At 38.7% G+C, this 72,089-nt stretch overlaps 2 protein-coding genes across 8 annotated transcripts; both read right to left on the minus strand.

Annotated features, from left to right (window-relative positions):
• Positions 1-4,254: 4,254 nt before the first annotated feature.
• Positions 4,255-18,708, minus strand: LOC118808392 (solute carrier family 41 member 1-like). 2 transcript variants are annotated; one of them, XM_036571026.1, is made up of 10 exons: positions 18,658-18,708; positions 13,465-13,572; positions 12,869-12,940; positions 12,351-12,495; positions 11,021-11,167; positions 9,546-9,690; positions 9,090-9,169; positions 6,956-7,090; positions 6,698-6,846; positions 4,255-5,367 (listed from the first exon to the last, which is right to left on the minus strand). In XM_036571026.1, the coding sequence occupies exons 1-10, from the start codon at positions 18,691-18,693 to the stop codon at positions 5,218-5,220; spliced, it is 1,167 nt and encodes a 388-aa protein (XP_036426919.1). In that variant the 5' UTR covers positions 18,694-18,708; the 3' UTR covers positions 4,255-5,217. The 2 variants fall into 2 exon arrangements, with proteins under 2 accessions (XP_036426919.1, XP_036426918.1); XM_036571025.1 differs by lacking the exon at positions 18,658-18,708 and adding an exon at positions 13,731-13,931.
• A 589-nt stretch (positions 18,709-19,297) lies between these two features.
• aldh1l1 (aldehyde dehydrogenase 1 family, member L1) lies at positions 19,298-40,951 on the minus strand. Of its 6 annotated transcripts, none has more exons than XM_036571027.1 (23): positions 36,092-36,199; positions 35,047-35,192; positions 32,906-33,140; positions 32,617-32,782; positions 32,361-32,462; positions 31,580-31,669; positions 31,003-31,137; positions 29,241-29,366; positions 28,049-28,140; positions 26,897-27,044; positions 26,652-26,771; positions 26,099-26,226; positions 25,817-25,967; positions 25,519-25,589; positions 24,650-24,755; positions 24,392-24,479; positions 22,939-23,032; positions 22,737-22,836; positions 22,402-22,500; positions 21,710-21,875; positions 20,789-20,894; positions 20,432-20,631; positions 19,298-19,800 (listed from the first exon to the last, which is right to left on the minus strand). In XM_036571027.1, exons 2-23 carry the CDS (start codon positions 35,171-35,173, stop codon positions 19,745-19,747), a joined length of 2,706 nt encoding a protein of 901 aa, XP_036426920.1. In that variant the 5' UTR covers positions 35,174-35,192; positions 36,092-36,199; the 3' UTR covers positions 19,298-19,744. The 6 variants fall into 6 exon arrangements, with proteins under 6 accessions (XP_036426920.1, XP_036426925.1, XP_036426924.1 ...); XM_036571032.1 differs by lacking the exon at positions 36,092-36,199 and adding an exon at positions 40,931-40,951 and having other exon boundaries at positions 19,745-19,800; XM_036571031.1 differs by lacking the exon at positions 36,092-36,199 and adding an exon at positions 38,326-38,346 and having other exon boundaries at positions 19,745-19,800.
• Between the last annotated feature and the right edge of the window lie 31,138 nt (positions 40,952-72,089).

Consider the following 72,089-nt stretch of genomic DNA (forward strand, 5'->3'; position numbering starts at 1 on the left):
CTAAAAGCTAAAGTTAGCATGGTAGCTGCCTCAGCTCAGTTTGACTCCTTTTCTGGCTAAATGGGTAAAACACTTGTCTCTGGCATCCATTTTGTGCTGATAAAGAGAAACACTGTCTTCTTCATGATCTGCTTTGTAGCGTATGCCATTTGGAGAGCCCTTTGGTTTGCAGTGCTGTGCGGTATACATAATTTTTTTGGCAGCATATTAATGTCCTTTCTAATAGCCACTAAACTTTAGGCAAAGTTCAACATGTTTCTGGGGAAATGATGAAAAACAATACCGTTGCGTATTGTGCTCTTTTTCAGAGAGATGAAAATGGTAATCATCTTGCTTATAAATGGGGCATTAACGTGTTATCCAGTACGCTTGCTAATAGTTCTGGCTTTAATGTTCACCTCTTCATAGTTTCCACATCCATGTATACTGCGCTTGAAATGAAAACCTAAATAGTGTTCCAAATGTTAGATAGAGAGTAGCACAGCTAATGGCTTTCTATTCAACACATGAAGCACTATTTATGTATAGAAGCCATTATTTCATAATCTGCATAGTGCACTACATAGGGAGTAGGGAGCCTTTAATGAATGGGTATCCAGTTAACTTCATTGAGAAAGAAACAATGCCAAAAAACGATGAAAATAATGTAGGGCTGTAGGCTTACCTTTTTTAGGTGACGGCACTTATGTTGCACAAAACTATAGCAGCACACAGAGGAACATGTTTTATTATTCAAAAACAGCAGAGGAACACTATGTTGGATCAGTAACTGTTGGTGCCCTTTCAAATTAGCTAATGAGCTAACAGAACTAACAAGTGTCACGTTGGATGATGATGAGGACTCATTGTCTTCTACACAAGATATTTTCTCCTCAGTGGGTGATGTGCCAACATTTTATTTGAGAAAAAAATATTTTCATTGTTTTGGAGCTAGCCAACATCAGCTTAGGTAGCTAACCATGTTAGCAATACAGCCATGCTATGTCTGCCTTCTCAGTCACGTCCTTAATAACACACTCATCTTCGGGCACTCGTGTTTCAGAGTAGCAAAGTGTAGCATAACAAATTAACTCAGAAATATGAGCAAAACTGTTGTGTTTCACTGAATTGTTAGCCTGCATATTTTCTCCCTTTCCGCAATGAATGTAACAAATACCTGAATGTTAATTTTAGTATTCTATTACCCTGATAGCAAGAGGACAGTGGTCCACTGTCGGTCCGCTAATGGCAAAGCTGGCGGTCCGCTGGCGTTGTGCTCAGCGTTTTCTGGGCGGTCCACTGGCGGTTAAGCAGAGTATTAGACAAAAGTCCACTTATCATCACTCATTTTCCACTCACAGTCCAATTCTTTAGTTACACTTTGATTAGTAAATAACTTTAATCTAACAGAGCTTTAGCAACAACACTTTCTATAGAACCATTTTATATTAGACCTAGTCATTTTTTTTTCTCTTGGTTGTTTGTAAAATTTGTGTAAGTTTCTTTTCTAAAATAAAAGTCACTGTGAATTTAAAATCTCTTTGAGGAGATTAAAAACTAGGTAGAGCTTGTATACAGGACAATAATCTGGGCGGTCCAAGGGTGGACCAGCAGTGGCAAACAGTCAGTGGGGTGCCAAGCTTTTCAAACCAGCGGACTGATATATGCTTGCTGTCTGGGTTCTAGCACCTCGAATAACTGAATACTCGTGCACAGCATAGCTCCAATCACTCATTACATTTTGTGAATGTTCATGATAAAAGGACAACAAAAAATAGTCTAAGATTACTTGGAATAAAATCTTGTTATATTAACTTACATTAAAGTTATGTCATGCCACAACAACATTAATCCAATGACTAACATTTCAATGCCTCTTGAAGGTACAGTGTGTAAGATTTAGGGGGATCAATTGGCAGAAATGGAATATAGTAGACAAATGTTTACCATAGTGTACCATGTTTTCATTAGTGTATAATCACCTAAAACTCCAAATCGTTGTGTTTTCGTTAGCTTAGAATGAGCCCTTCATATCTACACAGACAGTGGGGACCTCTTCAAACATTGCGCTGCCATGTTTCTACAGCAGCCCAGAATGGACAAACCAAACACTGGCTTTAGAGAGTGCCTTTCATGTTTTTACATCAAAGCAGCAGCTTGATGCAGAAGATGAAGAATCAGTTGCTGCCACTGCTGGCTAACCATTTTGTATTGTTAGAAGTTTGAGAACCCAAATTTTTGACAAGTGGAAGATCATATTTGTTATTTAGCACAAGAAAAAGTACGGGAGGGTGAATCCACGCCGTCAAAGAAGTGAAAACATGAAGAAGCAAAATGAAATCAGGACAGGTGACAGCAAAAAATCTGATGGCCACCGTAGGTCCTACATTACGCTTGAATTGGGAGGGGTGAGGGAAGAGTATTGAGTTGGTTGTAATCTGCAAACTCACCACTATACCACTAAATCTTGTGCACCTTTGATAGACACTGATATCAGTAAAACTGAATTGTCAAAATTATGTTCAAGCATAAAACTTGATTTATAAAACCGGTAGTTCTAGTCCTAAAATCAATGAGCCGCATTCGAAGCCATTGTAAACATTGTAAAAAACTGAATTCTGCATTACTATGGCATGGCACGAAAAAACCCTTCTGCTGTTAATGGAATAATCTCTGACTCTAATGCTGCTCACATGGAATGCCAAGTATATTGATGAGGTAAGAATCAGTTTTTTGTTTAAACTGAGGGGCTTACGACTTATGTTCTTAACTAGAACTAGGCTGGTCAACTAGCTAGCTAACAGGCTAATGATAGCTTACAGCCTGAAAAACTCCATCATTAACATCACAAGCTTGGATTAAAGCACTGGCAACGGCAGTACAGAAATCTAAAAAATGTCACTTGAATGGATTACATGCTTCAAATGTCTGTGTTTCAGTCGGAAGTCGCGTCAAACCCAGGCTGAATCCCAAACGACTCTGTATTGCTTTTATAGTGTGCTAGCTACGAAAGTTTAGAAATTCAAGCTGCTACAGCCAAAAAGTGCATCAAATAGTGCATTTATCGAGTATGGATGTGGCTGAGTCCCAAATGACTATGTCTTAGCTTTATTTTGCACTGTTGGTGTGCAGGATCCAGTATTTAAATTCCTACATAGTGCACTATGTAGGGAGCAGGGAGCCATTTGGGATTCAGCCTCAGCACTAGAAGAGGGGTGCCGCTGGGTTGGTGCTAAATAAGACTCGCGGTGGTAATTTGGTGACCAAGAAGTACTTATAAAGCGAAAGATTTTTCATTAAACAGTGCTATGTTATCATATTTTCATTGTTATACGACAAAAAATTTAAACATTCTCCTCATTCAGTGGTCCATGGTTGCTTGGCAACACTACCGTAAAGGAACTACATTTTTGGCTGAATTTTTGTTTATGTTGATTATTAATAATAATATTAATAATTTTCTGAAACAAATGTAGATTTTCTCATATTTTATGTGCTGCCGTTTTATAAAAGCAATAAGCCACAAGAGGCCCATGTGTTACTGCTATTTTATCACAGGGAAGGGAGTTTTAAGAACACCCTTCCCCATGATAACATCGCAGTAATGCATGGCCTCTTGTGGCTTATAGCTTTAATAGACTTTAGGTATGATGGGAAAAATATTGCAACAGTGCAAAACATACCAATGCATTTTACAAAGGCTTATAGCTTACAAATATTGGAAAACCATTTCAGTGAGCTTTAGACATTGTTTTATTGAATGGGTTGACCATGAAAAACTACATCTTCTGAGATGGTGTAAGACTTTGCAGCATATAGAACAAATATATTAATGTATAAAATATAGAGTAACTCAGTCATCTCCTTTGCATAGACTATGACAGCAAGTGCAGGCAACTTAATTTGTACAGTTAATACATCACAGTGCACTGTAGTGAGTAGCTTGTCTGACATCACTTATACAAATCAGCAAAAAGGCACACCATTAAGAACAATTTTTCCCTATCAGTATAAAGTAAAACATTACACGTGTTATTAACAGGCTACATGCTAGTAAGAACAGTGCTGTCTTATGACTGTTACAACTAGTAGTTACATTGCCTTAGTGATAAAAGCATTTGTTTTGCTTACAGTGTAGCCAGGTTATTGCCTAACCTAGTTTAATCCAAACATTTAGAGTGGAGCTAATGTAAAGACTATGTTGCTAACCTTGTGTGATTCATTTTTCATTCTTGATTGCCTTGGTGAGAGGCCTTATCAGTCACTTTTTGAATTCATTTCCAGTAAATAGCTTCTGCTGAACACTGTAATGATGGCATCGATACAGTGCAGACTGTAAGAAATCAGCCATCTTTGTGTGCTTTGGCTCTGTAACCCTGTGGAATGGATTTAAAAGGAGGAGACCAAAGGAATTAGACATTTAGCCAAAAAACCCAAACTCAGTCAGAGATGAAGTTATGTTAAAATCAACAGCTTGGTAAATGTGTTTGGCTGGGAATGAGCTGCTTGGTTTCAAAAGAGCAAACGACTTACAAATGATATACCAAAATTTTGGATGGCCAAATAATGATTTCAATCACAAAGAGAAACCCATTTTTAACTGTGGGACAGTCCACGCGTGTCTAGTTGTTACTTACAGAGTATGATGAACTCTCTTCAGCTTGTAGATAAAGAGGTTCAAGGACTACTGAAGAAAAATGAACGGAATGACATTCATTCTATTCATTCCATTTCAAATCCAATGTACAAAGTAGAGAGCCAAAACAAAATGATGTCACTTCATAATTATTTCAGATGCGCTTTATATGACTCAAAACTGGCTGTTTCACAACTGTATGTTCTTCCTCATACTGTGCAGTAGTGCACTATCAACATACTCTGTAGTAATAGAAAACAGTAGCAACAAGAACTAGAATTTTCCACTAAAGTATTAATAAGTAGAAGTAATAATATTAATAATTGAACCAATAATAATTGAACTAATAATAACTGAACTCTAGTTGATACTGAATTAGACGTGGAAGTGAAGATTCATGGAGGTCTATGAGATGGAAGAATGATTCTTATTGCATTCCTGTTTTTCAGATTTTTCAATCAAATACAGCATTTCTTATTTCTTATTTATGTCTCTGTCTCTCTTTCACTCACATATGCACTATACATTAGAATCAGACCACAACTGGAGTTGATGGATTTGCATTTAGTAAAAAAAATCTCCCTCTCTTGCTCTTTCTGGAGTCAGGTTACTCTGAAAGTCAGGGCGAGGAGGCTGGTACCTAGCAGGTCTCCCAGCGCAGTCAGGTACGGGATGGAGAAATTATCAGGGTCCAGACCACGGCGCCATATCAGCCGCACCAACACGTCTGCAACGTAGAGCAGTAATAGCACCTGCAGCATGTGGGAAGGGACAGAGAGGGAATGAGAGAGAGAAGGAAAGCTGTGTGCTGTGAAGAAGCGCTACAAGGCTCTAGTTTCGCTCGCATATGGCTCTTATTTGGAGCTGGGTGTAAGCCAGGTTTTAGTAACAGTAACAGCTTTATTACTGCTGCACACCTCACAGCATGCCAAGCTTACCTTGTTTCTCCATTTCAGAAATCACTCATTTTACTTAGTCTTGAGTGAGTGTCTGTATATATATATATAGTATAAGCCATTTCAGAGTTCTTTAAAGGGCCCATATCTTGCATTTTTCTTGTGTTGAATTTCTTTTCCCTGAGCTCCACTTATGACATTTGTGTTTGTTAATGAACATAATTCATTTCTACATGACTACTTTTACAACCTATCTATATCCCTTAGAATAAAACAGACTGTTTTTCTTATTGTGCAATTATTCTGTGTTCTATTGTGCTCTGTTCTGATTGGCTATTCTGTATTGTGCCTCATTCAAAAAAGAAGTCTGGGCTGAAACCCTCCTTATAACTTCAGCATAAGTGGGTGGGGCCAAACTGCTGTGGTCTTGATAGAAGGATATATGTAAATGCATTGGTTTTCATGAAACATGAAAAACAATGTTTTTGCAGCTGGATTGCATGGCGAATGGTATATTTTGAAATGTTTACAAACCACATCAAATGCCTGCCAAAAGAGCAAGGAAAATTGAATTGATATTAAAGGTCATAGGCAGAACTTTTAAACAAATAAATAAATGTGTATCTTGTATTTTTTATATAAACCTTAAACCACTTGTGATTGTATAGGAGAAGGAGAAAACGTTCTCAACTTTAAATGGAAGTTAATGGAATAAGATGGAACAAGAAGTGATTTTAAACCATTTCTGTTGGTCTGTCTAAATTTTAATGCATTGTAAAAGACAGCTGGCAGTTTCTTACACCAAAATAGTAGTGTTTAATGAGCTTACAGAAAAATAACCATTGTTGTTACTTAGTAACTGGTGTTCAGGAGAATGATACAAGTATGGAGATAAAAATAAAATGCTGTCATCAGACATAACAGGGCCATGCAAAAACTTTCTGGGTGGGCAGGGCCTGACTGTGATACCTGAATGTGAATTAAATTTAAGTATAATTATATGTAATTTAAGTAGTGGTAGGAGCAATGGACTCTTATGGGCAGCCTAAAATATAAAATTTCTTGCCCGAGCAAGAAATAACAACACGAGTGGTCCCTTGTATCATTCAGCAGGCCTCTCACACACCTTAGTGTGCCCCTGTATGTGCGTGTGTGTGTGTGTGTGTTTGCTTCTTTGACCCCTGACCTGCAGCAGTGCAGCAAACAGGTAGCAGCAGATGAAAGCAGGGGTCATGGTGGAGTGGCCCCCCTGCAGCCAGTAGACTGTATGGAGGAACAAGAGGTGGCCTGGAATCACCAGCAGCAGCAGAACTCTAGCAGATGTGGAGTTCACTCCTAAACACAAATATAAAGAGATATGATAACAGACATTAGCTACGTTTAAAAAGAAGTCTACAGGGCTCCAAAAGTTGGCTCCATTAACCTTGGCCCTTTGTGATCTGACCTGAGGAGCAGAAGGTCCTGCCGGGGTGAGGACAGTGCTCTTTCATGCTGTGGGGTAAGATTCCAGGCAGGCTAACACAGTGCAGATAGGTAGAGATGCGACTAGCTTGAATCCCAACTAGATTCCCGCCTACACCTGAGACAGAGAGAAATAATGATGTAGCGCCATTTGAAGAAAGTACAGGATATACGAATGATGTATTGTTAGTAATATATAATCACGAGTAATGCTGTAGTCTCTTCTCTGAAAAACACTAATCATATTGCTAATACTGAATGTGTAATATGACATCTCAAGCCGATTAGCATCATTTACTGTATGCTTTAGCCATGTGACGGTGTGTTTTTGTGCAGAGTGAAATCTATGCTAATCTCTGCAGTTCATTTCCCTCTAAAGAAGACTCTGGCTGTAAACACTTTTGACTGTAAGTTATTTAGCAAATGTTGAGATGATGTTCTGGAAGCTTTTGCGAAATGCTGCTACATCTGCAGGGTGGTATTTCTGAAGACATGCTAGAAAACTTCAGGCCAGTGGGAAATGATGATGACCTGAGCTGAGCAGGTGAAGTGTAACGTGAAGTCACTAGAGCGCAAGCGGCCTAATGAGGACATGTCTGAACAGCCTGTTCACATGACCGTATAGATCTACATGCCAAGTCGTTCTTTATCCCTCAGACTCAGCCTATAGCGGATCTGAGGCAAGTGGCAACAAGATTAGCACTGTTTAAGAATGACCTCACTGAACTTAAGGTGTGATGAAGGACAGAAGAGAGGAAGCGAAGGGGAGAGTGTGAAAGAGAAAGAGAGAGAGAGTGTGTGTCAGAGAGGGTAAGCCACAAAAAGTAAAGAAGTAAGCAACTGAGAGATTGAGAGAGTGAGTATGACAGTGAGAGAAAGAGGAAATAATAGTGAACTAAATTGAGAGAGAGAGTCAAAGGCAGAGATTGAAGGAGAGAGTAAGCTAGAAAGAGAGGTAGAATGAGAGAAAGAGAGGTTCAGAGAGTAATCCAGTGGGAGAGTGTCAAAGGTAGAGAATGAGAGGGTCAAAGATATAATAAAAGAGAGAAGAGAGAGAGAGAGAAAATGAAATAGAGTAAGTCAGTGTGAGAGAGAGAGTCAAAAGAAGAGAATTAGAAAGGGAGAAAGAGAGAGAAAAAATGGAAAGAGAGGGTCAAAGACAGAATGAAAGAGAGAGTATACCACAGAGAGAGAGAGAGAGAGAGAGAGAGAGAGAGAGAGCTAAAGACATAAGAGGAGGGTCAAAGAGAGAGAGAGAAAGAAACAGAGAGACAAAGACAGAATAAAAGCGAGTAAGTCAGAGCAAGTGTGTGACAGAAATTGCAAGAGAGAGAAAAAGGGAGGAAGACAGAGAAAGCAGGAGTGACTGAAAGAAAGAAGTCAAAGAGAGCCTGAGCTGCATGAGAAAACTGAGCAAACTGAATAAGAGGAAGGGGAGTGCAGGGAGATTGCATGATGAAAGAAAGAGAAGTGGGCATAGTGGAGAGAAGGAAAGGAGGATTAACAGTGTGCTAATTAGTTACTGAAACACTGGCAGAAATAGAGGCAACAAGTAAACAAAGAACAGCAGACATAGTCATAAACAGAAAAATACTTCAGTTAAAACTCATTTACATTCTCAAAGTCGTACAAAAGCGAAGACGAGGAAGGCAGAATCCAGGAACATTAGGAGAAAAACTTACGCAGAATCTATCTGTGGGTCTTTGTGTCTCTGTTTCCCCCTAAATTTAATACATTCTAAACTGCACTGAGATGTGATCTATGTAGGAGCTCCTTCTAATCTCTTGCTCAGTATTTAAAACTACATCTCTTTAAATCGCTGTTTTAGCTTTGTGACCTGAAATACTAGCTTACTGAAACAAATATAATAAGACGTGCCATTCATTCTGCTCAGCCATGTTTATAAAAATGCAAACAAACTCTATGTGGCAGCACACTGTATTAAATAGAGAAAGAGATTTATGTTAATAATCTCCTAGACTCTCTTGGCTCAGTGCTATTAATCATTGTATATTATCTAATAATTACGCTTTTACTTTTGTGTTTTTCCTATTGAGCAGATTTGGGGAGTGAAACGATTGGGAAATACTTCTGTGGCCCAAGGCTGGTGCACTTACCGTTAATAATGGGTGTGAACACAGTCATGCCTTCAAACTGAGGGTCACTTACAGTCTTATCCAGAATCAGACCTCCGGCACTGTGGACAGACCAGATAACACCTTCCTTACAGTTTTGTGATGGTTGCTAAAAAATAGGTGTCATTTTGGAGATGTAGGAAACAAATTACACTCAAATCTTTATTTAAACTCTGAATGCATTGAAGGAGCAGCTTAATTCATAATGAAACCACATAAAACTGAATTAAATTCCCTTGTTTCATGAATTCCTGTGTACTTGGATGCATTGTAAATGAGGGTTCTCAGGGTATTCCAAATTTCAATAAAAGTTAGTCTGATTTGAACTGTACTTCTTCTTATCTTTCTCTCATCTCTAAAATGACATGATGGTGGTCTATGGACAAACTGCAGTGTTATTGTAACTGGACAGACCAAGCATCGTTCACGAGTCATTACCTGCTGATTAGCATGGCAGCGATCACAGGGTGCCAGCCTGACCTCAGCACCTCTCTGATTGCTGGATTGCGGCGAGTGATGACCAACCAGAGAGGGATAAGCAAGAGGAATGTGGCACATGTCACTGTAGACACATACCACAACTCTATAACAGAACAGGAAACTGACAGTTAAAGACGGTTAAAGAACAGCTCTCCAGTGTACAGACTGTAGGGTTCTGTTATTGGTGGGGAGCTGTGTACAAGCAATTGTGAAAGTTTCTGAAGACCACAGTATGTTGTAATAGAAATGTGGCCTGCAACATATTACTTTCATCCTCTGCTGCCTTCTAGTGGTTAGAGGGCAGAAACACTTCTTTAAGGCTGTTAAAACAATCTAAGAACTGTCATTATAAATCATGTCAGGAAACCTCAGTCTCAGCTGATAACAGTGACCTCAAACTAAAAGTCAAATTGATCCTGAATCAGCACTCCTACTCTGAGATGCAGTGCAAATACAGGCCTGCACTAAATGTCATCTAAATTTCTTAGGAGAGATACACCGATCAGGCATAACATTATGACCACCTCCTTGTTTCTACGCTCATTGTCCATTTTATCAGCTCCACTTACTATATAGGTGCACTTTGTAGTTCTACAATAACAAACTGTTGTCCATCTGTTTCTCTGCATACTTTATTATGTGTTGTGCTGGTACGAGTGGATCAGACACAGCAGTGCTGCTAGAGTTTTTAAACACTGTGTCCACGCACTGTCCACTCTATTAGACACTCCTACTTTGTCAGTCCACCTTGTAGATGTAAAGTCAGAGACGATAGCTCATCTGCTGCTGCACAGTTTGTGTTGGTCATCCTCTAGTCCTTCATCAGTGGTCACAGGACGCTGTTGGCTGGATATGTTTGGTTGGTGGACTATTCTCAGTCCAGCAGTGACACTGAGGTGTTTAAAAACTCCAGCAGCACTGTTGTATCTAATCCACTCAGATCAGCGCAACACACACTAACACACCACCACCACATCAGTGTTACTGCAGGGCTGAGAATGATCCACCACCCAAACAGTACCTGCTCTGTGAAGACCCATGGGGGGTCCTGACCACTGAAGAACAGGGTAAAAGAGGGCTAACAAAGTATGCAGAGAAACAGATGGACTACAGTCTGTAATTGTAGATCTACAAAGTGTTTATTTAGTGTCTATTTAAATTCACACTTTTCCTGTTTACTTTCTATTTAATGTTATTGCTACACCATGGGGTCTGAGAGTAACGCAATTTCAATACTCTGTATGTCCTGTACATATTGTAGTATTGACAATAAAGCTGACTTGACTTGACTTGACTTGACTTGACTATATAGTAAGTGGAGCTGATAAAATGGACAATGAGCGTAGAAACAAGGAGGTGGTCATAATGTTATGCCTGATCAGTGTAGATGTTAAAAGCTGAAATGTTCTAACAGGAGCTTAGTGAGAGCTGACCTTTGAACTGAAAGAAGAAGCGGCCGATCCCTGCCAGCAGTGAGAGGGTGATGAGGTCACCGAGGCTGGCGGCAATTGGTGTGGCCACATTATCAGGGTTGATGCCCACCTTTCGAGATCCAATGATCACTCCCACCACGACCAGCCCTACAAACACAGTGAAGACAAACAGAATCACAATTTAGCTGTTTTTGCTGTTGAGCAGGATACAGGGCTATGTTTCCGGACTTGATGTATTATGCTTGACCAGTTATTGTTAGGTAACGTTGATTTCTGTAATTTTAAAACTGGGAAACGACTGATGAACAAAGAAATTTGCACAATTTTCTCTTTATCCCAACTGTAGCCGGTTAGCCAAAACATGTTTGATGCGTTTGTGTCTATCACTGTAAGAGAATCCATTTTCTATAAAATTAACAACATTCAGACATTTTAATATGACTTCTACTGTGTTGGTTTTGGCCTTGCAATGTATTTGTGCTCATTTTAATAGATAACAGTACAAATGTAGGACAAAACGGTCCATGCCTTTGATCTTTGGTGTTTGTGAACACTTTTAAGAGCACCTTGGAGGGCAAACAAATGCATTCATGACCAAATCAAGCTTTATCTCTCACTTGAAGTCCAGGACATATTATGAATCAACAATACACTGGAAAAGACACTACTGGCAGCAACAAGAAGGATGAGAGACAGCATGAACAACCCATTTAGAAGACTAAAGACCCAAACAGAGGACATTCTGGAGAAACACCATCTATATCAGGGGTCTCCTGGTCCTGGAGAGCTACCTACTGCAAAGCCTAGTTCCAGCCACAATTTGCCCCACCTGCTCCAGCTAGTTAACCTCTTCCCAAGTCTCTGATTGGCTGGATCAGATGTATTGGCGTTAAGTAAGGGGTGGGGCAGTTTATTGGATACAGGTTGGAGCTAAACCCTGCAGGAAGGTAGCTCCCCAGGACCAGGGCTGAAGACCACTCATCTGTATGTTGACCTGGCAGAGAGATACAGTGTCAGAAATCACATAAGCAAGTCTACTTGAGATTAATTGACCACTAGATGCTGTGTGTGATGATACAGTCATGCAGCTGATTGAGAGAATATAAGTTTCCATTACTTGTTAGCTACATTAGCAGTGTAGCTCCAGTGCAAAACTAATGAAACAAACTTCAGAAACTAAGCGTCTTTGCTGATTTATTACATTTGGGGTAGGGAGAAAATGCGTAAATTCAATTTTGTGAAATTTGATTCCCTAAATCTTTGTTCCACAAAGGAAAAAGCTTGCACTAAGGTCTTACAAAAGAAAATATAAAGCATGCTATAAACTGACCCAAAGTAAGAGCAGCGGTAAAGGCTGTGGTCACTCCACTGGCCAACAGTACAGCAGATTGCTGAAGGTCCACTCTGTTCTTACTGATTGCACCCAACACTCCTGCAGCCAGTGTGGCTAGAAAGCCCACCACCATGGCCTGCACCTGCCACAGAGCGACATAGAGAATGGTTGTCACAGAGTTGGTGTCAGAAGTTGGAATTTCTGGGACTGACCTTGGATCTTTGCATATTGTCACTGTCCAAAAAAAAAACAAACAAAAAAAAACACAAGTGTCTCCAAAATGGCAACTTTACAGAAGAAGGCAAAAATGTTCTTTACTTTTAATTTAAGTTAATGTAAAGAGATTTTATTTCAGTCATTTTTGGAGCATTTCTATTGGTCCATTAATCATGAAACACAATGTAAAGAACAGCTGCTGTGTTCAAATGATACAGACAGTTAAAATTGGACAAAAAAAGAGATGCTTGTTTTTCTACACAGTGATGATTTGTGAGTGCGCAGAAAGAGAGAATGACCTGGATTAGGGCCAAATTGCTGGACACAATTAGTATCCGCTTCTTGGGGTTGTCTAACTGGCCTGTGTTGGCCTGGAAGAAGAGACAAAAGTGAAACAAGGAGGACTTAATTCTTGTCTAAATTGAACACTGAATATTGTCGCTGTTGTCACGAAACGTTGCATCTCAGAAATGGTAACTTTATAGGAGAAAAAAACATCCTTAGGTTTTAATGTATGTTAATGTAACAACAACATTCCAGTTTCGGACCATTCCTATTGGTCCATTCATCACAAAATGTTCAGATAATGTAAAGAGTAGCATTTTCAAATGACGTACAATTTTTAAATGTTGCAAAGAGTTACAGGGTTTTGATACATCACTGACAATTATTAAAGATTTTTATTTTGTTGGGATTCAATCAAGAGGTACAATGACAGCATTAGTTATTGCAACATTCTGCTTGACTTCCAACTCTGGTAGTAACAGTACTTTTATCTACTAGTTTTTAGTAGATAAAACTAATTTTTCAGATTATGCAAAATAATGTTCTTCTCGCAACAACAGTGATAATTTCCTGATGTACTTTGTGTGTGTGTGTGTGTATGTGTGCTCACTGCTGTGGAGAGTCTGGACGCAAGAGTCATCTCCAGATTTCCCTTCAAGCCCACTAGAGCAGGAACCAAGATAAACACTTCAGAGATTTCCTTAAACATTTCCCAGTGCTGAAACACATGCAATATGGACACCAAATGACTGAATACAGGCGTGATACGCAGCACTGTTCAGTGAACAATCACTACATATAGTAATATATGAAAATATAGCTATAAATAGCAATATTGAGATGCAGGTCTCACTTCCTCACACACACGATGCGTACTTGCACTGTTTCCATGATCATTCCTGTAGCCACCATACTGAGTCCTGCCAAAACGTGCGGCAGCAGCACCTGAACAGTGATTTGCACAGAAGACTCTGGAAGGTAGCCATCGGTCGAGCGCGTCAGCTTGCAGGTGAAGCCTCTCAGTTTCTGTCCGACATATCTAAACTCCAGCTCAAGGTGTGTAAAAACCATCGTCCATTCCTAGGGTCAGTTTTGTGGGCATCCTCCTGAGACTGACCTAGAGTCGGTTCTTGAAGCCAAGCAATACATTGATCACAGCAACTTTTGTCCCTCATTTCAGTCCCTGCATTATGCGGTAACATTCTAGAAGAGTAAACGATAGAAGACTATGATGTCATGATGGGAATAAAACCCCACAAAGGACTGTGATGTCACACTGGGAGAGTGGAGAACTGTGCTTCTATGGGAAGCAATGTTTGATTGATATTCAGAGCAGCTTCTGGAAATGTAGCAGTCATTCTGCTGACAATCTTTCAAATGTCCTTGCTTCAGACAGATGAAAGCAGTTAAACAAGGTCTTAAAGGAGAACGACTCTGCTGAAGATAATGTAGAGGATTCAGAAGGTGCTGCACCTGTTGATTCCTTGCTTTTCTCTTTTTTCTGCTCCTGCTCTGCCAGTTTCTTTTGTCGGTGTCATTTTGTTTTGAGAACAGATTTGGTCTTGATCTGTAGAGGTCACTCTTTTATCTGGTCATACATGCTCACACACGTCCACACATACTCTCACACAAATATAGGGGGTTATTCCTTCGAAAATGATGCCCTCGCCCCTAACAAAAACTGGAAAAAAAAGATGCACTGAATCATTCCCAAATCAACCTAACAACACTTATCACCCCCCTCCCACCCATCTCACACACATGCACACACTCTCTTACACTTCACTCTTTAGCAGCCCTGCTACAGATGGACTCCTGTGGAAGCCACAGCGTTGTCTGGGTCTGAAAAAGGTTCTGGTGCGCTGCGAGAGGGACACCCAGAAGGCGGCCAGCTTCTTCTCTGTCGAGTGTGTCCTCCGCTGATCTGCGGTCACACTCTGCAGCAGGTCCCCCCTCATCATCTCGCAGCACGCACTCAGACTCAGATCAGTGAAGCAGGTGCAGGCAGCTGGCAATCCAGCAGAGTTTAAAGCGTCTGAAATCAGGTTTCCCCTCAAGCAAATTGTGCATCCAGTTGATCTCTCGTGTGTTGTTCCCGACTGAGAACCTTCAGACCGTTGCTGTTTTATCTCAGAGATTTTAAGAGTGTCCTGAAGTGACGCAGGTAGGAGAGAGCCGGGTGGTCCTTTAGATGTCTGCTCTCTCTCTCTCTCTCTCTCTCTCTCTCTCTCTCTCTTTGTCTCTCTGTCTCTCTCTCTCTCTCGGTGACTCACTGTGTGGGAGGGATGAGCTGACTACCTCTTTTCTGTTCTCTCTTACAGCACCTCCTTTTTTAATCAGCATGACGTCCTTCACTGTTTTTTCCCTGAAGACAGGTGTCCAGTGACATGCGCACACACACGTGGGCATCCTCCCAAAGTGATAGAATCATCTTTATCCTTTTCTGCCCTTCAATCAGTAGTGCTTTCTCAACATTTCATAGACATTCCTTTGTTACAGAGGGGGCTGTAATCATTCTCTCTTAACTCCAGAGGACAGCTGTAGGGCAGTGGAGACAGTGGACAGTGACTCAGCAAAAATATGACCCTGAATAATGACGTAGGACTTATCATGTCTTCTCCTCCTCTGCAGGTATGATAATTGTGTGAGTGTCAGGACGCACTGCTTGTTCTGAACACACTGATTCTGATCAGTTCATTTGTACATCAAGCCTGTATCTTAACTCTTTAAACTCTAGGCCTTTAATTCAGTTATATTGCTATATAAACTGCTATACGCTATTCTGAAACTACTATGAAACTAATATATCAACTCTGTAATTATGGGAGTGAAGATCTGGACCTGGATCCTTGGAGTTTAATGGGTTAAAACATAAACCCAGGGCGGTATGAGTTGATGTAACATGCAGTGTGTCCGAATGCTCTCTCTGTCATTGTGAGGACCTTCTTACGCAATAAGACCACTGCACCAAAACCATCTGTTACGACCTGGATGCTGACGTGAGTCACAGACACCACGTACCCAGACTAGATAAAGCTTCCTGTCATTTGGATTTGTTACCATTCAACTCTCAGCTTTGCATAATGCTACCTGGGTTTGGAATTACATATTAATAATTTTAATGTTATTTACAGTCATAACTAATATATATTTAAACATTTGAAAATGTTTTCATATTTTAATATGTTGAATATCTATTTACTATGATTTTTTGTTGTTATAAATGCTGAAATTGATCAGCACATATAAAATATGGGGCAATCTGAATATTTATTTTATTAAAACTTAAATTGTCAATGCTATAGTCCTCTGCCTGTTTTCTCAGTCATCTTAGAATCATCTGCAGCTCTGTTCATCACTCTGAGACACAAAATTCCTTGCTTATAGTTGACACCTGCTTTCAAAACACTCATTACCTCCTACAAACACTATTCGTTGCCTTATGGCAACACTGTAGTACTGGGTGAATACAAGTGACGGTAAACTGTAACACTACAACATATAGCCCAATATGGAAATGGCTGATCAGTGTTTAACAGTACAATCAATTCAGTAAAGTCTTAATCAGTCCTTGCTATCTTTAAAGATACCCTCATACCTGGATTACAACTCAGAAGGATCACAATTTCTCATCTGGATAGATGTCAGTTTTCATTAATCAGATTAATCCATAAGTGGATTATCTGAAAAATTTAACTTTCTCCACCCAAATCCGCAAATCACTTGCAAGTCAACTGGTCTTGTCTTTTACACAAAGACGCAGCCATTCTCACTGAACTTTTGATTTGTGTCTCAGATTTTGTGTGGTCTCAGCACCTCAGACATATTGAGTTTGCAAAAATATAATGGTGTATTAGTGGTTGCCAATTTTTACTACATCAATTCACTTCAGAAATCTTCAGATCTTTCACATGGCAACTGATGTTAAAGGGGAATTCTACCAATTATTCAAAATTTTCTGGATAATTCATTGGTTGATATATGAAGTCATTCAGAGGGGTTTGATGTGAAATTGTTCATTTGAAGAGAAACTTGCCGACTCATATTTCTGTACAGTGGTGGTGATAGGAACCAGGAGTCCTGATGTCCACAATGCAAATATAGCCAATTTACTAACCAAAAACCCCAGTGAATGTACGCTTTTCTGAGGGGTTTAAGCAGTTTTGTAACGTTTAACGATTTTGTAATGTTGATGGTAAAATAACGGTCAATCTGAAAAGAAAAAATGTTTTATTTGGGGACTATTTTGTCTTAGAACACCCCTCATGTATCCCTCCACCATGAATGGATCAAACTAAATGTATTAAAAGACCTTTTAGATCCGAACCCGAAAACTAATTTAAAACAATGTTTCGGATACCAGACAGTGCATTCATAACCACTGAATGTAATATCTTTCTTTCTGTGATGTTTTTAGAGGCGCTAAACTCCTCAGACGTCTGGTTCCTATCACCACCACTGTGAACAGTTCTGACTCTGCAAGTTTCTCCGAAAGAAAGCATTTCACACCAAACTGCTCTGAGTGACTTTATTGACATGTTAATCATTTAATAATTTAATTAACAGAAGTGTTGAAAAATCAGTGGAGTTCCTCTTCAATTTCTTTAGTTAGAAATGAGAGCTATGTCTTCCATCTGATTGAACAACCTTACAAGTGATATTTATTATTTTTATTAGAAAAAATTTAGCTTATTACTTTAGATCTGTTTTACCTACAGATATGGATACTAACGAGTTCCATTTACTCAGTTACATTCAACTACATTTGATGAATTTATATTTTCAAGTACTTTCAAATTACATCTTTGACTTAATTTCATTTTGTTATGTTGGTTCAGCTTGTGTGCTGCTTTGTGACTGGTCACATTTCTTACTTTGGAGGTTTATCATTCTACTGTAGAGAAAAAGATAACAATACTTTTACTTGAGCACAGGTTTAGGCTACTCTTCCCTGCTCTGTTTATTTATTATTGAGCTAGAATGTCTGAGGCCTAGGGCTTTTGATAGCAGCTGAAGCTAAACAATAAAAGCAGAACTGTCTCTTTATAGGTTCTTAAGTGACAGAGTCACAGATGCTCAGCTGCACATACATGCTGGTCTGCATTATCCACACATAATATAAAATTGTATCTTGTGGAATCCATTGTTTTTTATAGCTTCAAGCACCATAAACCTTATAAGCACTTTCACATGTTTCATAAGTAAGATCTAGGATGACAATTTTGAAAGCACAGCTAAATGGATCCTATTCATCAAAAGATTATCCAAGCGTTGTAACAAATTATGCAGATCTGACTTATTATGACGCCTTGAGGTTGGCGCGTTAGTATTCAGAGAGCCGCTCTGCTGCCTTACTGAGTTTAAATTGGGGGATTAATAAAAAGGTCGAGATAAGAATGCAGTGCACGTCATGTGGCGTCACAGAACAGCTCTCATTTTATATTCTTTTACAAAGTGATTTCATCAGTACAGCACTGACTGTCAAAGGATGGATGTCAGATCATTTTATGATCTCCCCTTATCAGTAGTATAACTTTTTAAATATAAGCAATTTGCCAAGTATTAACTGTCTATTAGATGCATACAATTATCGGGGAAAGTCAGTGGGCCTAAATTTAACAGCAGTTTGACAGAATGAGTCACATGGTTACATTGCATGTCAGGGTGACCATGACACCTACTGAGCAGTCCCTAAAAAACATCAGCATACTTCCTTACACGTGTCCATTTGGCCTGTACACAAGGAAAGAAAAATCAAGCACTCAAACAAATTAACGAAAACAAATGAACGCTCAGAACTAACCTGCACTTCATCTAACACCATTCCAGCGATGACCATTCCCAGTCCAGCGAGCAGAAAAGGAATGACCACCTGCTGAAGAATGACTGAGGAAGACTCTGCAGTTAACACAGCCATCTTCAGACACAAGTATCTGATTCCATCTCAAGCATTTCACGAAGCCTCAATGCATTCAAACTTCCCTTGTCCTGAGGTCAGTGGGATACTGCTCTTGCAGGAATGCAGGAATCGAATAGTATAGAATCCTATGCAGAGCTTTATTATAGTCTATTTAGATATTCTATGAAGAAAAGTGATCTTCCAGGGTTCAGTAATCCATTAACAGTTACCTACGACTCCAGAACACAATGCCTATCTGCAGTCTAAGAGAAACCTGAATGCTATGTCCTTCATCCACTGGACAGCACCTCCTGGGAGGGCTTAGCTGGACCCTGAACTTTGCCATACTCATTTGCCATTTATTTGATGTCCAAATAGAGTAGTAGTATAAGAAACCACAGTCCTCAGGACAAAACAAATGACTACAGAATAGTTAATGACCATGATGTTAGTAGTTAGTAGTTTTTAAAATTTTAATTTTATTTTCTGTTGTGGTAAAAGGAATGGACAATCAAAAACCACACTAATAATAACCCAACAAGAATATAGTAGACTGAATTTATTCTCTTTTTTGTGGCACATGACTGAAATACATTACTGCACTAAAAATGACAGTGGTCATACGATCTATTGAACATTGATTTCAATGTATGCAATATACCTTTTTTTATACCTCTGCTTTCTTCAGTCTTTGGTATAGAATACTAAATTACAAAATGAAACCATGGCTAAAAGCATTAAAATGTGTCAAAAATACAAATACTAGAAGGGTAATAAAAGGCTCCATTAAAATTGAGGTGCAGTGAAATACATGCTACAGTGTGATTCACCTGAAGATTGTGCTACAGCATTTGAGCAGGTAAGTAGTCACATTTCATCATTAGGTCTCTGTGTCAGTAGTGTTCAGACAGATTAGAACAGTGAAATTCCCTTCATCCTCTAAGATATTTATGTTCACTGTCACAGTTTACTGAAGCTTCATCTAGGAAGTTTAGTACTCGATTGTCACAGCTTTAGTCTTCAGATACTCATTGAGAGCCTCTTGACCTGTTGGAGAGAAATACGTTTACAAGGTGTTAGGATGATATGTACATCCACATCAACAGGATCTCAGTATGCACATGTATTTCTAGTTACATTTCCATGTGTATTAAGTAAAATTAATTTTTTGCTGTTATAAATTGTGTGTGTAGGATGTAAATGTTTTATTTAATTAACTCAGGTTAAACAGCTTCCTTTAGGCCCTAAAGCCCTAAAGGCTTCCTTTTTTGTCTTTCTCAGGAAAGTATTTGGAATCTTTGAAAGGCTCTGTTTATATAGTATGTTATTGTTCAGTTTAGGTCTTTTTTGTTGTTTGGTCTTTAATAAAAACAGATTACTACATTGATTCATTATCAAAATAATCACTAGATTACTTGACTACTCATTTAACCAATAGTTAGGCATAAAATCAGCTGCTTATGTTCCCACATTCTCTGCAGTTCTACATTGCACATTCAGGCAAAATGTAAGATAATAAGTCATTTTTTAAATTTCCAAACTACATATCTTACCTGAATACATGATTAGGTAAACGAATAACAAGAAAAGTTTGGATATTCATATATTCAAATAATCAAACCGTCCCTCACATATTATCAGTCATAACACGTGAATATTCATTTAGGTCCAGTCTTACCCAGATCTTTGCCGAAGCCGGACTGCTTGAAGCCGCCAAAGGGTGCAGCGACGTCAGTTTTGTTGTAAGTGTTGACAAACACTGTTCCAGCCTGAAGTCTCTCACTAACGTACAGAGCCTTACTGATGTCCCGCGTGAAAACTCCTGAGGCCAGACCATACTCTGTAGCATTAGCCCTCCGCAGCACTCCATCTACATCACTGAGAGAGAGGGAGACAAAGAGTGAGAGAGAGAGAGAGAGAGAGAGAGAGAGAAAGGGAGAGAGAGGGGTGAGTTTTGGCAGCTGAGAGAGAATGGAGGATAACGGTGGAGCTGTAGTCAGCAGAGTACAGGTGGCAGCAGATGACCCGTACTCACCCATCCTTAAATTTGGAGATGATCATGACAGGACCAAATGACTCCTCAATAGCGATGAACATGTGGTCCTGCACATTGGTGAACACAGTGGGCTCAAAGAAAAAACCTAAGGGGAGGAAAAAAATAAAATACTTCCTTATTTTTCTTTAGCAAAACATAATTTTTCTATATTTTATTTGATTCCAGATAAAAGAATAAAGTAATGAAAAGGGATCTAAATACATAAAAGAGTCCAACACAACAATACAGTTCATTAGCCCATAACTGCCATTCCATCTCATGAGTCTCTTCTCTAAACTGTATAAATTCACTGATGCCATCATAAAATATTTCTACCATTAAAATCATTATAAACAACAGCAATTAATGCCATACTTTTCTTTGCAGTGATGTATTCCTCTGACAATCACACTAATTACTTCACACTATCAGATTTGAAAGTTAAACAACTGAACACTTTCTGTTACCCACAGTTCAATACACATAACAACACAATCAGCTGCAGTCAGAGAGAGGCTGAGAGAGAGTCAGGTTGTGTTCTGTGATGAGCTAATAATTTGCAATGTGAGCCTGAGGAGCAAATGTGTGAATGCATTTTCATGTCTCGATTGTTGTGCTGTGTGCTCGAGTACATTTAACTGACCCAGATACAACACTTTCATCCCTCTAATGATCTGATTATTATTGCATTTCTTCAGTTCTGGTAAGTGATGCTTTGATGGCTTGACTTGTTTGTCATGTGTGGTGATACCTATCTTGGTTTGTCTGTGTACACATAAAATCAGTACAGCACCACAGAAATCAGCACAGTGCCACCCACAATCTGAGCACATGAGGCTAGTAAGTCTGTAGGTGAGCTCTGTTTTTTCTCTCATATTGTTGTCTTGACACACATACACACACACACACCAATATTCTCACCTGGGCGGCTGACTCGTTTCCCTCCACACACAAGCTTGGCACCCTCTTTGACCCCTTTTTCACAGTACTCCACCAGTTTGTCCATGTGGGCTTTGTGGTTCTGGGGTCCATGGTCTGTGGAGCGGTCCAGTGGGTCACCTATCTTCATCTTCTTCACCTCTTCAACCTACATAGATACAGCATTCTGCTGCAGTCCAATCTCTAACGTGCTTCCAGTTATTAAAATCACACAACAGTGACTCCTAGTGGTCACTGAGGAGATTGAGTTATACCAACTCTGTGTTGTTTTAGACAGTTCCCAATCCTGGTTCTGTAAATCCCCTGCCCAGCCCATTTTAATGTTTCCCCTCCCCTATCACACCAACTACAACTCCCAAAGAGCCCATTCATTAGGTGATTAATTGGATCAGGGATGTTTCTGGTGGTTCAGAAAAAACATCAAAATATTTAGGTCAGTGGCATTCCAGGACAAGGGCTGGGAACCATTGGTTTTAATTGAAAGCAAAGCCCCAAGAGGGTCATTTGGTTGGGTTAAATGATACTATGAAACTATGATACTGTTGTACATTTTAAGCATCACAACACTACAAATGTGAATTATTTTGAATTTTCTGACTAATCTGAATAATTGTGAATAACTATTAAAGGAAATCTTGCTTTAACATTTATATTTTTATTCTGATGTATCTTACCACTCTGTGGACAAAAGTGTCATGCAGGGATTCTTCTACGAACAGTCTGCCTGCAGCGATGCAGTTCTCGCCTTTGTTGAAGAACACTGAACTCATCCCCTGCACGCAGAGAGACACAGTAACTGTGAAGAATCTTGCTTAGATGTTCCATGACATTCTCACCACAAACATCATCAGTCTTATCAGAGCATATGATGCACGAGAATCACATTCATACATCCATACATCTCCATATTGTCGCTGTGGTAAGAACATTGGTGTAAACATGTAAAAAAAAAAAAGAATAACAAAGTTTTCTCATGGCAGTGTGTAAGTGGACTGAAAGGCATTCTGACCATTCTGACTGCTTTGTCCAAGTCACAGTCACTGAAGATGATGAGGGGGGATTTACCACCCAGCTCCAGAGAGACCTTCTTCACATTACTGACTGCGCAGCTGCAGGACACAAACACACACAGCAGTAAAAAAAGGTCAATAAGTCTTAAGTTCAGCACTGTCACGCACACTGTTTCTATGAATGGGTCAGAGTTCCCTCACCTTTTCATAATCTGTTTGCCAATCTCAGTGGAGCCAGTGAAGCCCAGTTTACGCACGTCAGGGTGGTCCGACAGCCGCTGGCCAACCAGAGAGCCTTAAATATGTACACACATCACCATTCAAAATCATTCGGAATCACTGTCATATTCATAATTTTGATGTTTTATGCTATACTTCATGTAACAAAAATGTATTAAACAATAAGCTTCAAAATTATTTGCCTTGAAATTTGATCACTAATTTTTAAATTTTATTATAATTTAATCCTTAATGCTAAACAGAATAATCCACATCTAAATGTCAATTCATCATTCTGGATATGTCTAAAACGTTAATTATCTGAAGCCCATTGCACAGGACTAGCATATTAGAATCATTTTACACATTTATCTGCAACAAAACAGGTTTCATGTTATTGAAAACACTTTTTTTGAATGGCTGTATTTTAAAGCACACAGTCCCTTATTTAATGACATTAATTAAATTCCAACATTTTAGAAAGATATTAAAACTGACCATTCACAAATCCCCTAGTGGTGCCAAACCCTGATTCTGAAGAGCTACTGACCTGCAGAGTACAGTTTCAGCCTTAATCTCACATAGTTCTGATAACATGGCTCTAATAATGTTTCTAAAACTCTTGATTAGCTCAATCAGGCATGCTTGATTAGGGCTGCAATTAAACTCTAGAGGGCAGCAGATCTCAACTTTTTAAAACAACAAAACAAAACAAAACAAAAAAACCATTAAGCTTTTTTTGTAAAGCCAATAAAGCAATTATACGTAAAGGTCAGGACAGGGCCAAAATATTTTGATCTTTTTTCAGTTGTTTTCCGAGGGAAACTGAATGTATAGTGAAAATATGTTAATGTGGCATTAAACCTGACTGACTGTACATGTTTAAAAGGCCCATATCCTCCACTTGTCTTGTACTTTATTTTTTCCCTGATGTCCATTTGTGACATTTCTGATGTCTTATCATACAAAAATGGTTGGAAAGACATTTTTACATGACCACTTTCCAAACTGTCTTTATTCCTTAGAATTAAACAGGGTTAAATAAACAGGGTTTTTGCAGCATAGTTTCTTTATACACTGTAAAAGTGTTTTAACTTGAACAACTTTTTAAGTTAAACCCAAAAAATGTTAACAGCATATGGATGGCATGTTTTGAAACTTTATCAGTGTTTACGTACTACTTCAAACTCTAATTAAAAAAAATAATAATGTAATAAATTGTATTATTTAAGTTTAATTAAAAATACAACCGATAAAACAATAAAAGTTTATGTTTCAGGGCCAAATTATTTCAATTTTTGTTTTCAAAGCATATAGTACAAATTGTTATAGTGCCAATAAATTTGCCTGACTGTTAAAAATGACAAGTTAAAAATGTCCTTAAATGCTAAACACCATGAAAGAAAGCACTGGCAAAGAAAACCCTAAAGCACACCTGATCCAGGCAGAATATTGATCACTCCTTTAGGGAACCCTGCCCTCGCAGTCAACTCAGCAAACTTCAGTGCAGTCAAAGGGGTCACCTGGAGTTCAACATTTAACACACACATACACATGCACACACCCACACACACCCCAAACTCAGCTTTATCCAGATTTATCAGTGTGTCGGTATGTGTGTGGGAGTGTGCAAGCACTGCTGTTATAAGCACTTCAGCAAACTGGCATTAGGTTAGATTAATTCACTCCTGACCTGTGCAGGTTTCAGCACCACAGTGTTGCCAGCTGCCAGGCAGGCCGCAGTTTTCCATGCCAACATCATCAGAGGATAATTCCAGGGAATCACAATGGCACACACACTTCACATAGACAAAGACAATATAATATTTAAACAAACACAAATAAAAACATTAAATGCTAAAGCATGAACGCTAAAGCACTTGATTCAGAGATGCCCCAATTAAATGTCTTAATACTATGTTGTTTGGTTGGATATATGTGCCAAGAATAGTTCATTTTGAAAAATGTAATAATTTTTTTTTTAACTGAAATTATTTCACATCATCATTTCCAAACATCTCTTTACCCCTTAATTACAGACTGTTTTTGTTACTGTGCCTTTAAGACTGACATATATAAATGATGTCTGCTGTACTGTGTTTCATTCAGAAGCACTCTGCGCTGAAGCGTTCCTCAGAACTTAAGAATGAATGTGTGCAGCTAAGATACTGTAAGCTAGGTTGAATAGGTGGACATATATGTTGATTTTCATGACTTCACAAAAACAATGAATTCTAAACAGACTGCTTTTATAGCTTAGTTTCCACATATGGATTGTATGGACTGAGGACTGAATGGTATGTTTTGAGGCTTTAACAATGTTTACATGTTACATCAAACTCTTTTTTAAAAAAAAACAAGGAACATTGTTTTTTCCATAATATGGGCCCTTTAAATTACAAAGATCTGTTGGCAGGTCCAGTCCAGTCTTCAATTCCTGACTCTCATAACTACAAAACTTACATATTAGTTTCATAAAGATTAATGCTAAGCCTTTTAAGCACATGACCTTTATATAGGCGATGTTGGAGTGTCTGTGGTCTGAAATAGTGGAAGTTTTACCCGATTGGCTCCTTCTTAGTAAAGGTGAGGTTATGATTGGGGCGAGCTTGATTGATTGGGATGGTACAACCCTGCGGAAGAAGAAACAAAGCAATTTAGACACATCATGGTAATGCGTCATTTCCAGCCATTCAAACAGCCATAAAATAAATACAATCTTCAGACAGTTACATTTACAGCATCTGGCAGACACTCTTTTAAAAAGCAACTTACAATTTAATCATGTGACAGAGGTAGGAGAATCTTGCCCAAGGACTTTTATTCTAGTGTGGGACCCTGATCTAGAGAAGACACACACCTGTATCTTGTCACACCAGCCAGCAAAGTATCTGAATGTCTGAATGGACATGCCAACGTGGGTTTTGAGGGCCAGCGTGTAGACGGCTCCTGAGTCTATGGCCTCAATAGTGGCCAGTTCTTCCTGGTGCTGCTCCATTAGATCTGCCAGCCTGGAGTTGCATAACATAGAAACTATTGATATCCTTTATTGGAACACTTATACATATCAAAGTCCATAATGATAGTCATAAGTAATTCATATTAAAAGTGGAGTCTTTATATTAAGGGAGCATTCTCTCACTTGTAGATAAGTCTGCCTTTATCTCTCGGGTTCATCTTGCCCCACTCGCCTTCCTCAAAAGCCTCTTTAGCTGCTGCCACAGCCTTCTCCACATCTGAGATCTGAGCTAGAGATACATCACAAATCGACTACAAAAGAGAGAGAGAGAGAGAGAGAGAGAGAGAGAGAGAGAGAGAGATGAGATTTGAAATATGTACTGTGACAATAATTGGGAAGTGGCACAGTTAAAATTTTAATATGAATCATAAGAAAGAAAAATAATGTGCAAATAGAGAAAAGAAGCGTGATAATTTTAATTTCCTCCCGAACGCTATCAATCCAAGCTCCCTGAACTTTGGCTTGAAAGCCAAACTCAGCAGACAAAGACCATTTTAATGAACGACTATAACACTAAACTTTATCTACAGTGAAACTGGAGCTTTTATGAACTTGGAGCTCTTCTATTCAAAGACATTAAGACTGCAGCCTCATTGCTCAGGCTATACAGCAGCTCCTTCAGCTCATCTGTAATGGGCGTTTAATGCCAGGCAGTCAATGTACTCTCTCTGTGTACCTCTCCATTGGTGGGGTTAATGGTCTTGTAGGTCTTTCCTCCCTCAGCATCCACAAACTCTCCATTTATAAAGAGCTGGTGGGGCATTCGGATGGTCATATTGTTCACATTCATCTCCACCTGGAACACAGAGGTTTAAAGGGCAACTGTATTTACTGTATGTGGAGCAGCAGCCACCAAAACTCAAAACATGAAACACACATGACTCAAAAACTCCATAGTCCGGCTGAATGTTAAACACTCACATAGTCGACGATGAGCTCTTCCTCAGCGTCCTCCCCTCTCAGCTTTCTCACGCACATCTGGATGAACCCCTGAAACGTTGTCGCCATGTACACATCCTCATTCTGCAGCTGCAGCTGACTGGCCCTCAACTTCACCTCCTCCACCAGCCTGAAGAGAAAGAGAAAGCAGGAAGGGGAGAAAGAACAGCAGAGAAAAATGGAGAAAGAGAAGTTACATGGAATTACATACTGTTTTCTAGAAAAATGGAAACAAGTATAGACAAAATTCTGGAGCTGACATGCCTGCTACTGCACCAGGCTTTGTATAACATACTGTTTTGCATAAAAATGGACAAAGTTGTGTCCATTTGCTAGGAAACAGCAGTATCAGTCATCTTGAAACCTACATTTTGTCCATACTTTTGTACATTTTCATGGATATGTTACACAGTATGTTAAACCTGAGTCTGGTCTCTGTGACCAAAATGGATCTCTATTTGCATTTTAGGGCATTATTACGGATGTTGGCCATATAGTAAAATGGAATTCCAGTGTAATTCTGAAGGCATTAGAATCTCCCACAATGTAGTCTCAGTTTTGAGTGAACATTATAGATCAGGACATTGGCTAAAAATATATTGAAGTTCACTGCAAGCCTCTTATTGAGCTACAGATAGAGTAACGTTAGCGAACATTCACGGTGAACACTGAGCCACTTAAAAAGAAGCTAAGAAGCAGACTCTCTCGACTCTTTGGAGAACCAATGTAAAAAACAGCAGCTCTGTACAGTTAAAAACAAAGACCCTAATGCATTTACTGCCTCATTATACACAAAAAACACTAATTGGTATTTATAGGTTACTACAATTGTGAGCCAAGAATTAAATTAACCGAGCCAAATTTTGTACTTGTGCCGACTTAAGCCTCACCGCAGCAACTGGTGAATACTGACACAAGTTTAAGATGCGAAAACTGTTGAAATGCATTTAGTGATTAACCCTTTTTTTATTACTATAATTTAGTAAAAAAAAAATTTTACTTAGGCACTAGACACTATCTTAATTTATATCATGGCTGATTAAGTACACTGGGGATAAGCATAAAACTGTGTAAACTTCTTTTATTTTGAAAAGATCCTCTGTTAAATCTACATGTGCTTGTGTGTATGTTTACCTGACAACATCCATCGAGGCAGCTCCAGACTTAAAGAAGTCAGTAGAGTCATCAACTTTCTCTACATTAGTCAAAATACTCTTCCACACCACCTGGATAGCACATAAATACACAGAGTTATCTTTTAGAAGACGAAGACCTGCATTAAACCACCCTGGAGGCATCGACAGACATGTTGCTCCCCTCATCACTTCTGATCGAAAATGTGGACATCTGGCATCAGGAGTGTCAATGAATGCCAAGAGTTAAACAATGTATGTGCCAAGCAAATCTAGGTCAATGACGTTGCATCTTCCCTTAGTCTGACAGTACAAAGAGGAAGGGGAAAGATAACACAGATTACTGATTTGTCTAAAATTGATAGTAGTGGTTCTAAAGTCTGATTGGCTGAGCTACTTTTGAAGCTGTAGTAATCAATATATACACGTGACTGTATACATAAGTTGATCTCTGTAATAATGTGCAAGAAAACATTGTTTTATTTGTAGAATAATCTCTGCCTGTTACGTTGCTTGGTAACCAAGTGCTTCTTAAAACAAACTACCATGCTTGGAGGAAAAATTGTTTATTGAGATTATTATAAATAATAAATTAACTCTGGTGTACTTTATCCTATTGTACTTTGTTGCCATTTTATATAAGCAAGAGGGGATTTATTATAGTTCATACATTTTAGCAGCTCTTTGGTAGGCGTGTTACGATCATGACATTTTAAAGTACAAGCCAAAAGTTGCTAGCTGTCAGTAATTAGTAGCTCACAACTGAAAAAAGACACAACTTGAGCTCAAATAAACAAATATTACTCACCTCCGCCCTCTAAACATGTTATAGCACAGAGTTAGAAAGTTTGTTGGCTTTTGTAAAACCCATGACGCGTTCCAATACAGGCATTTTCTGCTTTATTTTATTAACATGTATTTGCCTCAATCCAACAGTAGAAAATGAACCCAATTTAAAGTCTGTTGTGAAAAACTTTGTGAAAGCTAACAATCATGGAAAAGAACTGCAATCAGCTCAAATAGCTGCCATTAGGTGATGTGTAATAACTGTGAAAAGCCTACTCTTCAGAACGAAATGAAACTTTTATTTTTGCACTGAATAGGTGAAATATTATGCGACCACTACAGCACACAGAGTAAAGAATAATGAGTGTATTTTATATGGTTAGGTGAAGGTTAAAGTAGTGTCTGACCCTCATCTGCTCAGAAAAGCTCTTCTCCTCCTCCGTCAGCTCCACTGCAGTGCTGGAGCCGGCCTTAAAATACTGAGCAGCTGCAATCATCTTCCCATCCTCGAACTGCAGGTTCTTCACCAACAACTACACACACAAACAAACAAACACATACATTCAACACTGAGAATACAATCTCTGATATATTTTAAGTGATCACCTAAATCGATTAGTATAAATGGCTTTTATGCATCAATGTTGCGTATAGTCAAATCTGATTGTACAATTAAACGTAAATGTAAATTTCTCCATTTTCTCCATTTATCCCGTTTATTCATTAATTTCATATTTGGTGAATCTGTGTGATCAAACTCACATCTGGTAGAGGCGTGTATTAATTTGAGCGTAATCATTTAACAACCTAAAAAAAATGCTAACTAACAAAACTATTATCAATGTTATCTATAATACTCATTAGAATAAAAATAGAAAATAACAACAATACTAATAATTTGTGAGCATCCCGTAATTATTTTACATCCACACTGGTATAAACAACTGGTGCAACTATTCCATGTTCCATTTTAATATCCTTATATTTACAAATTGGGCTTTTTGTTTTATACTACTGACAGCGGCCAAAAATATACAATACGAAACACAGCCAGTGGAGAAGCATCTCATACACTGCAATAACAGTTTCTAAATGTTATTTAGGAAAATAATCACTCCACACAATCACATCATTGTATCTTATCAAAAAAACTAAGATGTTTTGTTTATTTGACATTTTATTCTGCCCATTAGTTGTAACTGTAACACTATGAAGTTTGGTCAATAGGGGGAGCAGTGCAGCTCACAGCTCAAACTCCACCTACGAGCACAGCCATTGGCCCACAAGCCGCTGAATGCTGCCATTTTATAGGCTCCTTACCAAAACTTCTGCATAAATTAGGGTGTGTTTCAGGTATGTGAGATGTAAACACCATGCACTGAAGCCAATTCATTATTGGTGCTAAAATCTCCACTTGTTTTCTATGTCACATTAAGTTTCATGAACCAGATGCAGAGTAGTTTGTACGTCATTAAATGCAGACAAAACTGCGCTCCTTTTTTATGCAACTTAAAACTCTGTCCAAAGTGAATAAGGGACAAAATACTCTGCATTCTGAATGCATACTTTTACTCTTACTAGCTGCATCTCCTGTATGACCTCCGTCTCTCCGTTTGTCTATGAGAGGGTGATTATGTAATCTAAAAACAAAAGATCTTTTGAGCAAGAAGGCAAGAACAGCCAATTCATGTACTGACTCACTCCACTCAGCCAAGCTGGTCAGAAGGACCTGAATGGGGTTTTACTATGGCCTGATGAGCTGGGACAATACAGTGATCTCTACTTCAGGAGAAATGAGAACACAACACTTTCCTCATCTGAGTGAAACAGCATTTACAAAGTTGCAATGTCTAAATTTGCAGAAATGCATCTGAGATGAACTCGTTCGTCTGTCTAAACCTTTCATCATTCTCATGGCATTTTTGTACTTTTAGGTCTTGTCAGAAATGTGTACATAATGCGCAATGCTCTTATGACAAAGCAACATTCTTCCTGAATGAATGGATTACCTGAGCCTTAATGCGTATTCTCTTTTGACCCCTTAAATGCTAAAGACTCACACCCACTTTATTTCACCACTCTTTCGTAGTTACATAGTAACTAATTAATTTCTAGCAATTACTGAATTATATGTCTAGAGTTTGAGGTTAATTCCTCTAGAATCCTCACCGTCTTGCCATCGTTGCCGAACAGAATCAGGCCATTCCTGGTGACCAGGCCTGGCCGACTTGCCCCGGGGATCTCCAGAGGCTGACCAGTGGTGGAACCATTATCCACCAACGTAGAACCATAGAATGTCACATTCTATCAGGGAGAAAAGAGTGGAGACGACTTAGTTACTATCACTGTTACTAAGGCATACTGTCGCCATTAAAACAAAAACATGGTATCTCTTTTTTTTTTTTTAAATAGAATTTGAAAATGCCAGCTGCCTGTTACATGTTAAACCGCAAATGGACCAAGAAGAGGTTTTGCCGCAACACTGACTATATATATTTTACTTCAGTCAAATATTTCAGTCTATATGTGGGTGAGCTTGCTGGAGTAGGCATGTGACTGGGTATGTGTGCGAGCCCTTATGTGTGACGAAAGGATGGAAGTGTGAATAATAAGATTTATCATGCTGTATGTTTTGCAAGACACATGATGAGCAAGATCATATTTGAGAAATGTCTGGCCTGTTACACCATACTACTAAATTGTAGTCACAGTAAAAAGCATACAATGTGTGCATGACATGACAAACCTTTCCATCAACCTCTGCCCAGGCTCCAGGAACTTTATCGTTTCCTCTGATCCAGTTATGGATGGCCTCAGCAGGCTGATTCCAGTCAATCTACACAAACACAAACACAGAGTACATTCTTGTTTAGAAACACATTGTTGGAGGCTATAGACCGAGGGTGCTAAAGATTACACATGGGGCCCTATCTTAATAGGTGCACAAAGACCCATAAAGTGAGATACAGCACTACAACATATTGGGATTGGATTGCCCTGTATGATCTATATTGTGCAATGAGGATAGTCTTCTTGCAACCAAACAGGACTCAAATGAGAGAACACATGGTGAGGTAGAGGGATTTTTGTGAAAACGTACTTGCAATAAGAGCCTCCCCCCCTGAAGAACAGCTAAAGATCACCATAATGTTGAAATAAACTATGATACTTTCAATTTGTTTTCTTTGGCAAGCCATCAACCAGTGCATTCGTGGTATTTGGGTCACATCAAGGTCAGTTTTGGGTATTTAACCAATTCCCGGTACTTGTGTTCCTCGGTACTGGAAATGAACTTGGATGGTAGAGGATGTCATAAAGTCCACAAGAACTCGAAACAATATGTAATGATGATCACCTTAAGTATGCCATTTCTTTGATGTACACTGCTAAGATAAGTAATCTGATTGGCCAAGAACATCTTCATGTCCTTGGCATGGCAATGTGGCAGATCATTGCCACTGCTTGAAAACAGGGCCCACAATGTCACAAAAACAAAAACGACAATCAGTGTAATGCACCACACCCACCTTTGCATTGTCCTTTTTCTGAATGCCCTCATATGTGGCTCCCTCCTCTGGCTGCTTGATTTTGGGAGCTTTACCTGCTTCAATCAACCTGACTGCCTCAACCTTGAATACAGAAAGACACATAAGAATCTAACAGTACCATGACATTTTCATGCTACTATGACATACGCTGTCATTGGCCACTGTAGAAGTACATTTGCTGAATGAGTGTATAGCTGCTGTTATGAACGTATTAGCTTCCTTCACTGATACTCACCATGCCTTTGACTCCTTCTGGAAACAAGAAGCGCTTATAGATGGTGTTCACTGTGTCATCAGGTTCCACATCACACTCTTTCTGCAACAGGATGGGTCCAGTGTCAAGTCCATCATCTGCCCAAAACACAGTGAATCCACCCTTTTTGTCACCATGCATGAGAGTCCTATAAACAATACAACAATCAGTCTTTTTACCATTTTGCCATATTAGCAGTCAAAAACATTCACAGCATTGGTTTCCAGTGAACATATTAAATAAGCACATAAACACACATGCACACACTGACCAGTTGATGGCAGAGGCCCCTCTGTGGCGAGGCAGCAGTGAGGGGTGGTAGATGATGGACCCATGACGTGGGTGGTCTATCACCTCCATAGGGATGAACTGAGAGCAGAAGGGCAGAACGTTGAGCTCAGCACCCACTGCCTTATACTGCTCCACCACCTCATCAATGGCCTTTCCCTTCAGCCGCCAGCGCGGAAACTTAAACACCGGCACACCGTCCTTCTCTGCTTCAGTACCTGGTGAATCCACATTTGCTCAAATTGGCATCAGGTGTGTACTAACAGATTTCATCGAAGGGCTTTTTTTTAACCCCTTAAACCCTAAGGGCCATAGTAGTTTCCAAAATAAAATTAAGTGGTTAAAGAATAACAACATTACATTTCATGGCATTAAGCAGACGCTCTTATCCAGAGTGACTTACAACTTTAACCTTGTTACAGAGGAAGGGTAGCATTGGGAGTCTCATTCAACAACCCTTATTGTTATACAGTGGTGTTCTGGCCTAGGTGGGGAATTGAAACCCAGTCTGTCACATGGAGGGTAGCAGTGTTATCCACTATACCAAACAGTTTCATATTATTCAGTTATTAAACATGATTACTCAGTTATTCACATTATATAACACTTTTCAGTTCTTACAGAAGATTTATAACTAAAAAATACATCTACAGTTAAAAGTGTTGACCTAATGTCTGACAGACTTTGGCTTTGTTCTCTTTCACTCATTAAATGGCTGGAACTCTGGTCTCCAAACACCTATTACACATTCTTTAACCTAAGAAGACCTCAGCCACGTTTGCACTGTAGTGCATTTTGTTACTGAATAAGAATGGGATTGTAAGGGGTTCCCTCTGTAAAAATCTGGCAAGGTAAAGTGGATCAGCATGTGGAAATGCTGCTTTCTATTTCTATCACTATATAAAAGGAGCTCCATGCTGTCTTTATTATTGGAGGCAGTGCAGTTGTTTCTGAGTGAGCGTGCATGCACATTCAGAACACTAAGGGTGCATTAATATTGATTTGTTTTATCAGAGTAACAACACAACTTAAGTGTGAAGTATAGTCCTATTCATGTGTTTGGCAGGTTTGAGACAAAATTAAAACAAAAAAAAAGCAGATTGTCAGCTTTGTTAGAAGCAGTTAATAAACCAATGCAAAAGGCATCTATTTTTGACATTTGTCTATTTAATCTTCTCTTCCACTTTATCAACTTATAGTTTTACATTTATTTTGATATGTACAGACCAAAATAAATGTGACAAGAGCACTCAGAAATGATGCTGTTAAAGTAAAGGGGCAGGCATAGCTGCTTTTGGTATAGACAATAAAGGATTGATTGCTTTGTGCAGTCCATAAATAACAGAGTGAGGCAAAAAGTCCTCAGCAACTATGAAAGAGTACTACAAATAACATAACTAAATTCAACTGTTAACACAGCATGTGGAATCTGAGTGGAAACAGAGTGCTTCACATATGCTTCCTTTGACCCAGTAAACAGTGTGTGCTTTTCATCTAACTGAGACTACATGGTCAATAACAGGATCAAGACTCTTTCACCTTCCGCTGATCTTTCAGTTGTCAATAGCTCAATATCAAAGCTCTGCAAACACCACACAGTACAGATCTTGCCTCCACCTGCTACCGTCAAGCACCAGATCCAAGTCCAAGTCTTAAGTCAAAACCCTTGCACAAGACAAGATAAAAGGCTCAGTGCATTCCTAAAAAGCTGGTTCTCTATAGGCTCTTTAGTAAAGGGAATGGTTCTATTTAAAACCATGAGATCGATATAGAACTATTTCATGCTTCAATGGTTCTTTGCATGGTGCAATGGTTCTTCAGACTGACAGAGAATGTGTTATATGGTTCTATATAGAACCTTTTTGAAAATGGTTGCATATAGCACCAAAAAGCATTTTGCTATTTTACAATGTCAAGCTTGTAACAGTAAAAGAACCTTTTTGCCGCAACAGAACCATCAATCTGAAGAACAATTTTACTTTGCAAGTAACCATTTAAGCTTAAAATTGGTTCTGTACTGAACTCATGGTTCTAAACAGAACCATTCACTTTGCTTAAGAACCCTAGGAGAACCAGCTTTTTAAGAGTGTATGAGGAGGAATATGAGAGGAACCAAAAAATCACCTAGTGGGTCGGCTTTGCCATCTTTGTCAGGTATGGTGAACACGCCAACGATAACGTGACCATCTTTCTTCAGCTCTTTGTACACCTCTTGTCCAAAAAGGCTCTGGCCAATTACAGCAATCTTCATCCTGGACAGTCAGTGAATCCTGAGGACAGACAAACAGACTCACACTGAAGAGGAGAGCTCTAAAATACACTCTACACACTAACTCTGTTAGAGTGGATTCAGGTTTGCAGACCATCAGGTTATACGGGTTAGTGTGTTAGTTTATTATAAGATGCTGTATGTCTTCTTTTATTCAGTTTCCCACTACAAATGGCTTTTTAACTACCTACTTACAAGACTTCCTTTAGAACATGTAGCTGGAATGCTAACTGGAATGAAAAGGAGTTTTTAAGGTGTCCTCATGGACCAGAATTCCTATATCCACTCTATAGGTACGTTTCCATTTACATTTATGATCTAAATAGCACTATTAGTAAGATTATTAGATTATTTTGCTATTTACAAAAGTAATGCAACTCCAGAAAACCCACAATGACACGATTCAAGCAAGTGAACTTCAAGAGTTCATCCGCAGGATACACAAGTAGACCGTGGGGTGGTCTTTAAATAACTCCCGCCCAATCAGAGAGGGGGGTCTGCTCAGGCGCACTGGAGTGGCTGTAGAAATATTTGCACTCATATGAACTACAGTGACACTTCCAAGTTGCAATATGAGAGCAAACGAAACTAAAAGATGGATTTTAACCGTCTTCAAGAGCCTCTCCTCTGCATTCAAATCTGCTGCTCAGTCACGCTGACTGCAGCTACTCATTCATTCTCATAACTAGCATTTCTTGCCGGTTAGATTCCGTCTTTGTTTAACTCGGCGAGCTGTCAGCCCGCAGACCCAACGCGACGTCCTTCCGTTTTCTGCACATAAAGTGCAGCACATAAGCACAAAGCCGCTAAATTTACAGTCCAAACTGCAAAAAAGTGACAGGTGAGATTTCCATACGAGTGCACCAGCTCGGCTGTGTGCAGAAGCAGAGCTCCACGTACCCTCGCACGTCCCCTAGACCCTCCTGGTGTGTGAAAGAGTGAGAGGGCTCCAGTTGCAGCGGGGCGCGATTTATTCAGGCTGCGGCTGAAACCCGCCGCTCCGCCAATGGCCTTCACCGGAATTACACAACTGAAAACGAGCTGGAGGGGGCGGGGTCACTTCCGCACGTCTCCTAACAACATACGAGTTCAAAACACGGTTCAGACCGAGTATCGATTCAGCTCAGCCTGCTCTGCGTTCACATGCATAACACAAAGCAGCCTGTGGTCTAAGTATCGGTACAGTTCACACAAGGGTGTAGCTAGAACTTCAGAATGAGGTGGTCAGGTAAGACCCAGAGATTTTATTGGGGTGGCGTACCGCTAATAAATAAATACTTATATACATAAATAAAATAGCATTACTGTATTGAAATGAAAATTAAATGCTTGTTTTTTTGCTGTACATAACTAAATCTGTCCATCATTTCCACATATATATGTGGAATATGTAATAAAATATTACATCAATACAGCTGAGTATACTGACCCAGATAGCAAGAAGAGAGCGGGCCACGGTTGGTCCAGTGACGGCCAAGCTGGCGACCCAGCCGTTTTGGAAAACAGGCCGCTCTTGTGCCTTTCATTTTCCAAACATGATTGAATTAATTCGTTTTCACTCTATTTTATTTTATTTATGTTAATAGTGATTTCGCAGCAACCATTCAAATACTTAGCAACACCCTAGCAACCACTAAAGATACCATAGGAACACCCCCGCAACCACCTGGAATACCACAGCAACTGCCTAGAAACACCCTAGCAACCACCAGAGATACCATAGCAACACCCTAACAACCAGCTGGGTTACCACAGAAACCACTTTGCAACACCACCAGGGATACCATAGCAACTGCCTAGAAACACTGTAGCAACCACCAAAGATCATAGCAACTGCATAGCAACCAGCTAGGTTACCATAGTAACCACTTAACAACACCCTAGCAACCACCAAAAGATACCACAGTAACCCCTTAGCAGTACTCTAGCAACCAGCAAGGATACCATAGCAGCTGCATAGCAATCAACTGGGTTACCATAGTAACAACTTAGCAACACCCTAGCAATTAAGACAAAACTGTTGATGTAGCGTGTTTTAGTCATTCATGAAGAAATGATTAAATGTGGCACTTTTTTCAGCGCACACCTTTAACATTAAATAAGCAAATTGTAATTTATTTTCCAAAATTAACTAAAATTATCAACAGAATATGAAGAAATACCAGTTTTGACGTAATGTAAAAGACACCTATGTATTGTGTTGCAGAGATATCTACTGAAGTTAGCATGCTAACAAGCTAGCCCCAGCACGTTGTGTCTTGTTATATCGCTTTGTACTTCAAGAGATGATAGTGAGTCACTGTAGCATTGAGTCTGCCATCTGTCCAACGTAAGAGGATGAAGAAGCTGCTCCCGGCAAGAAATCACAAAGAAAAGAAGGTACATAAACAGAAGCAAAACAAGAGTTAGCATTGGTATTGCTTCCTCCGCTGGACACAGCTCTTGGTGAGTAAAGAGATGAAGTTTGATGCTGAACTCGCAATGTTTCTTCTAGATTGGCAAGTAAACAGGGAGGAGTGAATAGGGAGAATTTGACAGGTTCCCTGATAGCAAGAAGACCACTGCTGGCCCGCTGATGGCAAAGCTGGTGGTCCACTGGTGGAGTATTAGACAAAATTCCACTTATCATCATTTTCCACTCACAGTCCTATTTACTTATTTTTCCTTCCTTCCTTTCTTTAGTTATACTTTGTAAATTAATTTAGTAAATAATTTGAATCTAGCACAGTGTCAGCAACAACATGTTCTATAAAATCATTTTACAATAGACCTAGTCATTATTTTTTGTCTCTCCGTTGTTTGTAATATCTGTCTGTCCGAGGGCGGATCAGCAGTGGCAAACAGTCAGTGGGTCTTATCAAGCCAGCAGAGCAACATATGCTTGCTATCTGGGTTGCATCATCTTACATATTGCTCCTTTAAGAAAAAACATTTTGTATAGACAGGCCATAGTAGGTACTCATTCAAGTTGCATTCGCTACAGGTTATATATATGTGAGTGTGATTAGAAAGCCGACCAGACAGCACTGTAAAAGGTAACCTACAACACAAGCATTTATTCAACTGTAGAAAGTAATTAGTTATCATGATACATGATTATAGCTGACTAATATTTGATAGTTATCTCATCTTACCACCACATATCCTACTTCATCATGTAGCACACAGAGCAGCACTGCTGAAGGGACCCAGTGGTTTCCTGAGTACATTAGCCATTCACAGCATGATACGCTAATTATTAAACAAAACGTCATCATAAGTAATAGTTAACCACCCTGATGGCAGATTTTCACCATAAAGTGTACTTGATGCTTTATTAATGATAACTGACTGAAGATGGCTGACTCTCTCACTTTCCATCTCTGGGTGGCCAGAAGGGTGACAATGCTTCATTCCAGGGTGACACTGGCCACGCCGACCACCCCTTGGCTACGCCTCTGAATTCACACTGCATGTCTGTGCTGCTTTCAGATGCTAAGTAACGTAGACCAGTTTTTCGTGTTTTATTTCATTATTGTTCTGTGTGGGGTGAATTCACACTTTAACCAAACCCACTCAAATCAAGAATGAAGTACATTTAAAATTGGTATAACTACTTATCTAAGTTTCTATGGCTCAAGTTAAACTGCACACCAAGGTTTTTTCAGGACACTCCCAAAACGAACCAGATTTTAATGCTGTGTTTTAGTGCAGTCATTTATATTTAGAATATTGTTTCTTGTTTGGTTTTACACAAGGAGAGTTTTACTGAATGACAGCAGTTTAGAACATAGATAAAACGTGTCTGTGTTAGTAGAAGGGGAGATGTGTAAAAGGGATGGTTGATGTAGAGAGAGAGAAAAGGTGCAGAGGACTTTAATAACAACATTATTGGGGAAACACCTCTGTTTTAATTTTCATGCTACAAACAATGTTTTCACTCTTCTTTTCTCTTGTTTATTCATATTTTTATTTATAAGACATGCCAATCAACATTGCTGCATTGCAGCACATTTTGCTGATGTGCACATCCTTAGATTAAATGAAAATGTAGCAACTGCACATTTTGCAGCTTAATAAAAAAAGTATTTTTATTATTTTAATTTTTTAATATTAATATAAAAACTATTCATAACAACAACAACAACAACAACAATAATAATAATAATAATAATAATAATAATAATTGCCATTCTTCTTCCTCCTCTTCTTCTTATTGTTGTTGTTGTTGTTGTTGTTGTGTGTGTTTCTCTAGAATATCCTGTCTTCTGTAGGCTTCTTGTTGATTTGCCTGATTCTTCTGATTGTCTCCATCCAGTGTCTTCATGCAAACGCATAACAAAACTATATGCTTAGCGTTTTAAAATAGCATTTCTTATGCTATAATACTCCAGTACTGTTTATTCTTGATGTATTTGATTTTAAGCACACATGCAGCAACATCATTCATTCATATTTGGCGCACACAGACCTACAGCAACATCTTAGTGACATTAATTTACATTTGTTTCACACACAGCAGGTCATCTGCACTGTAAAAAACAATTCAGTGTTTTAGCTTAAAAAAATGAGTAACCTGGTTGCCTTTAATGAGTTCACTGAACTTCAAATAATACATTAACACAATGTAAAACACACTGTTCTGTTAACTTACTATTAGAAGTTAACAGAAGAATAAAATGTTAAGACAACCAGGCCACTTACCTGTTTAAGTTAAAACATTGAATCATTACAGTGTGTAGTTAGCCAGTTATCTAACATCTAACATCTAGCAAGTTGCCCTGCAAACTAAACAGGATTCTTGAAATGCTGAGTCATTCAGTTCAGTTCACCTTCAGTTACCTTAACAGCAGTGATGCAATGCCAAGTCAAATGAATGAAGATATGGTGGGCTTTGCTGTGGCGATAACGGGAAAGGGCCCAGAACAGTTTTGGCTGATTTTTCATGACAGGTTTATGAAGTTCAGTTACCTAATCAGACTCTCTGTGCCAGGACAGCAGGATGACTTAACAAACTTCACAAAGTTTACCCACCATTTGATGTTACTGACCTTGGTGCCACCATAAAGTGGCTTTAGGATCAGACAGTACAGTAAACGGTTGGGGATATAGACATTGCTGACTGACCAAAGGTCACAATTTCACTCTGTTTCCAGTCATATGATTATAAAGGAAGTAGACAGTAGTTAAGCAAGCAACACACACATGCATACACTCATATACACATACATACCCACAGGTGGGGCTGAGACAGAAGAGGAAAAGCAAGTAGAATCAAGAGGAGCTGCAAGTGAGGCATGAAGAGGCCTTAGAAATCATTTGTATTTACCACTGCATGGGTTAACTATTACATGAGCTCAGTCAATACACACTGAAACAAGCGATAGACTGAATTTACTTAATTTAAATGAGCGCATAATTTCCACATTCATGCATAAAATTTGCTGCACCAACACAAAAACAGCCAAAAGTTAGGACACTGAAAGATGCAGTGTTGGTGCAGTATAATTTATTCATGTGGAATAGGTGCACACATTTGAATCAACTAAGTACAATGCGTCGTTTTTTCATTGTATATTTTGCCAAAGCACTTGTTATTCTTATTTTGAAGCAGCTTTTGAAAAATACAATCACCCTTAAAACCACACACAGATAGAAAAAAGGCCTCATGTTGTTAGTAAAAGGAACTGAAAATAACTCATTATTGTCAATGTCGGAAATTTGTTTGAAAAATAAAATTACCTGAAACAAGCTCCTTACCTTTGTCGTTAAAGCGACAAAAATCAGATGGCACACTTACATAAAATTTACAGCATTTATCTAGAGTGACTCACGAAAGTGCTTTGTTGTCCACTCAGAGAATGTATCTAGGTAATACAAAGGTTAAAGGGTGAGTCCAAACTACCATTGAGCTAAGACACTGCCAGAAACACAAGCCACTGTTGATATCTAGAAAGAAAGATCAAGTTCAATAAACTGCATTTCAATAAGTGCTAGATTAGTGCTCGCTTAAGTGGTTCACAGAGAGATGTGTCTTCATCGAGCACTCTTCACTCGAGCTAATAAAGTAATGGAACCTCCCTTAAGATGGCATCTGAGATTCCTCTGAGAGGAAATGATGAGCCCAAGTGGACAAGGGCTTAGTAAAACTGGTACTGAAACTGGGGAAAACAATGAGAGAGTACAGGGTAGACGTCTGCACAAGACTACTTTTTCAGTCCCACTCCCGCAAGAGTTCATCCCGCCACCGAAACGTTTTGTCCCACTCCCACCCGCACAGTTCTGTCAAGGCGAACTGACATCCAATATCTGACATAGTCTTTTTACAAATAAATTATCCTCTGCTGAAATAACACAGCAGTAATGGTCATCAGGCTCACTGTAAAGTAACTTCACCAAATGCCATTTATGCCCAGTATAAATGTTACACCTAACACTTTAGCTGATTTCTGTTTTCTTATTTTCTCTATTTTCTTATTAAGAGCTAAAACCAACAATTTCATGTGTTTTATACAGGTCATATAGGCTTGGTTGTAAGAAAGCAACTTAAATTACTGCCAGCTCAGTATTATTTTACAAGACTGGTATAAGAGTATGTAACTCTGAAAATTCTTTGAAAGAGATTTTTTTTCAGCTTGTGATCATTACAATTGTAAGTTTTAAAATGTACTTACTTCGGTTGGAAAACTCAAGTCATTGTTTGTGTGATATATACTTGCACTTACTAAGTTAAACTTAAAGCCTGTATTAAACTTCATGACTAATTTCAAATAATTGAAACAAGAGTTTTCCTCAAATACCTTGAAGAAACTCAACATATCAGGGTTTACAGTATAGTTACCAGGCTGCCTTAAAGTTTTGAAATTAAATTGGTAGGTCAGTAGAACTTATTACTGTACTGTTACAGTAATTAAGTAAAAACAGCATTTTTTTAAAGTGCATCCTACATGTAGTTGTTGGACATGAATTGGTTAAAATAAATAATAGAGAAAAAATACTTTGAATTCAGAGCAAACAAAATATCTCAGACCTGAGAAGACCCCTCAGAAACATATTTATTTAGTATTTAAATGATCTTAAAAAAGCTGCTCCACACACTTAAAAATGAACCAAGAGGGTTGTTCGACTTACAAATTAAATATGTAATTGCAAATATATTTTATGTAAAAGAAAAGTTCATATATGCTGACTAGTCTGTTTGAGGGGAAATATGTGAAATAATTCAATTAAGTTCATACAATCATTTATTTATTATTTGTTTATTGAGTATATACTAGTTGTTTAGAATATTCCATATTTCTGTGAGAAAGTGTATTTGCATTGACTTTGGCATTTTAGACCAATCTAAACATGCCTAAAGGACTCTGCACTCTATCATGCACCTCTCATTGACTAGAGAAAGATTAACCATGAACCACAGCATATTGCAAAAGCTCACTTCAGTAATTAGGCTAATGAGCTTAAGTGACATAGCGCATCTTTAATTCTCATCTCGCTCTGTGTACTCTGTCAGAGTGCACAACTTTATTGGTGTTTTACTATTTAAAAAATCATGTCACAGATATGATATGAAATGTGCCAAAACTGGATTTCCTGGCTTTGCCAATAACTTTCAGAGCCATAAGTCTGTCAGGCCATACCCCTGACCTAACTAAGAGTTAATTATTGACGTCTCTGACGTCAGTTCATCATCATCAGACAATAATTTCTGCAGTATTTCCAAATCCATAAACATTCCATTAGCTTTTTGACCATGTGTGCATGAGAACAAGTAGTGGTACAGTGGATGGACTCAGTGTGGAGCTGGCTGATACACTGAAACTTTCTCCCCACCCCAAACAGAACATGCTTATGTGGTTTCTGACTGTGTGAGATACTGATATTTACAAAAATGGACAAACATGGCAAAAAATTGTTGTGCGGTTGTATGAAAAAAAGTTTGGGCACCCCTGGGAAAAGGACATATTTTCTTGATTTCTGACATGAGGAGAAGCAAGCATAACCTCTGCGACAAACTTAAAAACAAACCAAAAAAAAAACATATGCCTGCAAATGTTAATGAAAACGTTTGGATACCCTTCCAGTCTCAGAACATATTTAATTCATTAGGCCTTAATTGATCTAGACGTCTAAACAGCTAGCTAAGGATATAAAAATGAAGCGATTTGATGTCTAAACCAAGGGAAGATAAAGCGCTTTCAACTCACAATTTCCATTGGCCAAAATGTCATTAAGATATGTCAGTTAAGGGTAGCTGTAGAGGTCAAGGCAATATGTGTAAGACCAAAAAACTCTCAGGTAGAACTGCCTGTATGCTGGTCAGAAAGGCAAAGTAAAACCCCCATAGGACAACAAAGGACCTGCAAGAAGGTTTAGCTCATGACAGGAGTGGTGGTACATCATTCCACTGCACTACTGCACTAAGCTGCACTACTTGCACAAACAGAATCCACATGGATAAGTTATTAGGAGAAAACTTTACCTGCAACTTCATCCCAAATGTCAATGTCTGAAGTATGCAAGACAACATCTAGCTAAGCCAGAGACATTTTGGAAACAAGCTGTGGACATAAAAATAGAGCTCTTTGGTCACAGGCACCAGAGGTATGTTTTGAGGAAAAAAGGAGCAGCATTTGATGAAAAGAACACCTTGCTAACTGTTAAACATGTACATGGAAGGGCGTCAATTATGCTTTGTGGTTGTGTGGCAACCAGTGGCACAGGAAGCATTGCATGGGTAGATGGAAGAATGAATTCTACTAAATATAAACAAATTCTGGAAATAAATGTAAAGTGGTCAGTCTAGAAACTAAAACTAAAACTAAAACGAGACTTGCTTCTACAAAAGGACAAACATCCAAAACATACCTCAAAATCTACCACAAACTGCTTAAAGAAACTCAAGCTGAAGCTAAAGAAACTTGGATATCATTAAAATCTGTGGCTCAATCTTAAACATGCTGCGTATGCAAGATGGTCCAAGAATATAACTAGAATAGAGCTAGAAACGTTCTGCAAGGAAAAGTGGGTGAAAATTCCTAAAAAAAAAACAAAAATACAAAGACTCCTAGCAGGCTACAAAAATTTGTAAGCTGTGATATCTGCTCGTTACTAACTTGTTACTAAGTACTGACTTAGTAGTCAAGCCTTTGCACATGCCACAATTACTATTTTTTTAATATATTTTTATAATTAATTTCGTGTAAAGTAACTATGCATTAATATTTCAAAGAGCAAGTCTATTTAAGATTACTTGATAATTCAACACAGTTCTATGCCAGTGTGTGGTAATTTAGGTGTGAAGTTTGCACAGTGCTAAACTAAAGAAGTCCACTTCAACAAACATGTCTTGGTTTGATATAGACGGCTGATTATTTGATGATTAAGTGTCTGAACAGGACTCTTTATCAGGCAGGAGAAATATAAAAGGAAAATGTAGAGTATTCATTTTTGACCACATGATGGTGCTACTGGAATACAAACAGCTGTTGCTCAGTCTCAGTTCTCCCTCAGAGCTCACAGTGTGAGATCAGTGGAGTGCTATGAAGTCAGCTGACTTAAATTCAGAACTCTGGCCCTTAATGCTCATTCAGCTCAGTCTCTCCACATCTGCTTTTAACTTCCCTCATACTGAGAGCGCACATCTGATAGTGGATAATATGGCCAACAATCCCCTCACTGAGTTCCAGACTTCTTCTGCTGGAGCCAGACCTCAGCTACGAAAAACTTTCATACTGAAAGTATTCATACTGATTCATATTCATACTAAAAGAATCAATATTGACTCATATTTGTACAGAAAGAATCTATATGGATTTATATTCACACTGAAGGAATCTGTATGATTCATATTAATACTTAAAGAAACCATATAAGTCATTTTCATGCTAAAAGAATCCATACTGATTCATATTTGTACTGAAAGACTCTATACTGATTTATATTTATACTGACAGAATCTATACTGATTTATATTCATACTGATTCATGTTCATATTGGAAGATTTTGTGCTGATTCATAATTATACTGGAAAAAATCTTACTAACTCATTCACATTGAAAGAAATTATACTGATTCAAACTCATTCTGAAAGAATTCAAACTGATTCAAATTCCTTCATGCTGACACTAAGAATGAATAGAATCAGTTAAAATGACTAGCTCACATATGCATACTCACACACACATGCACACACACACACACACACACACACACACACAATTCTAGTTATTGGCTCCTGTTCATCCTTTTGAGAGCCAAAGTATTTTTATAGGATACTTTAAGTATCACACAAACACATCTGCCAGTACCCAGAACTCTCTCTTATGGACACACACACAGGCACATACATATGTGCGTCAAAGGCTATGAAACACAAGCTACGTTGTATGTCCCTGCCAGAAACACAAGCTGTACTCAAGTGACAAAACTGTTAAGTCATGAGACTCCCTGTGGAGATCCACATCAAAGACACAAATCCATTTCTGACAGCAATAAAGCGGAGAGCAGCAGAATGACACTAACTCCATGCTTCCACTTTAACACTTAATTCTTATCATGGCTTCCATGACTCGCTGGTGCAAGTAAGGCATCACCTGATAGCAGGCGCACTGTTGGCAGGGGCAGCGTTCAGTCCTGGCATGTTTACAGGTATAAAAATAATACTTGCCATCATTAGACATGATCTGAGATCAGAGCCTAGAAACACAACCACATGAACAGGCTTATGTAATAAAGTTCATATCGCATTACAGAGTCCGTAGAAAGGCAAGAAGGGAGAGACGGAGGGCAGAGAGAGAGAGAGAGAGGGAGAGAGGACTGATATGTAGCTTGTTTGTTTAATTATTATTAGTAGTAGTAGTAGTATTACTTACTCTACAAGTACTATTTCTACTGTATGGTTAACTGCAAAGAGTTATCATGATTTGGCAACATTGTAGAAAAGGAGAGAGTGATGGAAAAAGAAAGTGAGAAAGTGGTGGAGAAAGAAACAGAAAAGGAGACAAAAAGGGACACAAGAGAGAAATAGAGAGACAAGCAAAAAGGCAGAGATAGAGAAGAGGAAGAGAGAAATTGAGAGACAAAGAGATAGAAAAGAGGGAGCAAGAGAAATAGAGAGACAAGGAGAGAGATAGAGAAGAGGGAGAGAGAAATAGGGAGACAAAGAGATAGAAAAGAGCGAGAGAGGGAGAAATAGACAAGAAGAGAGATAGAAAAGAGGGAGGGACAAGGAGAGAAGAAAAAGGTGCGACAGAAAGCCGGAGTAAGGGAGTGAAATAAAGAGAGAATGAGAGATAATAGAGAGAATGAGAGAGGAAAAGGAAGAGAGAAATGGGGAGTGAAAGGATGAGAGACAGAGAGAAAGTAGGCGAAAGAGAGAAATAGAAAGACATGGAGTGAAAAGGGGAGAGAGAGAGAGAGAAAATATCAATGAAGCATGAGTGCAGTTGTTATACACAACATTAAAAGCACACAACGTAGAAATTTAAATAGATGCAAGACAATAAAGCAGGTTGTGAATGTCATTGTTTTCCTAAGAAGATTCAAACACATTAAAGAAACCAGGATTAAATACAGCAGTAATAAGTCAAATATAATCGAATATAATCTGTTTTATTGGTATGTCAGGGGAAAATAACATTGCTGTGTAATTGATTTTAACTGGAACTATATTAATACACAAACAAAAAAAAAATAAAAGAAGTAACCTTGATTATGATGGGAATAAATTGGGATGAATAAAACCTGGCCAGCACAGAGCAACACACACATACACCAGTCTCGCTTTGAGCTTCCCAGCGCGGTGCGTGCACGTCTGAGTGCACAGCAATAAGCCACCCGTTCAGAGGCTGAAATAAAAACCCCGGGTTACTCCTCTGGCTTACTTTCAGCCAGACTGGCCAGTTCTAAACCAGTTTGGTCTGCCTCACTCTGCCCTGAGTGTGCGTGTGCGCATGTTTCCCGGCGCCTTAAGTTTCTGACCTCATCTTCAGTCCACTAGAGGCTAACACACACCCTGCTCTGAGTCTGCATGTGTTTGGATGTTTATTAATGCTCCATTCTTTAGTGCCTCCTGTGTAATAAGCAGTGCATACTTAATGTGGAACTGAGACTGGGGAATTTGATAAATCTGGAATGTCTAAATACTTTTTTCTAAAGAATTTCCTTATTATTCAAAATTATATCCATATTTATAATTCCTTGTTTCATTGCCTAATGGGAAAAAATAATGGTTTGAATTTGTGTGGTTCGAATGTAGGCCTGTGCACACATTTTGGGGAAATAAACTTCATTTAATTTAACTAGACAGGAAGGGGGTTGGGTTGTTCTGTGATTTATAACACCCTAAAAGCTATGATGTATATTCTGTGCCAAAAAAACAATAAAACAAAGAAAAAAGAGCTATTCCCAAGATACCCACATAGTAGCTCTGCTGACCAAACAGGGACTTGAACCCCAGTCTCCAGCGTACACGCCTGTGAAGTTACACATAATGCTGTCTATTAGTTATGAACCTTGGCTTTTCAACTCTATACAAGAGCTCCACAAAGCCTGGCATTAAGCTGTGCTTTTTGTACAATAACAAGAACAAAGCAATAACAGAAACAGGGTGCTTGCACATTCTGAGAGCAAAGGGGTAGGGGCTCAAGCACCCACCTGGGGTCTATCTGTGCACAACCTGTTCAAATGTCAGTTTCACAGAAATAAATTATATTACGTCAGCAAAATTATTTTCAAAAATGACTATTGTGGTGATGTGATCTGTTTCATTCATGTGGAGGTTATATGAACACTTTATTCTGGGATGCTATGTAGATTATCCAGCTTGTCTTCAACTAAATATTACATAAAAGTAACTGAAGGTTAATCTAAATATAAAAGATACTTTTAAATACAACCATAAGCCAAAACCTAAACGTAACCTTAACTTCAACCCCAAACCTAAGCCAAATCAGGTCAATTTAAGTCAAAGTTTATTTATGTAGTGCTTTTTACAACAAGCGTTGTCACAAAGCAGCTTTACAGAAAAATCCAGGTCCAAGTGCCCATAAGCAAGCCAGTGGCAACATGGGCAAGGAAAAACTCCCTAAGAGCAAGAGGAAGAAACATTAAAGGGGAACCAAGACTCAAAAGGGGAACCCATCCTCCTCTGGTCAACGCTGGACAGCAAATAATAACAGGATAGGTTCAGGATTCAGGATAGTCTAATCCTCAACCTAATGCTGTTAATTGTCAACTGTGCTTCACCAGGTAGTATGTTAAAAATGAAAGATGTGGTATTCCTGAGTCAGGAGGAAAAAAACTGGCTAAAATATGGTGTGTGTGCTGTTGCGAGTCACCCTGTAAAGCCTTAAATCATAAAAATGTCGGATCAGATTTTTCAGGAGTTTTTTTAAACCACGTCATATGTCTTTACATATTAACGTCACACACACAGGCTCAAAAAAGAAGGTCCAGCTTGATGTTTAGGTCTCAAATGCAAAATCAACATTATACTGATGAAGATATGATAACAATAGTAGACAATTCACTTAAATCCTAAGAAGAAACGCCCTTCACCAAGTTTCAACTGAGACCTCTTTGAATACTTTTTCAACCCAGATTCATTTGCTCAGGAAAGGGGCCTGAAGCGCAAGTTACATGATGTTAAATGTTCTTCTTCACACTGCATGCAATTACACATTTCCACCAGAGAGGTCTCCAAAACTCCAAAACTTGCATAGTGGAGCTTTAACAATATTCAGTGGCATGTTTTGACATTAACAGCTTGCCCTTCTTCTCTAGCCAAGAAAGGCTTAGTGTCCAGCCAGCTGCTGAATCCAGGGTCTTTTGGACACCCACTCTGTCAGACATGAGATGGTCTGAGGGCAGTGTTGTTCAGTTTGGCCTTGGATTACATCTTGTTTGTTTAAGTAAAAGCAAAAGTCCTGACACAGAGAGGCTGTGAGGAAAGAATTACGGTACCACCCTCCACACATGGTCTACAAGTGTTACAGCATTTTTATTCACTAGGACATGCTGAGGGGGCCAAGCAAACTGAGAGGCCTATTTACAGTCTTCTCTGCAAAGTCTGCCCACCCCCACCCTATAAAAGAGCTCTTCCCCTTAACTCTTTAAACTCTTTTTAAGGTCCTGTATGTTTGCTCACAGTTTGTTTTCTCACTCTCGTAACCACATAACTATACAGCTTAGATTGATTTGATCGTAGTTACTGAATAATCTGTAGTAGTTACTTAATAATAATTCTTAAGGTAATAACTGAATAATTAGCCTACAGCTTAAAGAGTTCAATTCTTTCATTTTTTCAAGTGTTACGTTCATAATTAAAAATGTCATAACATGTTTATAGTGTATGTAATTACTTTAGAGGTTTTGTATTTGCCTTCTGTCATTATTAGTAGTATAAGTTCTTACCATGTGTCTTCAACATTTTTTATTTCACAATATTTGACCATTCATTTTTATAATACTTATTGGACTCAAAATACAGTAAACATAAGTTTGGCACACATATACCATATGGTGCAAAAGTTGGAGAACACCCTTAATTTAGTATAAATTCAGTGTATTCACCTTTATTTATCAGTTCAGTCTAAGAAGTTGGTTGCACTCTCTGCCTCTCACGGTCCAAGTAATCCCTTTCAATAATGTCTGGACTCTGGAGTGGACAGTCCTTTTCTTTTGAAAATACCAGCAGCTTCTTTATTTGTTTTTCTTTTCTTTAGTCTATTTCTTTTCCTCAGTAAGGGCTTCTTGATAGCTACACATCCTTTCAGACTCATAGCGCTGAATTGTCTTCTCACAGTGGAAGGATGGACAGAAACACCTGTGGATTTTTCAGATCTGAAGCAATAGTGGAGCTTGATTTCCTCCTGTCCCTCAAAGATGTAAGCTTGCTGTGCAGTTTATCTGATGACAGTTTTGGTGGTTTACCAGGTCTTGCACAGTTGTTTTTTTTTATTATTTATTTATTAGTTCCTCCTTAAGTGGATTATTTTATATTTCATTTCCTCAGAAATGTCTCCTGGAAAATAAATAAGTTATGGTACTTACTGGCCATTTTGACTGGAAATTAAATGAATGCAGACTACTGTACACACATGCATGCACACACTGCAGGTGGCAGTGCTATTTAAGGCATCTCTAATCCCTCCTTCCTGTGATGAAGCTCTTCTGTCATATCATAAATCATATTGGAGTGCTAAGCTGCAAGCTTAAAACCATGCACACACACACACACACACACACACAGATCATGAGCAGTGAAGAAAGTGACCTAAAGCAGAAAGTGCTCTGTTTACATTCATAGCCCTTTTTTATTAATGACAGAAAGCATAAATCATAAAGGGAGATTTCTACATGAGCACTTTACAACTGAGATACAGTCGACCATACGAGTAAGAGTAAGCCAATTGTTCTCCAAATAATCTTTAGAAAAAGACTGGCAAAGTTGTGTAATGCTAAGAAAAAACCTGTTGGAAGGTCTCACAGCTAATAACGTTAATTGGTAACAGGTCAGTAACATGATTGAGAATAAAAAGAGCATCCCAAAGAGTAAAGTAAAGTTTAGATGTAAAGATGGAGAGGAGTGCACATTTCTGTGAATGATTGCACAGGCAAATAGTGCAACAATTCACAACTAATGTTTCCCTATGTAGAATAAGATTAAGTGACCCTTATTAGTCCCACAACAGGGAAGTTTCACTTCTGCATTTTACCCATTCGTGCAGTGAAACACCACATACACACTAGTGAACACACACACTAGGGGGCAGTGAGCACACTTGCCTGGAGCGGTGGGCAGCCCTATCCGCAGTGCCCGGGGAGCAGTTGGAGGTTGGGTGTCTTGCTCAAGGACACTTCAGTCACGTACTGTTGGTTCAAGGGATCGAGCCGGCGACCTTCCGGTCACAAGGCTGGATCCCTAACCTCCAGCCCATGACTGTCCCACAATACCGAACAGCGAAGAACTTGGGGATTTCATCATTTATCGTACATAAAATCATTAAAAGATGCAGATAATCCAGAATCTGGCCTATGAAATCTATGTATGCAAGGGATGAGGCCAAAAACCGATATCGGATGGCCAGGATCTTTAGGCTCACAGGCAGCAATGTCTTAAAAACAGACATGATTCTGTAGTGGAAATCACTGCATGGGCTCAGAAACACTTCTGAAAAACATTGTCTGTTAACATAGTTCATCTCTGTTCAAACTCTACCATGCAAAGAAGAAACCATATATAAACAGGATCCAGAAACATCGCCGCCTTCTCTGGGCTTCAACTCATTTAAGATGGACTGAGGCGAAGTGCAAAAGTGTTCTGTGTTCCAACAAATCAAAATTTGATTTATTTTTTTTTGTAAATCATAGACACCGCATATGTGATGGTATGGGAGTTCGTTAGTGCAAATGGCATGGGTGACTTGCACATCTGTGAAGGCACCATTAATGCTGAAAAATATATAAAGGTTTTGGAGCAACATGTGCTGCCATCCAGACAACGTCTTTTTCAGGGAAGACCTTGCTCATTTCTGCAAGACAATGCCAAACTACATTCTGCACTTTATACAACAACATGACTCTGCAATAAAAGAGCCCAGGTGATAAACTGCCTGCAGTCCAGACCTGTCACTCACTGAAAACATCTGGTCCATTATGTAATGAAAAAATGTATAAATTATGAAAAAATGATTTGCACATCAGTGCATTTTGTGGAATCGATCAATCAGATTTTGATTTCCAGTAGTTTTGTGAGAAAAATATCACTTTAGGCCTTCTGGATGCCCTAGATACATCACTGACTGCAGGTAGCCTGACCAGTGCATTTCACAGATTTTTACTGAAAGAGTCACTGTAGAACTGCTACACAATAAAATATTTGTGGTAATATGTTTGTTGCAAGCTTCTAATAATACACCGAATAACAAGCTTCTTATGTCTGTGTTTAATTTAGAACAGCCAAAAAATGTTCCTGTGAATCGCCATTGTCCTAGCACTAACATACTATTACAATTCTGTAAAGCTGCTTGCAGAAATTAGCATTAGAGGTGTATTTTTCTTAGTTTGACTGAGTTTTGACATTCATGGCCCAAACTCAAGGCCTAACTCTAATAGTCATGGTTTGCCACTGGTTAAACAATGCTAAAACAAAAAAAAATGTTTTCTTTGGATAAATTATTCCTTAAACTTCATTCTTTCAAGAGAGATGAGACTTTTAAGACACCTTAGACACTTTAAGACATCTTGCCAATGTTTACTTTTGTATTTGCATCCGAACATTTGCACCATCGTTGCTCATATGATATCTTGGATTTGCCTTTGTGCAGTAGGCCTGTGATGAATGGTGTCCAGGTCTAGTGTTCTGACACTGAATGACCCAGCTGCATTGTGTAAGAATCTGAAATTTAGTCCTCTAGGGGAAATGAAGCCAAGTGTACACTTCTCAGCCTGCACGTTCAGTCAGCTCCACAATGCATTGTATTTCACCACTGTTTGCTTTGTTCATTTTAGAGCTAATTCTCTTGTAATATAAAGTCTGAAAATGCATCTTAAACAGGCTAAAGATGTGCTAAAAACTATTCAGACGCAGATTCTAATTAATGAATTCAGTTACTTTACGGTGCACCAATTACTAGCCAATTGCGCACTCACAGCTTGTATAATCTCCATTCAAAAGCACTGCTAATTCATAGTATTTGATTATGTCATTAAGAAGACCACATCGCCATGTTGGTAGGCGAGCTGTAACACTGACTGTGCTCTGATAGAGTTTGTCTCATCACGGTTACTGTAATTATAACCCTGCAGGTGTATAAAAACAAGCAAAATAGATTTAAAGACATGTAGACGCTTTAGATGCAGTCCCCAGAGAGCAGTATGAGAAAAAGTTGCCAGACTGATGGACTCGATCCATATAACCTACACATCTCCAGAGGTCAGAACATTCTAGTGCGTGATATTTTATAAAAGTCAATAAAAGTGGCTAAAAAAGCTCCGAAGCTCTTAAATAATAAACTCTTACATAAATGTTAAGCTCAAGTCAGCTTCTTATTCACCAGCTTCCCATTTGAATTTTCCGTTCCACCTTAAATGGTGTTGCAGTTACACGGAGGAGCGTTAAACATAGAATGGATTTAGAAAGTTGGTGAATACGAAGCCAACATCAATTTACCTCAATAAATGATCCTTAATCAACAAATACGTCAAACTTTCGCTTGGAGATTTTCACTGAGCAGCTAACAAGCAGCACAGCAAACTATAATCAGCAATTGGAGCTGTTAAACATGCCTCACTGGCTGATCTAGCACCACATCCCAAACCACACAGTTCTGAACTTCCTTTACTACATTAGTAAGTGCACTTCTAATTGTGTATACACCATTTTTGCATACTATTTAGTGTACTAGTATGCGGTTTGGAACATGAAATAATAACGCAGTGGGAAATATCAGCTGTGTAGATTTCAGCTTTTGTTTGTCATCACTACAACCACAAATCAAATGAAATCAAGTCAATACACTCAAATACACTGGTTAATGTGCTTTAAAATGTAAAAAAAGTGTTTAAAATGTGTTTTACTGTCTTTGCTGGGTTGGTTATGGCTTTGTTATCTCATTACAAACAACCACAGCTGCTGAATGAACTTGAAGTTGCCAACCAAAATGGTGGCAGCGCGACTGTGATGTCATTGGAATACTGTCAATGGAACAGGCCGCTTTGGAGCAGCCACACCGTGCCCAAAGCCAGGCGTCAGTTAGATGGGTGTAAAGCCCACCAGCTTTGGCCTGTGGAGCAGTGGAACTGTGCTCTCTGGAGTGATGAAACATTTGGGATGAACTGGAGTGGCATTTGTGATCCAGAACTAATCATCCAATCAGATACAGCTGAGTTGGATTATAATATTGGTGAATCGACTGTTTCCTCCATGATAATAATGTAAAATGTTGCTTTGTTGTAATCTTGTCACCAACCTCTCTAGTTACATTTCTAACACAGTAACTCTCGCTGGACTCCGTGTTCCTCTTCTAGCCTCTGCTGGGTTACTGTAAGTTGCTACATGCTGTTAGTCTCAGTGGGAAAGTTTGGGAAAGACAGTATGTGGGTCAGAGTGTTAGCAACAGAAACCAAGACACTAACTCCTCAAAGCTGCAAGAGATGATGTAACATTTTCATCTTTTCCAATGACTTCAGGCTTCATGGGTTACATAGACAAACACACACATCTAATAGCATGAAGAGTCTTTCTTTATTAAATAAATAACCTGAATAGAAAATATTTGGTGAGGTCTAATGTGTTCTATGACATAACATTTTTAGAAGTTACATTATTGGATATTGCTTGATCATTCACTGAATGCTCTGTAAATGTTTCCAACATAAAAAACAGAGCAGTCACTAACATGTATCACTGTGTCTCCTGAACCCCTCAAAATCCCAGTCTTATTACATACTAAGGCTTATTATTCAGTAACTACACAGACTACAATGCAAACTAGCTGAGCTATTCTTAGGTAATAGAAGTGTGTAGTGAAATTTTGGGACCACTGGCAGGCCCAGGTAATTTAAGGGGTTAATCCTTTTTTTAATCCTCCCCAATTAACATTTATATTTGCTTCTTCAAAAGGAGCCAGATTCAGTGTTGTTTACTGTGCCCTCTGGAATGACTGGCACCCTTAGTAACGATGAGCAAAAAAGGCTAGGATACAACATCTTTGTAGTTTATCACTGTGATTTTACACTGATGCACAAACATTGTTTGGGGCCTTAGGGACAAAACTGCTGTTACTCGTTTAATATTATTAATGCAATATGTTTAATGAAAACATCATTCAGCTGTTGCTGTAGTAGAAACAAACATATACTTTCTGAATGCGATAGATAGATGAGTAAGATAGTGAGACACAGAGAGAAAGAGGGAAGAAGAGAGGCAGCAAGAAAGGGAGAGAGGGTGAAGAGGAGAGAGAGAGAGGGAGAAGGAGAGACAGAGACAGAAAGAGAGAGAGGCGCAGAGAAGAACAGTAAGAGAGGCAGTGAGATAGGGAGAGAGAGGCAGTGAGAGAGAGGCAGCGAGAAAGGGAAAGAGAGGCAGTGAAAAAGGGAGAGAGAGAGAGAGAGGCAGCAAGTAAGGGAGAGAGAGAGGCAGCAAGTAAGGGAGAGAGAGAGAGGCAGCGAGTAAGGGAGAGAGAGAGAGGCAGTGAAAAAGGGAGAGAGAGGGAGAAAGAGTGTTCTTGTTTAATGTTGTTTATCTTTCTCACTGGCTGAAGTTTTTTTATTTAGCGTGTGGGTGTCAGGAGTGAATTTAGCTTAAGAGTGCTCACGTTTGAGGCTTTGAGAGGAAAACAGCCTGAGTTATACTGGAACACTGAAATGCTGAAACTTGGAAATAGATCTATAATTTCTCATGTTCAGCAAACACAACATCATGTCCTGTGCAGGACCAGCTTAGAGGACAGACACACATTCATAAAACAAGCATTAAAAAAACAAAAAAAGCCCAGAGCAGCATATCTGGGGTGCAGTCCAAACGGTGAATGCTGGACAGTTTCTTTCTCTCTCTCTCATTCATTAACTGTCTGTCTCTCTCTAGCGCACTCTCTCTCTCTCTCAAATTCAAATTCAAACTCTCTCTCAATCTCTCATCCCCCCTCTCTCTCTCAAATTCAAACTCTGTCTCTATCGGTCTCTCTCTGGTCTGTGGTTTGTGATCTGTTGCTGTAAGCATACAAGCTGTGCTTATTTGCTTGGCAAACGGTATAAAACCTTCTTCACTCTCCGCTCCACTCCATGAATTGGACAATGCTGACAGTGTTTAATTCAAGCTCATTGAAAAACAATCTATGAGATTCTGTGTGATGTTGTGTTCCTTTCTTCCAAAGCTGTAGTAATAGTAACTCTCTCTCTCTCTCTCTCTCTCTCTCTCTCTCTCTCTTTCTTACGTACGTAAGACCACAGACATTCGCAGCTCTCTGGAACTCTGGAAGCGTTTTATGAAGCACAAAGCGGGTCTCAACATTTGTGTCCAATTTGGTCATGCTGGTCTGGCTGAGAACTGTGAGCAAGATTTACTGTCACCTCCAACAGGAAGAGCTCTTCTGCAGGAACACCGCTGTGTGTGTCTCAGTGTGCATGTGTGTGTGTGTGAAGTGGTGAGAGTGAGGGCTAGAAAGACTCTGTTGTGTGTGTATATCATATATCATTTGAATGTTAGTACCATGGTGGTGTGCCATGGTGATATTTATACACGTGTGTATATTGTGATATATATTTAACTGCTATCCTTTATAAGCCCTAATGTGAACTAAAGATTTATGTAAAATATGCAAGTATTTAATGTAGGTATGCACCTTTCTTTGTTTTTGTTTGTTTTTACTGTGTTTGTATTGCACAATTCAAAACACCAAAACAAACAAAGGAAAAGGTGAGAAATGTATGTTTACATGCATGCAACACCATATAAAGGCTGTCATATAACAGTTTATGTTTATAATATCTCACACAAACTGAAGATCATGTGTTAAATATTAAGGGAAAAATGATATGTTGCTGTAGATAAATGCGCACTGAGATAAATGTAGGAGCTTTTCCTGTCTAAATACAAATATTTGAAAGTATCAGTCCAACCAGAGACCTGCAGGCTCTCAAAATAATCCATGAGTGTTGACCAAGCCTTGTAAATGTTTTTGGAGCCCTTAAACTATTTTTAATCTTTTCAAGGTGGACATGCACCATTTCATTTTTCTGCCCTACCTACTGTGGTAGTGTGGGGGAGTGGGATCTAAAAAAGTTAAGCACCTTGTTATCAATTTTAGAGCTCAAATATACTCATAAATTGGTTTGACTGAATGCAGAGACTATATATATTCTAGAAGTATAATAAATATTAATAAATGTTAGAGCTAACGCTGGTTTAAATGAGCATTTCTTGGCCATTCTAGATTAAAAACAGATATTTGAAGGGTGTAACGGACATTACCATATACACCAACTGGACGCATCATTAAATACACCTCCTAGTATCTACACTCTTTCCTCCATTTACCAAAGGTGCACTTTGTAGTTCTACAATTCGACTGTTGTCCACCTGTTTCTCTGCATACTCTGTTATCCCCCCTTTTTACTTGTTCTTTAATGGTCAGGACCCCCACAGGACCACCACACGTCAGGTATTACTTGGGTCAGACACAGCAGTCCTGCTGGAGTTTTTAACACTCCACTTACTGTCCACTCTATTAAACGCACCTACCTTGTTGGTCCACCTAGAAGATGTAAAGTCAGAAACGATAGCTCATCTGTTGCTGCACAGTTTGTGTTGGCCATCCTCTAGCCCTTCATCTGTGCCCACAGGACGCTACCCACAGGACGCTGTTGGCGGAGTATTTTTGGTTGGTGGAGTATTCCCAGTCCAGCGGTGACACCGAGGTGTTTCAAACTCCAGCAGCACTGTCATGTCTGTAATTGTAGAACTACAAAGTGCATCTATATAGTTAGTGGAGCTGATAAAGTGGACAAAGAGTGTAGAGACAAGGAGGTATTTAATGAAGTGACCGGTCGGTGTTTGTCACCTTGCATATTACTCTTTCATCAGTAAAGACCCCTATCATAGAGCTGCCACCTCTGTTAGACTACAGCTTTTATTTACAGTCTGTGACTTATCTAGGATTTTGATATGTTGTTCCACCTCTTGTAAATAAAATGTGACTGACTGATTCCATTATCACTTCCTGTTTATGTTTGTCATTAGTTTGACATGTAAGGCCTTCAGTTGAGCTCCTGAAGGCCTAACCAGTGAGTGAGCTAGATCGGCTTTATCTACCAAGATAAAGCCAATCTACCTGTGACTTATCTAGGACTTTGATATGATTTTCAGAAATCAGTAGGCCTTTTCTGAAGACCTAGAAGCCCCTGAATGTTCCAAGCAGATTTTACTGGATGATGTTAAAATGCTCTTCCTAAACTCTTATATTAATAGGCAAGTCCAAATCATGTGGACTAACGTGGCTGATGTTTGCTTACACCTGTTGCATGTTGCATTAGGGTCAAGTAATACAGGGATAATAAAGCTGATGATAGAATGTATGTATGTGACTAAATTTCTGCTGACTGAGTTCAGTTCTCATATCATTAACAACAGCACGTCAGTCAAAGAAATTAAATAGCTTTTGACTGAAGCTCTTTATCTGCAAGTAGCAAAAGAAATGGTGTTAGTTGTTTTTGAATATGGAGCTTACCACAGTGCGAGAAACAGGAATAAAGTGACCAAGCGTAATCAAAGGGAGGGAAAAAGAGGAACAAAATCTAAGAAAATGCACACATACAGACACTCACTCACACAAACCATAAAATTTCACCCGAAAAGGCTGCCAGTCACCGCCACATATTTTTGCTGCTGTGAACAATGTTCCGTCTGGTCCACGATGAGGCCAGGCCTGCTTTTCCTACACTGCCATTTTCATTTTTTATTTTCATTTCAGCCTGTGCTCCTCCCCACCTCCCAACAGCCTGGACAACATCTGCAAAAGAAATAACAGTATTTAAAGAATTCACAGAAATGCCTTGCACAGAACTCATTGTTTTCAGTTGATTTAGTCTCAGATGTGCACAAACACATGCACATGTTCGCACTCCAAGCCTGATGATCTCATGGTCTTGGTTTTGAAACTGGTCAAAACCATGAAACCATGGCTTTTGTCTGGGTCTTGGCTTTGGCATATAAGTGGTTTTGATCTTGATGTATGGCCTCAATCATAACCATGGTGGTCAGTACTCCATGGTAATAATTTCACACCAGTAAAACTAAATTAAACTGAATTTTGGTGTGAACCTGAGTCATCTTGGCCTGGTTCTTGGGAACTGAGGCCTTGAATAAGGGGAGAGAATGACAGAAACTGTAGGGTTACTGGGTCTGAGTTGGGACACTACAGGTGATCCAGTATCTCCCAAGTGACACCCATATAAAAAGTAAGCAGGAACAAATAAATAAACAATTTTACTTAGAATTACCAACATATGAAATGAAGGCATTTCTCAGTGTGTGAATTATCAGGTTAATGAAGTCTTAAAAAGTATGTCTATAAGCAAAGCCTGCTGCTAGAACACTGTACACTTCATTCCATTTATGGTTAGAAAGTTAGAAGCGCAGTTTTAATTTAAAGAGTGTAGCAAAAATAATGTAATAACTCTAGAATGATGAGTGTTAATTCTGTCCCAATTGAATTTTGTCCCACTTCAATCTTATATTGGATTCAGATCCGGTGGCTGGGAAGGCCTCTGAGGAACACTGAAATCACTGTCATGTTCATAAAACCAGTTTGAGAGGACTTTTGCTTTGTGACATGGTGCATTATAATGCTGGAAGTAGCCATTAGAAGACGGTAAATTGTGGCCATGGAGGGATGCATGTGGTCGGCAACAGTGCTCAAATAGGCTGTGGCATTCAAGCGATGATAACAAAAGTGTGCCAAAAAAAACATTCTTCGCCATTACACACCTCCACCAGCCTGGACTTGGGTCCATGGATTCATGCTGTTGGCACCAAATTCTGACCCGGCCATCTGTGTGACTCAGCAGACATTGAGATTCTACAGACAAGGCTACATTCATGCAACAACAATCATGCCATGGTCAAAATTACTAAGATCACATATTTTCCCCATTCTGTTGGCTGATGTGAACATGACCTGAAGTTGCTGAAGTATATCTGGATGGTATTATACACTATACTGCTGCCACATAACTGGCTGATTAGATAATTGCATGCATGAGTAGGTGTACAGGTGTTCCTAGGAAAGTGCTCAGTGAGTGTATGTAATTAATATAATTTAGCATTAGACAATGCTCCAGAAATTTTGCACAGCTGCCTGCTCAGGTTGTGTGGGCATGTCAGATTGCATAATGATTGACAGTGGCATCTCCCTAGCAACGTAAACAACTTGGTGCCATAGGAAATGGTAAGCAACACTGTTCAAGATGGCATATGCAGCAGGCAGGATCATGGCCCCTCACATAAAAAGAAATCAGTTTGCTCATCTCAACCAGTCAATGAATGGTAAGCAAATTTAATAATTGCAAAAGGCAAGGCAAGACAAGTTTATTTATATAGCACCTTTCAAACACTGCTGTCATTCAAAGTGCTTTAATATGAGAAGAAAATGGAGATCAAGCTGCCTAATGGTCATTTTAATGACCTAAATGCAACAAATAGTCTAGAACTCAACCTTTTACCTATTGATGGGTAGATCAAAGACATATTGTGTTTGATATGTGAATGCAGAGCAGTAACATTATATCTGTAACCTATAGCTAGCCAGTTAGCTAACTGAGGTCACACCAGCTCCCATTATGAGTCGGCGCAGTCATATCCGCGGACGCTGTGGGGAAATTTCTCATTTGCCTTAGTGTGCACCACACCTGTAAAGTACAATTACAAGGAAATTATTCATTAGCTATCAACCCCAACATCAAAGAGGGTTAGCTAATGAATCATTTGATTCCTACTGTTAAGGTGGACCACCAGCTGTTGTGCCCTTGTAAATGAAGTTAATCGTTCATAGTCGTATCCTGCAACAGGTGGCTCACACAAGTAGTGGGAAGCATCTATGCTAAAAACAAAATACCCTTCTTGCTCATAGTTTTATCTGGGACTCAGAGCAGCAGGAGAGCAGCCACTTAATGTGAGAAAGAAGAACAGGAGGAGCTGACATATACATATGGCTAACTCTGATTGGTACTTTGGCAGATTTGACATCACGTATGCCAAATTTAGTCCCACCCAGCACAAATTGAACAAAAGAAAACAACAGAAAAGACCACCATCATTGTTTCTCTGCCAGTTCATAGTACAAACGTCACAAAAAACAATAGATAACATTTAGAAGAAAACATAAAAATGAGCAGACAGGGGCTTTAAGTGAAATTACGAGCAATTTAACAAGTAGGAATGTCCTGAAATTTGTACGTTTTGCAGAATACAGCATAAAACATAAAGGACGGATCCTTCTAGCACACTGACACCATATACAGCCCACAGTTTTGAAAAAGCAAGCAAAAGCAAAAGTGCAAAGTATAACTCTTTTCAGAGATGTGGTATTTTGTGGCACATACTTGTAGCCTATACTGTAACAATTTTAGTGAGTTTATTTTATGTGAACTGTTTTCATTCATTGTCAGCTTCTTTCAGTTTTTGGTTTCTTTCTCGGCCCAGCATGTCCAGACTTTCAAATCCAGATTCAGCAAAGAATTTTGGGCACATCATTGTTAATAAGTTCAAGATAACTGTACAGAACAAAGTAAAAAACACACGATAACACATGCAAATGCACTTAATCACATTAACACTCCAGACCTGAAGAATGTTCCAGTCTTTGCTACCATAATCATGACTTACCGACAGACAAGAAGCCACATAGAAGCCACTGACAGACAATTACACACATACCCACATGGGGCCTCCCCCTCAACACACGGCACAAAATAATTCTCAACACCAACACATTCTCTGGCAAGCTTTGCAAAACACACTCATCATGTATGTAATTTCAAGTGAAAGGAGTTGTTCTTCAGCGGTCATCTGAGGCTTCTTCTCTCAACACACACAACTCAGCTGAGCCCACTGGCTCCTCTCTTAGCTAAACCACAAAGCACTTCACATCCAAACACACAATTCTCTGTGTTTATTATTCTCCAAGTGTACTCTCTGTGCGTGTAAATCCAATGTAGTATAATGTAAATATAATGTGGTTGCAGTATATGTTGCTGTGTTTGTGTGCAGATGCCAGAGCTCATATTAACCCATTAAACTCTAGGCTCATTATTCCATTACACATTTTCACGCTTCTATTATTCAGTAACTGCTACAAATTATTCAGTAAACCACAAGTCCTTCAAGGCTTAAGATTTGCAAGAAATAATCATGTATGTCATCATTTTTAGTTTATTTTGTTTAATTTAATTTTTCTTGCTGTATTTGAAGTATTGAAGTAATTCTCTTATTTCATTGTTAAATTTTCATCAGAAACAAAAAGGTTGAAATCTTAATGTGGGATATCTAAGATATGGCCAAGCAAAACTCTCCTATTGGTTAGGACTTCAAGAGCTGAACTGAAAGCCTTAAACATCAGATTAACCACCAATATAGTTAGGAAGTGAAAGTGGAATCAACCAATCACGTTTTGATTTATAAAAGATGTGATCAACTTCATGAGAACAAACTCTAGCAGTAGGCCACCGTAGGCCACCTGGAGGTCCTAGATACATCTCTGACTGTGAATATGTTAGCCTAATACAGGGGTTGGCAACATGCTAGAGTTTAAAAATAAAATAATCCTCTTTTGCAGTAAAATAAAGCTCTGTTTTAACAATAAATGTTCCTAAACACTGGAGTTAATGTATAACTGCTAATTCATCCTTTTACCTTGAAGGTCGCTGAGCAGACTGCTGGTCACTAAAGCAACGCAAATAACAGTCTCGCCTTGCTACTAGCTAACGAAAAGGCAAAGAGAAAGATTTAAGATGAACGTTGATCATTTGGAGACAAATGGACTAATTTGCATTCATAATCCTCCAGTTGGTTTCAGGATACGTTTAAAAAGTCATGAGGCTGAAGTCAGCTTCTCATTCGCCAGCTTCTTGTTCAAATTTTCCTGTTTCACCTTAAATTGTGCCTGAGGCGCCAGAACGTAACTGCTACACCACTTAAGGTGGAACGGGAAAATTCAAATAAGAAGCTGGTGAATGAGAAGGTGACTTAGGCTCACAACAAATGAAAAGTTTCCTGCTGAAGATGTGAGAAAAGTGCCTACAGCTGAGCTAAAGCTTAAAGCCGAGCAAAGTAAGTCTGTGTTTTTATTTATATATACACTGGGACTTTTTTACAGCCAAGATGGTAAAACATTACTTCAATATGGACATAAAATGTTGTGGTTCCCAAGCCGGATTTATTTTTGTTGGACAAAATGGCTTTTCTTGCCAACCCCTAGCCTAACCAGTCAGATAGAAGTGGAAAGCAGCATGTGAGCTCTAGGCCAGAGCGCTTTACTGAATAAGACACTATAAGAACTGTTACATAGAAGGGAAAATATATGTTAATCTCTGCTTAACATTTTCTGTACCTTTTTTTTAAGCTTCTCTAACAGACCAAACATCCCAAGCTGTGGCTAAGAAACAGTGAGCCAAATACACACACACGGAAAACCCAAAACATCAAATCCATGCATGTTTAAAATTCTTACTGTTATCAAACTGTTAAATGTAGTTTCACTATTACAGCTATTTTCAGACTGTTCTATGCAGTTTCATTACCATGGCATGTCTCAGGTTTTGTGCTTGCCTCTCCAACTTCATTTTGGGGGGCCTATGACCCAATCCCCCCACCCTCTTCTTACTTTCTCTCTCTCTTTCTAGCACAACATGCAAACACACGGTCAATGTGTTGGCATTTACGAGGCTCAGTCTGTTTGTCTTTTGGCCATTTCTTCTTCAGTGTCCACCTCTCTGAGGGCGGACAACTGCTAAGCCTTACAGAATGGAAGCATTCACTGCTTTGACGCTGCATTTACTTCTTACAGGAACATTGCATGCTGGATGCATTTCAGGGCTGTAAAATCTCACTCTTCGCTATGCCTATGATGTCACACCGCATGATGAGCACACAGTAGAGGCAATGTTTGCTTCCAGTCATTTAGGAAATCAGATAAACCCCAAAAGCTGACTCATCACGCCTCCAGCCTGGTGCTGGACGACAGTGTGGCCAAACAGACTCAGTGGAACTGCACAGTCAGCGTTCAAAAGCTTCTCCAAAAAGGTGTTACGTGAAAAAGCTAGCTTTAATAATAATGGATGTATTTTTATAGTTTTAAAGGCTACTACTGGGAACACATGAATATTCAGACATTCCTCTCTGTGTACAGCTCTTATGAAATAGGCCCCCATCTAAAATGGAGCAGATACTTAAAGAACTGAAACATGCGTTTGTTGGCGCCCATGAGCGTAACTGCATTCCTTCTCTGTAAGATCACTCTTCTACACGGTTTAACATGCATCAGACCTTAAAGAATCAGTGCATGCTGAACCTATTACTGAACCACTACAGTTGTGGGCTACGTTTAATCTAGTTTAAGCATGTTAAGCTTCTCTTTTGCGCAGTTAATTATTATTACACACTATTCAGAAATTTTAAGCAATGCTGTTAAGTTCTTTTATGTCGTCTTTTGTGGTATTACTGCCCATATGGACACACAGCAGTTACAGATCTCAGAGAGGTAACATGCTAATTCACTGACCACTTATGACTGCATAAACAAATGACCTCACGGGCAACTTCATGACATCCCACACCATCACGGAGAAACAGAGGCCACCTACCAATCAAAAAAACACAGGAGCCTGTGTTTCCATGGAAAACCAAATGCGTAAATAGCCCTGTGCTAACCTAGTTACGGCCTTTAAAGGATCTATTCATCAGCCATCGCCACTGATGCACAATCAGACGGCTGATGGAGGAGCAGATTGCTGCCTTCACAAAAAGTTATCTGTGTCATGTGTGTGTGTTTACTCTGACCTGACCATGTGGTAATGTGTCTGTGATACAGGATCACAGAGTTACTGATTTAAGTTGGCATGTTTAAATTAGAGCAGTGGTCCACAGGATATTTTTATAACAGGAACAACCTCAACTTTGTCAGGGAGCAAAGGACTTTATGTCATTGCTGATACCCTCTTTATTAGCCTATAACCCTATATGATTTATGAGATGAATTGACTTATTTGTGTTTATAATCACTTCAGCTGGTTTCCCGATATGTTTAATCTGCAATGGAAAAGTATAGCTGAACTAAAGCTTAAAGCAGAGCAAAATAAGTCTGCGTTTTCGTTTATATTTTTCAGCCTACACTAGTACATTAGAACATACTGAGACATATTTACAGCCTAGATGGTAAAATGGACATTAAATATTGTGGCTCCCAAGGTGGTTTGATTTTTATTCAAAGGACAAAATGGCTCTTTTTAACATTTGGGTTGCCGACCCTTGTTCTATATTTTTCCTAATAACCCATAACCCTAAATTTTAACTGTTATCTCATTTTCGTTTACTGCAAGTATCTGCCAGTTATTTGCAGACTTAATCATTAAACATAGTGTTTGTGGCCTGCATTGCTGTGTTAGGCCTGCATTGCTATCTGATACCAAGAAAAAAATGTATGGTACAAAATAAAACCTGGCATGCTGCTTTTATTCAGTATCATCAATTTCCTTGCTAATGCTAAAGCTTCAGTCTTGTGGCTCTCAAGGAAATCTTGCATAAAGGTTGCAATACCATGTCATATCAAATACATTTTGTTTCCCAAATTAGTTTTTATTCAAAATAGTAGCCACTTTCTGCAGGATCAGTAGTGGCTATTCCACAGGCAGAATGGGCAATCACTTGTATTCTTAAAATTAATATGACAGAATAAAATATTTTTCCTGTAACTCTGCTGTCAGATTAACTAGGACACTGTAGGCTCTCTGTGTGTAAGATGTGACTCTGTGTTGAGCTGCCAGTGAGCAATGAGGGATGAAAGGGGAGGGATGAGAACAACCTGCTGTGAAAACAATTCACACCTCTCCACAAAGACGGCTGTTCTGAGATTACACAAACAGCACGACTACGCTAAATAGTATTTAAACACAATAAAAACTTGCTCAATCATTGCTAATATGTTTTTATTTGAAAATATAAATGAATACATCCATTTTTACATCAGTTATTTTTAAACAGAATGTCACAGGCATGTAATTAAGAACTGTTGCTGAGTTCCTGTGAAATTAGCAACTTACTTTAGGTGCATTTACACAACAAGATCTTCCGTGTTTCTTTGCCATGATATCATAAAATATATTATACTGGTAAGGTATTGGTATGACTGGATGCTTCGATAAACCTGTAAATTCAGCTACTTCTTTCACACTATGGCTTTTGGCACACCCAAATACAATCATTTCTTTTTTCCAATCGTTAATATCCGCTTTGCGGCTCATTTTCCACACATCAAACAAGATATTTACTGCACTGTACCACCTTTTCTCAATCTATGAGTCCTGTCTCACATGCCACAGGTATTTATAGCCTGATCATCCTCCTGCCATTTGCAGGAGCCTGAATTTACTACAACCTTAAAAAAAGGTGACTAATTTTTTGTCCGGGGAGCTTATTAAAATACTAAGATACTCTGTACCTGTAAATATTCACAATTTGACAAACTAGATCCTTGTAATGTCACTGTTGTTAGCAAACTTTACATGCCACTAAAGTCATTATGGTCCAAGTTGGCAATTAAATTCTGTTTTAAAGTTCTTCCCATACAATTACTACTTGCTTTAAGTTATTAAAAACAGTACTGAACTTCTTGCTGTATCGTTGTGTTATAGATTAACAGTTATGGTTTTGGAAGGCTGCCAAACTTGTCAGAACCATGTGCATGCAAGCAGGAAAAATGGACAGATCTGTGTTGTTTTTTTATCACATTGTACTCACTTAAGCTATTCTTTTACAAGGACATACAAACTTCCACTAACCCATCATTGATCTGAAATTTTAGTTCATGAAATTCATGATCTGAATTTTAGATTATATGATAAACTTGCAATAGTAGCTTTTGTTCATCCAATTACCTCCACTACAATACTGACTCATTTTCAGTAGTGCCTCTATATAAGTGCGGGAGAAGCGGAGCAGGCAAGAATCAGAAGAAAGAACAGCTAAGAGTGAGCGCTGCTGAGGAATCAGAGGGATGAGATCAGAAGAGTAAAATCGAGTGATGTGATTAGTTACATAACTGTTCATGAGCATCTGACACAGCAGTAGTAGAATATATGAGCAAGTCCTGTCTTTAGTTAGCCCCCTCTTTCTCTCACTCTCCTCCCTTATTTTTTCATTTCAGCACCTTTCTCATCGCCTCTCTCCCCTTTTCCTGACAAGGCAGTGAAAATGATGAGGGAATAAATGCTGGTGAGTTATAGCTGGTCTCAGGGGTGCAACAGCTTTGCTAATTTATAGATCCAAAGAGACCTTGAACTCCACCGTCCTACCTGATGGAATGCAGTCCAGCATGAATCCTCTAACGCCCTCTGATTAGACCTGTTTCTCTGCTTTGGTGAAATGGAAAACTGCAGCTGGAACATTGATATGAATATCATATCATATCGTGCTGTCATATCAAAACCATGTGACTTTTTTGTTTTTTATTTGTTTATACCTGATTGTGTTTGCCTTTTATGTACATTGTATGACAAATGAACAATTAGAAATGGTCCAAATTTACTTGGAATAAAATCTCATTACATTCATGCACAATTAAGGGCCCATATCCTACATTTCTTTATTACATTTGGTTTTATGTAGAGTCATAATTAATTGTTGCATGACTGTTTTCATTTATGTCTTAGAATAAAACACACTTTTTGTTATTGTGCCCTATAGACTGATATATGTAAATAACCTTCGTTCTGACAAGCTTGTATTGTGCCTCATTCACAAAGCATATAAACATACCTTATAACTTCAGCATGAATGGGTGGAGCTAACCTACAGTAGGTTGAAATGCATTGGTTTTCGTGACATCATGAAAATCAATATATGTTTGTAAGTTTATATATATGTAAGTTTATGTGCAATTATTTGTCTTGAGACTGTAATAGCAAGACATATAATTGCCCATTTGGGATCAATAAAGTTCCACCCATCCATCCATCCATCCATCCATACATACATGTATACATACATACATCCAATCCTTTCTGATATTAATTCTTTTTGTAAAAAAGTGAAAAAAATCCGTTTTTTAATGATACGGGTCCATAAAAAGTTTTCATGCTTTGCTTAAAAAAAGAAGACCTAAAAGATTAGGTTTTGTTAAAGTAGTGAAACTATGGTCCGCTGTGTCCAATAGTAGAATTGATTGTTTATTTTAGTAAGTAAGGCCACAGAGTTTGACAGAAAAACGTTTGTCCTATTTTCCTGATTATGCTCTTTGTGTAAGCAGCAGCTTGTGCAATAAGACAAAACAGAACAGGCCAAACACTAAACTGAATGTGGAAAAGTTAAACCAGAGCAAAGTGAAGCCAGATTCTGGAGAAACAGAAACTGAACTGTTACTGTTTTCACTAGTTACACAACAGTACAAATATCCTCATTTAGAATTTGCTCCGGGGAAAGCCATCATTACTCACTGTACATCATCTCACGTACACATTTACACATGTACTCACACACACATGCTCAGAATCAAATGGTCACTAACAGTAGCGTACACACACACTCCCTGTGGTGATTTATAGAGGGGCCAGAGGTTATTTATTTTACATGCACCAGATTTGGAAATCATTTATCTTACTGTTTATACAGAGCAAAAACCATCCCCGACGATTCAAACCACTCGCCTGCTAGTTCATTCTTACTATATATATACACACTTGCTATATACAGTCATACATAAAACCTACTTTACTTTTAATGTAAGTCAGAGGAACCAGACGTTTTTCCAAGTCATTTTGGGCTGTTTCTTTTAGTCCATTCATCATGACATTATATATTGTTTTTAATATCTTAACTGCAGCAAATAAACAATAATTGTGCATTAAAATGTGCAGAAGAGGGTTAACTTATTTTCACTTAGAAAATCAATATGCAATTTGACCAGGGGTGCCCAAATTTTTGAATACAACTCTATGTACTTAATATATTACAGTATTAAATGAATAAGTATTACTGAAAGGCTGAAATGCTGCTTTATAGAATATTACATAACAAATAGCATATTAAGTGCTGTTTTTTATGAAATGTGTTTTTAAAGTAGGTGATTTCATGATTTTTAAATTATTTTAAAAAGGCACAAATACACCTCCTCCACTATTACTGTTCTGTTTTAAATATCCAGATTCACCAAAAATAAAAGGGAAAAGGAAATCACTCACAATTTATGGTCTTTTTCTTTCCTTTATAGTGTTTTCCTTCAACTGCCCTTTGTGAAGTTTGAGGTTTGACCTTTGACCGGGAGAGAGGCCAGCGGTGCACTGCTGTTGTTAAGTTTTGGCTGGAGTTTACAGAGTCTTATGTAAGCTTGTTATTCCAAACATACAGACCCTGCGTTTATGAGCATCAGCCTCTGTGAGTGTGCGTATGTGTGCACATCACACAAAAAGAGTCTGTGCTGGAGGAAGTTATGGGCTCCAATTTAAATAAAGCTGGCGTATACAAGGCTCGTGATAAAGTGGTCCAGGACAAAGAAATATTGGCAGCAGAGTTTTTAGGGGGATTTGTTGGGGGGACAGCATATGGACACATCAATAAAAGGAGTTAGATTGCGTTTTTGCACTCAGAAGAGTTTCAGTCATTCTTTGCAAATATATAATAGACATTTTCAAACACTTCTAGTGGGGAAGTGGACCATCTGGGAAAATAGGCCACTATCGTGTAGAATAGTAGAAAGCATTATGTAGAGACTGAAGGCATTGACTGTTGTTCTCAAAAGAGAAACCCATAAACGAAGACAAGCGAAGGAGAGCAAAGAGTGAAAGATGACCTGTTGTGCCTCGGTAGTTCCACAGGTCCAGTTTTTGGGCTTATTATACCAAGTTATGCATTTATGAGTTTTAGGCCTTGTGCAATAATAAGAATAACATTTATTAAGCTGATATTGAACAGCTTTGGCAGTGATTCTGTTGAGGAGCTTTGTTTTTTTTAAGATATCTTTTTTGAGTTTCTCAAAAGAGAAGTAACCCATAAATAAAGACAAATTAAGGCAGAAAAACAGTGAATAAGAGTGAAAGATGGCCTCTATCTGTAAAGACTTATTCATCTATGTATTTTAGGCCAGTTTTTAGAACAATTTTGATTGATCATTTCTTCAGGGAAGTGATTCCTGACTTGGTAAAAGGTTATTAACATACATCATACGGTGTCTACATCTCCCCAACCTCATTCTATAGCTTTATAGCAATGAAGATATTCTAAAATGTCCAGCTATTCATATTCCTATCAGTGAACTGCACTTTCCAGCCATGCTCATTCATTTCTGGGGCAGCTTTTTGTTGCTGGTCCTGTGACGCAGCAGCGTAAGCAGAAATACATTTTTAGGTAGGCCTGTGAAAAAGTGAGTAGGCCAAGTTGGTAGATACAATTTCCATACAGGCTAATGTTCCACAGTGACAAGACATCAGGCGATAGTCTTTTCTTGACAGCAGCACAGGAATCACCCTACCTATTCTCTTACCTCTGCATTATGGTGATACAAAACAATAGCAATGAACTAGAGTTCTGGATTCACATAAATTTATTTGGATAAAAAATTAATGGAAGAAATGGAGCCTTTGAGAGGCAGCAATGATGAATTCATCATTTTTCTTTAAAGCACTGCAACTAAACGGCACACACACTGGGTAGACCCCATTCTATTCAAGGCTCTCCTTCTGCTTATTGCTTCTCTTATTAAAAGGAACGCTTATTAGCGAGGGAAGCTATAGTTTAAGCTTCTTTGTGGGTATGAACGCATTAGAGTGAATGAAGCAAGATGAGTTTCACCTCGATGCACACTTGTTTAGGCTGTAACCATGATGACAGAGCTCTGATTGGTCAGCTTGCATCCATACAATGCAGAAAATCAAGCAGGCTCTGATTAAAAAATGTACGCAGTGTTGCGGTCCATCAGTTTCAGACCTAGTGTGAAAGATGGCATTACTACACGTGTTTGTCTTCCAAACTTGACAGACATTTTTTTCTATCCTTAAAAAACGGACTCGGTGTGAATTAGCCTTGACGTGTGCGTCCACTTATCACAGGCACAATTTTTGCACAACAAAGATGATATAACTGAGTTAAAATCAGACAGCTGAGATGAAAAGATAAGGAAAAACAATACAGCACATTTAATAACCTAAACAAAATCATCCTAGGCTGAAGCATGCTGCTACAACGGACACGAAAAAATGTTCATGGACCACTTATGTCTTACCTTTGATGCATTGAAAAAGATATTTGCTTTGAGATTTTTGAGACGTTGTAATTAACTTTTGTAGTAAAGGATAATTAGAGGTGCTAAATTTGCAGAAACCTGATGATGATGACATCTTTTATGTTTGTTTTTGGCTTTGGAAATGAGCAGTAAGTGTCAAGTGTCTGTTCTATTGGGTACGGAATCTTACATTCACCAGGCTTACGCCCCTGCAGTGACATACACAATCTTTTATAAAGCATTGTCTGAGGTGCAGATATTGTGTTAATTTAATCAGTTTTATATGACACATTAGTATCAGTATTACAACTACCAAAAAGCACATATTTATTATGCTCTGTCTGAGCATTGGCTCTTAAAACCTTTTATTTCAATATTTGCCCATGAAATCTTATATACCCTATAAAATTGCTGATAGAGTCCCACATCACACACTCACACTAAGATAGTTCTCCCAGCTCAGGCCACAAAGGAAGCACCTGACAGTCTTTGTTACTATTGGAGAACAGATGAAGTATCCTATTCCTCCTCTCTTCTACTCAGGTGAAATATCATATGCTGGGTCAATAAAAACATGCACAGTGGGGAGAAATTAGGCTACACGTCTCGGTGGGCTTTCTGTAACCTGAAGCAAGAATCATCTACCCGACACACTCACATGCTTACATATAGGCACACATATTAATTCTGTGGCAAAATGACTGACATCCCTTGAGTTGCAATATGCTTCATGAAATAGGTAAGTTACTTTGCTGTATTAGATCCAGCCACCATGTGGCCACACCAAGACCTACTGATTAACACCATTAAACAGCAGCCTGCCTAAATGAATTCATCAATTAGGATAATACAGTTATCGTGTTCCATCTTTTACAAGGGGCAAAGAGATAAAGTTAGAGTGAAAAAGAGAGCGAAAGAGCAAGAGAGGGTA

This window comes from Colossoma macropomum, unplaced genomic scaffold (genome assembly GCF_904425465.1).
Source record: "Colossoma macropomum unplaced genomic scaffold, Colossoma_macropomum, whole genome shotgun sequence".
Taxonomy (NCBI): Eukaryota; Metazoa; Chordata; class Actinopteri; order Characiformes; family Serrasalmidae; genus Colossoma; species Colossoma macropomum.

Excerpts from the sequence above, each read along its gene's own strand:
- LOC118808392 (XM_036571025.1), bottom strand. The coding sequence starts at position 13,925 with ATGGTTTTTACACACCTTGAGCTGGAGTTTAGATATGTCGGACAGAAA. Across the intron at positions 9,691-11,020 it reads CTTCTTCTTTCAGTTCAAAG|AGTTGTGGTATGTGTCTACA; the intron begins GTCAGCTCTCAC and ends GTTCTGTTATAG. Across the intron at positions 7,091-9,089 it reads GTTCACACCCATTATTAACG|GTGTAGGCGGGAATCTAGTT; the intron begins GTAAGTGCACCA and ends TCTCTGTCTCAG.
- aldh1l1 (XM_036571027.1), bottom strand. The coding sequence starts at position 35,173 with ATGAAGATTGCTGTAATTGGCCAGAGCCTTTTTGGACAAGAGGTGTAC. Across the intron at positions 32,463-32,616 it reads CAGAAGGAGTCAAAGGCATG|GTTGAGGCAGTCAGGTTGAT; the intron begins GTGAGTATCAGT and ends TCTGTATTCAAG. Across the intron at positions 21,876-22,401 it reads ACACTTTTGTCCACAGAGTG|GTTGAAGAGGTGAAGAAGAT; the intron begins GTAAGATACATC and ends GTATCTATGTAG.